This window comes from Ixodes scapularis, unplaced genomic scaffold (assembly GCF_016920785.2).
Source record: "Ixodes scapularis isolate PalLabHiFi unplaced genomic scaffold, ASM1692078v2 PGA_scaffold4__175_contigs__length_147842914, whole genome shotgun sequence".
In the NCBI taxonomy this organism is placed as follows: domain Eukaryota; kingdom Metazoa; phylum Arthropoda; class Arachnida; order Ixodida; family Ixodidae; genus Ixodes; species Ixodes scapularis.
The window spans coordinates 84,276,311-84,339,938 of record NW_024609879.1 but is presented as its reverse complement, the minus strand read 5'-3'; the positions used below and the strand labels follow the sequence as shown (position 1 = coordinate 84,339,938).

Genomic DNA, 63,628 nt, shown 5'->3' with positions numbered 1-63,628 from the left:
TGCGATGCCACAATACTCGGCAAGTGAGTGTGCCCAGGCAGTCAAGTGGTACGTGGAGCGGAACTCGGTGGCCACAGCACAACGAAAATTTCGCACTGCATTTCATAAACGCCCGCCTTCACGCCCAACTGTTTTGAGTTGGGCGGATCGTTTTGTGAGTGGAGAAGACTGTAAAAAGAAGAATCCAGTCAGTGAACGTGAAAGCCTACTGAAAAATGAGGAGCTCATTGAAGCGGTGCTTGCTGTCTTCGAGAGCGACCCGCAATTGTCAACAAGGCGAGCAGCTGTAAATAAATGATCTCGTCGCATCATGGTGTCTTCTTGCTTGCATGACGATCTGTCAGAACTTGACTTGAAACAGGTAATTTCAACAATTCTTCATATATTTGGTTCAAATCACTTTTTATCGCGATTATCTCGTCCGACACCAGCCTTTCGAGCGGGTTTCCCGAGTTTTTGCGTTCAGTGCGCCACCTGGGAGCGGCGTCGCGAACCAGATAGCAGACGTATAGGCCATAGGAAATGCACGTCTGCCATTTTTGTTATCTTTCTAATAATTCGCTACTCCAGAGTTGACGTCTGAAAAAAATAGGCAAAAAACTTTGAAATAAACGACGTTCGTGCGCCCAATTTCAGGTATGTATGTTTGAAATTCGATTTTTGCTAGGCGTGCCAAATGTGAAAGTTTTTACGGCCGCACCCTGTAGATAAGTACTTAAATACAAATTTTTTAGTTAATATGAACCTTTGAAATTGAAACCATAGCCATTCAATCCAAATTACCCTAACGTGAGAGTACTAAAAGAGATACGGCCAATAAAACAACAGAAGCTCACAAACAAGTTTGAAAATTAGCTGTTTTTCGCCTACGACTTCAAACTGTGGCATGGATTTGGATGGAAGTAAACTGTCAAAGCGGGCGAGTTGGTTTATGACTTATAAAATTAAAAGCGCTAACAATAGTCAAGGACACATGTGGTGATGAGTTATTGTTTACCGTCATTGCTCACCTCGTCGTGGATTGCCCCACACTTCCGCGCGGTGCAGTAAGTACCCTTTTCTTCTCGTCGCTACACACCAGACACGGCGAATAACGAAACAATTACGATTTTGATGGCACGGTGAGCAAGCAAACACGCCGCCACGGCGAACTCAAGTGAAAGGACACCGTGCCAGCTCACTGTGTCTATTTGTTTGCAACCTCGAAAACAGCCACTGAGACTAGTACTCCAGTTTTGTAACACCCTTGTTCCAGTGGCCTATTTCCTCACAGCGACGTAGCAAGATGTGCATGTTTGCGCTTGAACGCATTCCCGTACAGCGAGGTTCGTCAAGTACCGCGTTTGCCTGATTGAAAATAACGATCGCCGAAGCAGGCCTGTTATCCTCGAAAACCGCAGTGAAAAAAAGTCCGATTCCTCGCGGAGAATCGCTAGCAGACGACAAGTGCACAACCCGGCGAAAACGAAACCTAAACTACCCGTTGATTGTCTTTTGCTCCTGGGGTGTGTCTGAACCGCTAGAGGGATAGGTGTGCTGCCAGAGCCGTATATGGGTATTGAATTCTATCCTGTCCTGTGTCCAATCCAATCCACTGCCTAACGGAGAAGTGGTCGTTGTCCCTGTGCCCTCGTACAGTCAACACGTTTTATAGTTTCCTCTTATAATCCTGACATATTCTTACGGCGGGACATTCGCCGGAATTGATGCCGCCAACAAGGAACACCCGCACTGTCAGCTAAGTCAATATCCCGCGTCAGCAGTGACGTTTGCACCGGCGGACGGATCAGTTTTGGCAGCTTGTCCCCCTATATGCGACGATCACGCGTTTATTTGTACACGCAGCCGCTGGGTTACTGCAGAAAAATAAACGAAAACTAAATTCTGTCTGCCTGCGATAACGTGGGAAAATATTTTGAGGCTGAGATATCGCGCTGAATCGCGCACGAAGAGCATATACAGGGTGTCACAAAAGAAAATTTACACGGTCTTTCTTACCTCAAAACTAAACTAGGCATCGCCGAACGCTCATTCTCCGCCCAAAGGTAGAGCTAGAGGTCACAACCAGATGCAACAGTTTCAGCCCGATCCGATAACTAAATCAAAAGTTATAAGTAATTTTCTGAAAATTTCAATGGGAAAATGGCGGCCGACGGAGTTTTCAAACACATGGGGCTCTATGGCACCAGAAACCGAAAACATGCAAAAATGGGCTCCATTTTCCCATTGAACTTTTCAGAAAATCACTTATAACTTTTGATTAAGTTATTGGATCGGGCTGAAACTTTGGCATCTGGTTGTGACCTCTAGCTCTATCTTTGGGCGGAGAATGAGCGTTCGGCGATGCCTAGTTTAGTTTTAAGGTAAAGGCCCGTTCACACTCTTGCGACTGCTTGCGACCTCTTAAACCTGGGTTCCTTAAAACTTCTTAAACCAGAAAACACACTGGCGCCATGTATTGGGAAGCAGTGTAAACTCGGCGGTCCGGCATATTTTTTTTATTTCTCGCGCAATATCCTTTCTTTTTTGGCTCGAAAAGCTTTTGTCAATGTTATAAACGAGCCTTTCTATGGGTATTACGCACATTTGACCTCGGAAATCCCGCAAAACCTTCGCTTTTGTGAAATGCAGTTCTAGGGTCACCGCATAGATGGCGCCACAATGTCAGTGTGTCCCCTCATTCTAGAAACATTTAAGAAGTTGCAAGAGATCTCGTCTCTCTCAGTCGTACTCGGTCGCAAGAGTGTGAACGGGCCTTAAGAAAGACCGTGTAAATTTTCTTTTGTGACACCCTGTAGTAAAGGACTCGCGCTTGAATGTCCGTGTATGTTGTGCTGGGTTGTGAGTAGTAGGGTGCCTTCATGTCCCGCTTAGCGAACATGAAGGCACTCTAGTGAGTAGTGTGATATCGTCCGTGTGGATATTTTTGTTGCAGCCGGCACAACAGCACAGAGGGAAAAAATATTGCCCGTACTTGCCCCTTGCCCGTACTTGCCCCTGATTGGCCGCCTTCGGTCAGATGACTACTACCGGCATATTTTTAGAGAGTAAAGCTATACGCACTCCGGAGTGCGCTTCGGACGGAAATGGCTATACGCACTCCGCTTTTCTCGTATAAAAAGAGTGGACACAACGAGTTTCCTAAGCGGTGCCATAGCATAGGGGCTAGGGTGTCCGCTTCATACGCAAGTGGACGCGGGTTCGATCCGCGGTGGGCCTACTTTTTTCTTTTTTTTTTTTTTCTCAAACATTTTGTTTTGTCGAGGCATTTGGCGATATTTACGACATTTCCTTTTTTGTGATGGACAGTAAAAAAAATGTCGAGAAACTTCGCAGAACTAAATCGTACTGGACTCCCTTTCCGGAGGTGCGATCGGGGACAGCGGGGCTTGGATTGCCGGCTGGACGCCGCGAAGCGGCGTGTACTGGTTACGCTTTGTAATTAGCAGCCGATACTGTCGCCGCGAAGCGGCGTGAACGCAGGCGGCGGGCTGTGTTAACGAGCGCCCCAGTGATTCACGCGCCGTTCGAAAAGGGTGGCTTGAGCGGCATTATCTCTCGGAGGAGTGCGTATAGCCATTTCCGCGCGAAGCGCACTCCGGAGTGCATATAGCTTTACTGATTTTTAGGGATGACATCGTGCCGGCTGCAGGCAAAATATATTCCTGGAAGAAAAAAATACTAGATTTGCTTCACAGCCTAGACTCTAGGCACTCTGTGCCTATTCGCTGATTTTATTTTTTCCCCCGAGAGTATGTAAACAATATTTTTTCGTGGCAATGCAATCAATGGTATGGGAGTGTGCATGCGCTCACCATGAATTAACGATGTGCTCTCACACTCTTTTTTTTCAGAAATGTCAGTGTACGGCGGCACTGTAAACAACTTAATTTTTGCAAGAACCTAAATTTGCGAATCGCCTACGATTTGCGAAAAATAGGTCCCGCAAACAATTCCGGTAAAATATAAACACATTGGAATCTATATTAAGATCCCACCACGTCGCGAAAATTAGAACCTGCAAATTACTTAAAAACTTCAAGTTTGGCCTAAATCGCGAAATATATTGAGCCCGCAAAAAGTAAGTTGTTTACAGTATAGCCAGCCAATAGGAGGACACTGCCGGCAATCTTTTACCCGAGTTCCTATGCCGGCCACCAGCAATATAGACCGTTCCATTAGGGTCATAGCAGAGAGGGTAAAAGAGAAAAAAATGCACTCCCCCTCTCACCCCGCAGGTCGTCCGCTTCACCGAGTGGACTGTAGCTACCGTCCGGCTGGCGTGCAAACTCTGTTTAAAATCGCGTCATTTTGGAACTTTCAAGCTCAGATGCGCAGATTTTGGTATGCCAGTTGTCATGTATTATTATGCTAGATAAAAAGACTCACAGGGTCCAATTGCGCTGTTACCTGCTTGCAAATAAAAAACAAAAATAGGGAAAACTGTGTCAGATTGGCCGGTCTCTCCGGCGAAAAGAAAATCCGGTTGCTGTACCTTTTTACTATACAAAAGTTCGTACTGGTGTAGGCCTTTAGCGACCATGAGTGGAAGTCTGAAATAATAAATAAAACGTGCTATCCTGCCGCAATACAAACAGTAGTACTGCCGGCTGACTCAACTGCTATTTAAGTAACGGAAAAAAGATATGCTAGTTGATCATTTAGCAAAATAGAACAACAGAGAGCTATAGGCTGATTTTTGGAGTAGCCACAACTATTCTAAGAACGCGAACCACTTCACAACGGCAGCCACGAGCGAGAGTTCTATGTTCGGTAGAGCCCGCCGACACAGCCCAAAGATGGAGAACGGCAACCTCCCTGTTTGTCGTCTGCTAGCGGAGTCAGGCGCGTGCCCTCTCTCTCGTTTTACCCTGCCGAACCCGCTGAACTTCCCGGATGTGTGGAGAGGGCGCTGCGGTCGAGCAAGATGGTGCCGCCCAGAGAGTGCTAAATGGAATGGTCTATATTCACCGTCTTCTTCTTATAGTAGTCCAACCAAGGTATTTCTGCAACGCTGTATTTAGAGCACCATACAATGATTCTTCCAAGTCTAAAAGCAGGATGCAGAGCCTGCCATGTCTAGACTGAGCTTACTCCGTTGACTCGAAATTTGTCGACTTTGAGCACTTGAAGTTACAGAAGTGTTGCGAAAGACAATTAAAGGAATTTGTGTCCATTTAGGGAAAACATAAGTACCAGCTAAACGTGGACGCAGCAGTCGTGTCTATTTTGTGCCCCACGTCAACCTTTTTTAGGCAACAGCAAGGATTCAATACTACGTTATCTAGGAGGTGCTGATTAAATTCGAGTCCCAATGTTTATCGATCAGTGCCAGCAAAGTAAATGCCACAAGATGGAGCTGCATGCTTTAGACGCTTTGTGACTGCCGTGCACCAAAGCCATATATGTAGAGAGTTTGGTCAATGGGAGCCGCGGGCAGAGCCAGGGCGTGCTCCAGGCTCGGAAAGAGGGCTTGGCATGCTTTCTTGACCAATCAGAAGCCGAAAAGAATCCCCTAGTGGTGGTAGCGAGAAACAGTTCTGATCAAAGGTCTATGTTTGTAAATGGTTTTAAATAAGCGCATAAGAGTGAAGTGTAGTAACTCTCCGTGGTTGAAAATAGGGTGCACGTGTTGTTTTGATCATGATCATGCAGAAAGATGTAAGAAACGAATGCGCCACTCAACTCGGTTTTGCTCGGTCAGAGTGTGACCTCTCGGACGGCAGATTCCCGGCCCTCGGCGCTTGGCGTACGGATTATGTCGATCGTTCCGCTAGTCGCACTCCTACACCATCATTTTGGATGAGCGTGATTGAAACATCACGTGTACCATATTTTCAGCCATCGAGAGTTACTTTAACGCAGTTATCAGGTTTTGTTTCTCGCGACCACCGCCAGGGTATTATTTCCAGCTTCTGGTTGGTCACATTCGAATTTGTGAAGATGCCCTGGAACACGCCCAGCCCGCTTTCAGCCAATGGTGCCTCCTCCAACGAATGGCCAAACTCTCTACATATACGGCTCTGCCGTGCACGAGCGCAATCTATTTGCGTTCGCTCATTCGGCGCACCATCGAGGATTACGATTGTGGGATGACATCGTTAGAGTTTGGACGCCATGTTCTTTGGAGTCTTTCTTTACGGAGACCTCAGTCTTTTGTTTGAGTGTAATTCATCCAGAGCGGTGTTTTTTTTTTCTCACATTCATAGTCCTTATTATTGAACCCTTATTTTGGCACCTACAGATAGGTGCCTTGGATATGAACATTTCATTACACCGTTGATGGTAGATACGGAAATTTATTTGACTAACCTTAAGTGTGAGGGAAAAAAAAAGCCCTCTGTGACTGCAGCTTTGACCCAGCCGCGTCACACATTGCACGTCATTTGGTACAACAGTTTGGTGCTTTCTGAACACGTGAAGAGATAATTTTATTTGCAAGTATTTTGTTTGAATGGCCCTTAGCATTGGTATGAGCACTGTCAGACAGCAGTTTAGGCCCTAAGGTTTTGCAGTGCTACGTGCTCCTGCTTGTGCTTTTTACGTTACACCCAGCTTGTGATAAGGGGTATTTTAGCTCGCCAAGTCCAAAGGCTTATAGTTTTTTTCTAAATGCTCCCTTTTTATACGCATTATTCCAAATATTCCCGGATGTCGTTTTTACAAGCACTAGAAACTGATTGTTTCTAGTGCTCGGATATATTCAAGTCTTTCATTTCAGCATGCTAGAGTTCAAATTAGCGGCTCTTCGTAACTGAAAGGGCAACGCACGTTACCTTGTCGTCATGGCGATATTCAGAACACACTCAATCTTCCTTTTGATTACACTCGCAGCCAACGCCGCAGCCGTGGCCATGACGGAGTGAACGGTAAAAACTGTGGATTCGGCTCCAGGGGAGTTTTGTCCCAAACCTCAAACACGCCTGCGAAAGCATTGACAGTTTTGCCTCATGTTTCAGAAAATATTTCTCGTCAATATCGCCTTTCTTGACTCAGTAAACGCACTCAGCGCCTTAGAACCCTCCTCTTACAATTTTACATTCATGTACTTTCAGCCTTATCCAGAAACAAAAAAAAACCTGTGCCGCGCTGTGCGAATCCTTCAAGGTCATCCTAGCTAATTTTTGCTTCGCAAGTTCATCACAAGGGGGAATGTGTGGCAGTGGCGGCGGCACTCTCACTGCTCTACTCCGGCTCCTGCCGGCTCCTCCCATTGATCAGACTCTCTCTTTGCACGACTCTGCATTCAGTCAAAGCTTCATAAATCTGCATTCTGTACAAAAATGAGCTGAATTATGCGTTTGTATAGAAGAAAGGTGGTTAGGCACAGAACCCTGCAGGAACAGTGGTTGCATTTTCCTCATCTGCCCTGTACCTTAAAGCTTCATATGCAGACTATTTGTGAGCATTATTCATAGTTCTATGTGCACATGATTTACAATCTGAACAAAACGTTAGGGCAAAAACGACCTGGTGAAGGTTTAACATAATTTTAGACGGACCCCCGATACTGGGGAAAGGACGAAGAACAACACAATACACAGAGACTCTGTGTGCTGTGTTGTCCTTCGTCTTTTCCAAAGTCTCGGGGGTTTGTCTAAAATTACAATATGCAATCTTTTTCATTCTTTCATCGAGGGCTTTAGCAGTGTTTTTCTCGTGCCTTGGGGAATCGAAATTAGATATAAATTCCAAAAGCACCTTGAAGTGGTGTCTTCACTTTTACTGAGAACTCTTTATAATGTCCTGATGATGTTCATAATATACTAGTACTATAAACGGCAATGCTTCTTTTATGTGCATAATATATAAATATCAAACCACTTAATAAATACACGCATGCTGTGCTCATAAATTGATTTTATACGTTTAAAGTGTCTTGATGTAGTGCATAGAGTTTCATTTCAGTTTTTTCTTCTTCTGAGGATTCCCAAGAGCAAGCTGTGTAATCTTGCCTTGCACTTACAGAAATCGTTTGTATCCTTTCCTTTTGGCAACACTTCGTTCTTGTTGAGCCATCCGAGGAAGTTTTTTTATTAGTGTTTTCATTCTATCCAAGGTTCTGTGTGAATGTGATTTGTCATTGTACGTGGGCAGGTCTTTCTTACAAGGCTTAGTCAATGTGTTGGCTTAGCATTGTGACAACTAAACATTCAACTATTTTATGTGATGCAGATGTGTTTGCTTGTTTGCTTATTCTTAGTGCAGTATATTATTAATTTGACATTGAACCTTATATTCATTGCATGTAAGAGATTCCATCTAATTCTTGCTGGGCCATGTCATAATTATGGTGTACTTTATGCTGAAAGAATTAAATAATGTAATTCGTTGAATGGCCCAATGACAGCTGTTCTTCATTTGCTTTCAGGCCCTGAGAAAAAATTGACCTTGTTTTGGATCAAACAAGTTCTTGTGGAGGTGCTGTGACAAACAGTTTGTCATATTGACCCACTGTCACCACCGATGAGAAACTTCATGAACTGTGAAACTGGAAGCTGAACTCAGTGTCACCTTATCATTTTCAGACTGTTAGATGGCATGTGTTTGTTTTCACGTTTTGCAGCTCTGATTTGAGGTGTGAAGTCTCTTGGAATGGGTTTAAAGGTATACAAAACAGAATATTGGCCCACTTCAGATATAGCAGTAGCAACCGTTATTGCTGTATTTGTTCACTTCTGTGAGCCGTGGAGTGCAGCTGGTCTGCATTTTGATCAGCGTATTGCAAAAGTTACCAGCCTCTTTTTTATTTGCATTCTCTGAATGAAACAGCCCACTTCAAAACACTGTTTACTCATCATCTCTTTAGATTCTTTTTTAAAGCATTCACAAAGTTCCAAGCACATCTGTTGCACTTTGTCTTGCTCAAGATTTATGTCGCTGCTTTGTGTATTTCTTGAACTGATTTATCTATTTTGATCAAGTTTTCCTTCATTGTTTTTGGTAATCTGGGCCAAATCACTCCTGTGGAAACTGCATCGCAAGCAAAAAAAGGTTCATGCCGTAGTGGTTTGTGCAAAAGATTAAGGAAAATTAATTGCATTCGGTATAATGAGATAATATAATGCTGTAAGTAATTAAAAATTTTAATTATATATTTTGAAGGTATTACTGCAATTGAAAACTTGATGCAAATGATCAGAAACTATGAAATCCACCTACATGGTAGTCATATAAAGCACATGCAGCATTTTATGGTGAAATGCTAAGCAAGCGTCTACTCAATATTTGAAGATAATCACAAAAAAATAGAGGGTGGGCACATGTCAGCTCGTCATTTCTGCATACATATGTACTGTGCATATCTTCTCAAATGTTTCATATTTTGGAGGTGGGCTCTTAGTGTGAAATGGGCAGATGGGTATTCTACGGTATGTGCGATGCATGGTGGCGCACATAGAATCGGCTGGAAGGCCTCTGCACTGCCACATAAGGCTTCCCTTTTTGATGTCAGTGCCAGACACCTTATTGAGCAATGCATGGCAGCACACGCACATCACACATTTTGGCCACAGGGAGCAGGATTACCAGTGTTGGCCTCAAAAGAGTTTGACAGATAGATCAATAGAGATTTTTTTTTTTAACTCTTAGTTACAAATCCCACAGGAGGTATTCCCACCCACACACGAGTCCGTGTGGCCAGCTAGACGACAATGGTCGTGCGAAGGTTGTGCAAAGTATAGACAACGGAGTGGTGAACAGTACAGCGTTCGGCGATGTGTGAGGTGTTTGACCAACGTCACCTAGAATGACAAAATCCTGCGCCCCACAATTTTGAAGTCGTCGCACTGAGATTGAGCAAAGACACAAATTGGACACAAATGCCGCATCAATGTTTGGTCATGCCTCGTTTCCAATATGCCACTTTTGAAATAATGAAAAGATTATCTGTGGTCGCCATTAGTTGGTTATGTGAGCATGCATTGGACACGAGCGCCTCCTCAGTATTTGGAGTGTACTCGGTTCGAAACGCATTCCACAGAAGTGCTGCATCACTGTTCGGTGCGAACTAGGAACCAATCGTGGACTTTACGCCGGAAGTGATGAAACCGACTAATGGCGGCTGCGCATAATCTATGCATTGTTTCACAATTTCGGAAAGGCTATGAACACGCCGAAGGACGCTCTGCATTGGGCTTGGGTCTGATTACCGAGTCTATGCCATCCAGCTGCGACGACGTTCCATGAAGGAAGAGGAGGATGTTCGCAGGCCTTGATTATTCTAGGTCGTCAAATCAGATTTGGGACTTTTTTGTGCCAAGCCAACGAAAGGCATCTGGCACACCCCAATGGACGACCGAGTATTAATTTTGTTTGCCCGGGAATCTTTTGTCATGCAACCGGAACCTCGGTCGCATGGCAACTGAAGTTTCACAGTAAGGTTATGTGCCTGCAATAAGGTTTCGCGCCTGTAATAAGCCTCCATCGGATTGCGGGCACCTTGGTCGGGATCCAAACCCGCTGCCCGAGATCGGTGGGCTGCAGCGCTTTGCGTTGCAGCCACCGAGGCAGTTCATTTTAGGTGGTGTTGGTTCGAATGAGCGTTACACGAGTGCTTGGCCGCTGCTCTGCAGGGAGTCATTGACAGTCTAGTCCCCCTCACATGTCTCACAGCAGCGCCGGAGAACATCACCTTGGGCCACGGCACACCCGAGCGCATCCGCCACGGCAGCCCGTTCCCTCCCGCCAATCCAGCGGGGGGCACGCACCGTGGCGCCGCCAGGCACCAGTGCCGCTTCTGCGCTTACTCCAGCCAAATCAAGCACAACGTGACCATGCACGAGAGGACGCACACGGGGGAGCGGCCTTTTGTGTGTGAGGTCTGCCATAAGGCGTTTACGCAGAGGATCGACCTGATTTACCACCTGAGGACCCACACGGGGGAGAAGCCGCACAAGTGCAGCACGTGCGGGAAGGAGTTCCGGAAGGCGGGACACCTCAAGGGACACCTGAGGGTGCACACTGGCGAGAGGCCTTACAAGTGCCTCACCTGCGGGCTCGCATTCAGCTGCTCCTCCAACTTCACCAAGCACTGCCAGAAGCATCTGGGCAATGTGTCTTAGCGGTGCGGGGGTCCACGTCCGCAGACGCACCTGGCGGCGAAATTCGGTGACAATTTTGAGTGGGGGTTGATGTGTGCCCGCAGACCGTACAGTGGCGTCTTCTTTTACCTGGCCTATCTCTATCGAAGGTCAGATTTGTTTTACAAGTGTTTTAGGCTCAATCATACATTTTCCCTCGAATGTAGTTGAGTGTGTAGTGACAGCTTATTGTCACTTATTGTCACTTATGCGGAGACACCATCTATCATTGGGTAACCCTGGAACACATCCGACCTGCATACCGAATTCTCCGGACTTTAACAGTGTACATGTTCGAAAGCTGAAATTTTGCACGGCACAGACCGTCTACAGGTGTGGACTACGTGGAACTGTTTTCTAGATCTCGTCCATTGCAACAAGATGTGACACATTTTGTGAACGACAGAGTATGTTAACAATTTATGTATGATACGAGCTTCTGTACGAGCTAACAAAGCGGGAATTTGTCAAGTTGTGCTCTGTACGAAGCTTTTTTATGTGGAGACTAGTCACCAGGTGTAGTCTAGGCGGCATCAGGTGCGGACTACATACCAGGTGTGGACTATGGTCCGGAAGATATGGTACATTTTACGCATCATACTTTCGCCATAACCAGTAACACCACGTAAAGAATGTTTCAAGACTCGTCGGCGCCAACTTGCCCTCGCGTCTATTGAAACTTACAAAACAATACTATTGCATCTCTTTTTTCTCACAAGAAGGTCATTCGCCAAATTTCTTTGGTTTTCTTATGGTCTGTCCTGACCTGGTCTTTGAGATGCTTTTTTGTTGTGGAGGAGCACTCAATTTTGAAGTGCTTGCTTCAGAATGTGTTCGGTTGCTGGTAGACACCTGTGATGTTGGAACCAGGTGATGTGCATTTTGGCGAAGATATCCTCCTTGTCCTTATAGTCTAAGATCAAGGTCCCGGTCTCTTTGCCGTGATTGTTCCAGTTGCTCTGCTTTCCCTCACCCATACCTCGCTGCCAATATCCAGGTTCTGTTTTCGGCACACTCCATGTCTCTTGTTAATTTTATGCTTGCTTATTTTTCTCTTCTCGGTCTTTCTTCCAGAACTCCTCGTGGTTGGGCAGTCTTGGCAACAGTGTAGAAGTCAATACTGGCAGTGTGGATCGCAACTGTCTTTCCATCAGAAGCTATGCTGGGCTGCATCCCAAAGGTTCTGGTGGTCTGTAGTTTAGTAGGTCAAGCTCAGGGTCTTCAGACCTCTTGAGGAGTAATTGACGATCTTAATCATTCTCTCTGCTTCCCCATTACTCTGTGGGTACGGAGGGCCGCTTGTAATGGTGCTCAATCTTGTAATCCTTTGAGAAGTCTTCAGATAGCTTGGAACGGAATAGTGGATCATTGTCTGATTGCAGAACCTCGGGTATTCCGTGACGAGAAAGTATTGCTTTGAGATGTGATATGACTGCTCCCGAAGTGGTTTGTCTCAGTCTGCTCACTTCTACATACCTACATACCTTGGCCATTCCTCTGTGCGCTCAACCCGTCATCGTTGCTTGGGCCTTTACGTTCTCCGAGTTGGTAGGGTTTCCATTTCCGAAGCACCTCTGACACCATGTGGTTCTAACATGATTGTAACGAGTAACACCACGTGGAGAATGTTTCAAGACCCATCGGTGCCATCTTGCTCTTGCGTCTGCACGCACCGCCTGGCCATGTTTATGGAAACTTACAAAGCAATAATATTACAAACACGACAAAACCTTTGGTCTAGTTATGCACAGATCAGAAGCATTCCAGGGCTGCCCAATAGGTGGCACCAGTGTATTGTCTCATCATAAGTCGTTACAAATTATAGCAACACAGTCGATCACAGATGTGTGCCCGCAGACAGCTTGGTAATGTGTCTCCTTACCTGTTCTTTCTGTCACAAGTCAGGTTTGTTTTATGAACGTTCAGGCAGCAGGTTGTAGTTAGTCTGCCTCGAAATGACATCTCACGTCTGTGCCGTAGATAAATAATTTGGCTATCGCAGTGCCACTGTTAACCTGGGGTCTTTAACGTGCAGTTGTGATTACACGACAAGCTGGTGAGATGCTCTCTTATGAGCAGTAGTGATGCCAGGCTGGGTATATTTGTTTTTTGCACTTTAACCGTGAAAATTGCTAAATAGTGACTCTGAATTTCCTTTTGATTATGAAAGGTTAATGTTTCATTAAAACATTCCCTGTGGCCCTTTTCTATTCCACGTTTCTGCTTTTTGTTTTTTATCTTTCTTCCCTGGTTATGTTCCCCATGGGCCCTCCAATGTAACACAGCCTAGTGCTTGTTTGCTTACTCATGTTTTTGCTTCATTACCGTTCTGGCCTACTTTTTACACCCCAGTAATAATATCAAAAAGGCAATCCATCACTCCTTAAAAAAAAAGAACCCTAAGTTTTTGTTTTTATCTCTTCATATTTTAGATTATCAAGCTGGCACTTTTTAGACTTTACTTGCACTTGTACAACCAACTGTGGTGTATGTCATGTCCAACATTGGGTTACTCTTAGAAGGTGCCAATTGTAGTACCCTTTATTAGCTGAGTGTCTTTCAATGGCCAGCATGACTCGATTCAGATCTAAAATTCTGGGGACTCCTTCCATGATGATACCTTAACACCGCATCAATGATTGCACGTTTTGATTTATTAACTGTCTCTCAACATTAAGGACCATGGGATCCTTGATCAAGATTGATGCGGGAATCGCTGCACCTCCATTGCTATTTGCATATTTTAGAAAGTGTTCTGTAGTTTGTTTTTAGCCTCTGGCCCCATTTCAGTTGCTCGTTCATTGGAAATACTACCTGCTTCAAGTTTATGAATCTAACATTCTGATTCTGTTGAAACTGGGCAGAAACAAGATGTAAAACTTCTGCAACTAAACGAGGCAAAATTATATATTTTGCACGCCTAACTTTTAAAGAGACGGTGCATTTCAAAGTTGACACAGTATCCCGGCAGGGGGCGAGGAGAAAATGGCTTCATTGCAACCTGGTGAAATAGTTAAAGTGTTTGGTCCTAAACCTTGGCTTTGAGGAGGGTATATGTGAAAGGGCATGTTTGTACCATGTGCTTGTATGGAAGCAGGGCACCACGGCAAATTGTATCTGCATGTTTGTTTATTTACTTAGATACAGCTATCACCCTAGTTTGACTTAGTTTGTTATATCTAGGTTTACTTGTGAGTTTTCATATCAGTCTCTAAGAGATTAGACTGATGTCACCTTTGGTAGAGTTGCTCCTTTGGCGTTTGACCCTATGGAAAGTGTTGTATTCACTTCTAGTATGTTGTGATGCTGGATAAAGACAGACAATTTTTGTACTACCTTCTTTGATTAGATACTGCTCTGTAAGGCACTAAGAAATGAATGTTCCAGTAATTCTAAAGGACAAGAATTGCAACATGTGCTGTGGGTCCTTTTTGCTTCTTGGCTATACTAGCTGCACTCTGCAGTTGTGGTGGCCATGGCCTGTTTTGGCACAGTCGGAATCTAGATATTGTGCATGCATTTCACTTGGTGAAATCGGTGTGTTACAGGGTTGTCAAGTTGCAAGGCAAGTGCAATAACAACAACATGACGAAGCAGCAGGAATTAATGCTTTTTCAGCGGGTGTCAGCGTGCGCTTTCAGCTTGTATAATGTTTGAAATTGTTTCCCAGAGCACCCAGTGATGCCTGGCAACCATTAAAATAGATCAGAACAGAATTGCAAGTTATGACTGTGAAAGTTTCGGTGTCTACTGCAAGCGTTTTCAACTTGGTGAAAGATCCAATCTGCCATAATTTGTTTACTCATTAATTGTGCTTGCATGCCGTCACTCACTGCAATAAAGCACCGTCGTCAACCGTTTTTCACGCTACATATGTCGACATGCTTTAGTACCAGGTTTTCTAGTTAGTCTGGTGTGTGCCTAATGTATGATGCTTTCCGAAATCCTATTGTATTTGGCAACTCATATCTTTTAGTGTTTGTCACCTCACCATTTATGCACCATTATGAGGGCCTTGCTATTTAGAAGTGAATATAAATAAAAAATCAGTTAACCAGTGGAAAAGCTTTGATTGCCAGTTTTTGCAACTCTTTTCTGCATACCATTCTGTCCCAGCAGCACTCGTGGCGGTCATGTTGAAATATTCTTGTCATAACTTGAGAAGCTTTGCAAGGCATATAGTATCAACTATTTGCTTTAGGCATTTAGCTTCACAGGACACATTCTTCCAAAACTGGTCCTCCCTCACACACGTCCTAGAGAGTTCTAGTGTTAACCCCTGAAAATGTACTCGAAGCTTCCAGCTTCCTTGGGGGAATCTCATGATTGTTTCATGGTTTGTGGCCATTGCACCCAGGAAGAGTTGTTTAACTGGTGCTTATTTCTTACCAGCCTTAATTTGCTCCTGTTACATCATTGTTTTTGCACTGTCACACTATTGCTACTCATGTAAAACACTACTATTTCTCTGGTGCTTCTATTAGGAACTCCAGCTTGGTGGCACTAAATTCCTAATCATCATCTATTGGAAGCTTCAGATACACAGTCTCTTCACTACAAAGCAATGGAATCCTTTTCTCATGTCTTCCGCAACAGGGCTCAAAGGAACTTTTCTTAATCCTGGCTTTGAAAGCTTCTTTGTCGAGCACTACGGAAACCTGTTGTCATCCTAAAACTTACCAGCTTGACACAAAGAGAGGAGGATTCGAGAAAATGAGAAACATCAGCGCCGCTTCTCCTCTTTTTTTAGCCATTGCTGGCACACTGTGATCAATCACAAAAGGACATGTGCATGGCAAATACCCTTCAGCTGTAACGTATGCTAGAAAGCGTTCACAATTTCACACATAATAGTCGACCTGGCAGACATAACAGTCGACCTGGCCTGATGACTCGGAGTGGTGAATGTCCTTACATTTGCACCACCTTCAAAAGTGCTTTCAGAAAGGGCTCAAATTACGTTGGGTCACAAGAAGGTGCACACCGTTGAAAGGCCCTACAGGTGTAACCTTTGAGAGCAGAAGTTTGCCTGCTCTTCCAGCCCGAGAAAGAACCTAAGATGTACACAAGTTATGCACCTAATGGCGAGACTACTGCAGAATCTGCAGTCTGGCATTTGGAGGCTGTTGCAGCCGATTACAGGAACTGTCACAAGTTTCCACCAACCGAAATGCACAATCACCTATATTTTTTGCCTTTCCCTCACTTTGTACTAAAGGGTGACATCTGAAAGTACCAGTGTGTTGGATGCACTTCTGCAGTGCTATGTACTTGGATGGTAGGACGTGGTGTTTGACTCGCTTGTGAGCACATTCCAGCCAATTGCCGATGTCTTGTTTAATGTGTTGTGCAATATTCTGCCGATCAGGATGTGTTGTATATTCTTTTCCACAATCTGCCATTTTGTCTGCCAGATTGTTTACATTTTGCTGCGACATAAAAAGTAGCAATATTTTAAAAATTGATGATTTTTTTTTTTAATAGCCTCCAACAGTTTTGTTGCTATTATTCTTTCTTTTTATTGGCCGCTTGCCTGCTTTCTTTTAACTCTTTTTTGGAAAAACAGCACTTATAATGGCTCATTTGATTTTAAGGTAGGAATGCATGTTGACATCTCTGATATCGAGATAAGCTATTTCCCTTAAATTTATTGTGCGTAGCATATTCTGGGGTGGTGTACAATCAAAACTTGTACTTTCCAGCTGATGAACTGTTGGAATGCAGAATAGCTAGGTGAATAGCTGTACTAACTGGCATCAATCAAAGCTTGTTTCTTTATTCTTAAGATGTGTCTCTTAACAATAAAGACATTAGATTTTTTGTTTGGTCGCAATGAATGTAGTGTTGAAGCATTTCCACTATGGTATTTGAAAGGAGTGTTTTCTTAAAGTCAGCAGAGTTTGCTTCATTTTCTCTTCATTGCAGTGCCAAAGGTGGCACGAGAAGTCCTCTGTAAGAGAAATTTCTTTACGTAAGGTGAAAAGATTTTGTTATGGAGTAAAAGTTTTGAATTTCGATGTCGCTGCAGGGTTAGAGTCATTATACAGGAATCTTTTTTAGTGCTGTACCCTTGAAAAAAAATTGTTGTATGCTTTCCAGCAGAGTTGGAGACAGTGCTGCTGACCACCGGAGAGGATGGCTTCTGTTACATGTGCTGTGGCAGCCTGTTCTACTCCCAAGCAGACCTGGATCATCATCAGTTTGAAATGCATGCGTTGAAGGAAGGTGAGCCCAGTTCATTCTGTAATGACTCCGGGCACACTGATGCACTCTTGCAGCGGTGGAAGTGCTGTGCCACTTGCGCCAAATGGCACCTCAAACGAACGCCTGCCACATCTTGTGCCAAAATGCCATTTTTGCTAGGCATTGCACCACACCTGCGCCAAGTGGCCTTCAACAAAAACAACAAAAATATTTTATCTTTGGTTGACTCTAATATTCTGAGAAGTAAGAAGAAATGAAAATGGTACAAATATGTATTTTACGGCATCTCTACTTACTGTGAGGTTTGTCTTATCTTGGGTCACAGTGCAAGTGAAGGCTAGATGACGTACAACCACAAACACATGCTAAAAGCTCCAGTCACGGGACGTTTGCTGCACTTGAATGATCTAGCCGATGAAAGAACATGCACAGGAAGATGATGAAGATGACAACGTCAAAGCGCCACGATGTGGCGCTTTGATGTTGTTTGATTAATCCCGTTGGCTCGTGGAGTCGGCTGCGCTTTGACTTGGGGTGAAACGAAAATTTCTCGTCATCTGCGTTGGCTGGTTGATGCTCTGCTTAATTGATCACCGATATTGTCTATATTTCCAGATAATGTTGGCGATTGTCAGGAGATAAAAGTTGCGAGAAAATTGCAAGATAGGATGGCGGATACTGTGATAAGGCAGAACCCAGGGTCTTGTACTCCTGATGAGATTATTGGATTATCAGGTCTGCCACATGCCTCAGTGCCGTGGCTACAGAGTACCGTGGCACTTGTGCCGCCCGCATCAAGCTTCACCACCTCTCACTAGAGCGAATGCGTCGAGCTTTGCCACTTCGCACCGGAGTGCTAGGAGCAGCTTCTGACATGGATGAGCATTTGGGTTAACACGATAGGCTCAGTCTTATTACAGGTCCACCTTTTTTGGTCTTGGTTGTAGGTTGATCTCTATTTAAAAAAAGAAATGTGTGCCGAAAGAAAGAAAAACATGGGTTTATATTTAAAGAAATACAGTAGTCAGGGTCCATCCAGCTGTCAAGAGCAGCTGTCAAGAGTAGCGAGCTTTTACTTAACTCTGGTTCCAACACCGCTAAAAAGCAGTGTCACATTTAAAGCATGATTGGAGGTTTTTATGTTTGTGGGTAGTTGTTTTTGCAGTTCATGATATTAAAGTCTTGAGTTTAATAGGTTCATAAAACTTGGGGTATGCATTTTTACTGATAGACATGTTATCCGATGTGCTGGTTTTTGCTGGCATTTTATGGAAAAAAATATATTTACGGGCTAAATAAACTTCTGAGCATGAAAGGGGAAGGGGAGTGAGGTTTTATTCCAACTCAAGTGTTCCAGGATGATTCATTTCTCAACCACCTATTAATATTGAAACCTTCTGTCATTAAAGCCTTATCTTTAAGAAAGCTTGTGGTCGTTTTGTGCCCTTTCTATTATTATTGCAAAATGTAATAAGTAATATGCTCTTGTATTCAAGAGGATCTCTCAATCATCATTGAGGATGAACTAATTTAGCAATGCAATCACTTTTTTATTCTCAAGTGACGTGCTGACAGATGTTGACGTCTGCTCCAATAGCGTCAGTGGCTGCTCCAGACCAATGTTTTGCCTGCTACAAAACCTGCTCAAGGGTCCTGCTCTTAACCACGGCAAAAAGTTAACCGCCCTTCCCTACTAGGTACCTACAAGTATCTAGCCTATAGTTTGATGATGGTTGGATGAACAATAGCCAACAATATATGTGGCTTTCATGGTAAAGTTCCTGAAAAGAGGGGACCCAAGAACGCGCGCTGCCGGGATTTCTCGATGCAATGCAGCATGCATTTGAGCTTGAGAAACACTTCTTGTTGCTCGTGGTACAGATAATAGGTGAGGTAAGACTAAATTAGCCCTTGTTCGGAAAATTGCTTAATGTTTGGCTGTCTGAAAGGCAGCCTCGTTGAAATTTCGTTCTAAGTTCAAAACAAAGTTCTGTCCTAGAGACGTTGAAGAAGTGAGCAGTGAAAGGCGGGCAGTGTGCTGGCAGCATGGTTGGACAGCGCACAAGAGCTGTATATAAAGCATTCATAAATTGAAAACTATGTAATTGGCTCCAGTGAAAATAAACCTATTACTAAATTACTGAAGCATCGAGGAAAATGCTTACAATGTAATTCTGCGCTCCGCATGCGCTTGCCTTTTCCGTAAAAAAGATTAGAAGTAAATAATCTTAGTAAGGCCTTGACGAACGTGCGTGCAAGATAAAATTTGTTTTAGGCTTTTGCTTAGAACAGTTACCACTACAGACGCCAGCACATGCAGCGGGTGTAACTACTCTCGTAGCATGCTCCTTTGCGCTTGGTAATTTAGCAAAAGGTCTATTAGGACGCGGTCTGCTTCTGCGTGCCTTCAATACCTGGCTGATTGAGTCCAAGGCAATCCACTAGTATTCCAAAGACGTTGCCATGTCGACAGTTACAGCATTCTTTTAGGCTTAGGAATGGCAAGAACAAAAAAACTATCTAAAAAATAGGGCAAGATCATTGCTCATCCTTTGCGATAAGTGAGGTAAAGCAGAGCGAAAACCTTCTGCACCATTCATTGCCGACTGATGCGCCCGATATTTCAGCTGCTACAACATATTCCAAAGTGAGTCACGCTCGCTTGCAGGGGCCCCGCCATGTTTCCCCGCCGTCCTTACCATGCCAGTCATGTAACCTAAAATTCCCCCCCCCCCCCCCCCCCCCCCGTAAAGAAATGCGGTTAACTTTCTGCCGCAGTTAAAGTTAACCGCATTCAAGCAAATGGGTCCTGAAGTTCAAACGATGCTTCCATCACTGCTTTTGATACCCTCTGAAATCGAAACACTGTAATACTGTAATATAAAGTTCATTAGACATTTCAAAGCAAAAAGTTTTTTTAAAATTAAATATTCTATAGTTAAGATTTCAGGTGTTTTCTCCCCAAAATTTGAGAACTTGGCATGTGGAGAATGGTATTTTTATTTAGGCTCCATGGCTGTATTATGGAGTTCTGACACCAAGGGTCTCACTCACTCTTATTGAAAAATGTGGACCACGGAAGTATTAAAAAAAAAATCAATTGCAATGTGTTGTAAAGGAACTGCCCAATTATTTTGCAAGGAAGGCCCAACAGACTACCTGTCATTCACCACAAAGATACAAACTATTGCAATAAAAGCCGACAGACAAGCTAACAAAGGCCTCATATGTAAAACCATTGATTAAAATAATGGCAATCAGTCTTGGGGTCAGTAAATGTTTGCCTACTGCAACCAAATTTTTCTTCTGTGAGCATGAATGTTCTCAATTAAATTCACACGAGGTGGGCATGACTAAGTAGGTCGGAGACCTGTGGGAGGGAGGTGGTAAATTACCGAATCTGGGCAAGTGTTCATAATTGGTCAAGTGAATGTGTTCCTTGTGGAGCACGTAACTCATATGGGCACTTAGTGTGCAATGGGCTTATCATTTGCCATTGCAGCTACTGCTAGTATGCATGAGGGCTTGTCAAATCTTGGGGCATATTTGTATTTTAAAATTTCAGATTATTGCCCAATGGTGATAATGCCAAGGAATTATTAATGACACAGTGGTCATTGGTAACACATTTGGCTTGGCATACCTTGATGTCACAATCACGTGTTGGCCTAGTTGGCCTGTGCCAACTAGGCCAACACAATAAAGGCCAAAGACATCAAGGCACTGCCAAATCATTGAAAATTTATATCTGATAACTACAAAAGAAAATTAGCTAACAATTCTTCAAAGGCTTTCCCAACTATATGCAGTTCAGTGTGTTGATGGGATTTACGTGAAAACAAACTATTCATAGTAAACTATCAGTTTAAAGGATGGTTTTATGAGAACATTTGAGAAATGAGGAAAATCTTATGGAAAGTTAGAACCTCCTAGTTCGAAAATCTGTGTCACTGCAGGAGTTTTTCTATAAAGGGGGCCGTGTGTAGAACAGTTAACAAACAAATGTGCCCCGTTCTCAGATTTAAAAAGAAGGCTTCTAGAAAAAAATCACGATCTGGATTCAAAGCAAAAATGAATCCCTCTGCATTTACCTCCCCAGAGCCTGAACAGGCAATCTCTGAATCCAAGGACGAAAGTAGCAGCGGGCAGTCCACTTCCAAAGACGTGTCGAAGAAAAAGCCTCAACGGAAAAGCAAGCACAAGTGCAGTTTCTGTCCCTACACAAGCCCCCACAAAAGCCACGTGGTCGTACACGAGAGGACACACACGGGGGACAAGCCGTTCCGCTGCCTCTTCTGCCAGAAGACATTTACACAACGCGTCCAGCTGAAGTACCACGAGACGGTGCATACGGGCGAAAGGCCATTCAGGTGTCCGACGTGCCAGGCAAGCTTCAACCAGAGGGCACACCTGGAAGCCCACGAAAGAACTCACACTGGAGAGAGGCCCTTTGTGTGTGACACTTGCGGCAAAGCATTCCCAAAGAAGGCCCACCTGAAAGATCACGAGAGGCTGCACACTGGGGAGAAGCCCTACAAGTGCAGTGTCTGCGAGATGGAATTTAGTTCCTGTTCATCTCTGGCGAGACACAAAAAGAGGCACACCAGTGAGATGTTTCAGCCTGGATAAAACAGTACGTTCACGCTGTCCTTCGCAAAATCTGTCCTTGTCACAACTCGCAACCTTTGTTTATTAGTTCCTTTGCAGCTTTCATTTCTTGTAATGCCTCCACAAGGTGTGGTCAGTGGGTCTAGCTGTCATGCCATTTATTTCTTGTTCCCGTGTGCACGCCTAGTAGTGATAGGACAGTGCAAATTACTCTCTTCTGAAAAGAGGCACTCAGGCTTGCCTTTTTTTTACTTCTCAATCTTGTGTCATCAGAATGGAACTATAAAAGCTTAAGTGATCCATGGGTCAATAAAACTATGAATGCTCAAACATTTTTGTTCTCTCAATCACACTTTTTATATATATGTGAATGGCAGGATAACTGGGCCATTTTCAGTTTTTGCAAATCATGGGTTCTTGAGTTTTTCTTTTGCAGACAACAGAGTTTGCTTTGGACCATAATTATTACAATTCTAATGAAACGGTTCAGTGTCTCGCTGTAGCATAAACGGTGTTGCCTAGTATCCACTCCTCCGACGTCGTCTCATAAATTTCCTGGGGTTTGCGGTCTGCATTGCAAAGCTGTGCCGACACTAAATTTTTTAGAATTCGTTCGTCTCGGGAGAATAGGGCAAGCAAGCCTCCGGCACACTGCGAGTGTTAATGCAAACATGACTTCGGCACCTTTTTTCACTTCACTAAGGGGTACTGGCCGGCATAAAAATGTACTCCTTAGGTTAGTATCTCAACTGACCACTTTCCACCACTAGAGTAGTTTTGATGGCAGCCCTTCAATATCGAGAAAAAAACAAAATCAGCAATGGCTTATTCACACCAACAGTGTCGTGGAGTGTATGTACTCAAGCATTTACTTAGTTGCGAGAGGACAGTAAGGTACGAGAGAAAAAGGCAGAAACCGTGATGGAGATTGTGTCTCCGTGTTTATTCCATGTTAATCCACTCCCTCCAGCGCAACACAAGAGCACCACAGGGAAAACTACCAAATGTGCCACTCCTGCTGCACAGGTGTTGGGAAGGCCGAACTGAGTGCCCTACACAAAATGCTTGTCCCAGTAGCAAACAAGCAACAAAAACGGGTGGAAGCAATAATCGTCGGAACCAGGTTTGTTTCTTTGTCCATGTCACAAAGGATAATAGTGGACCGAGGAGGTTATACAAGACTTCTGGAGTGGCAGTCTCTTGCACTCTCCCGTGCGACCGGGTGAAGCCAGTTTTGCCGGTCAGCGGCCATCTTGCTTGGGGCAAAAGGGAGGCGGCACTGGAAAGGGCGCTAGCAGAGCTCCGTTGCTTTACTCCAAGGCCCCTTCAGACACGTTGGATTCCTTTTTCTGGGATATTTTATAACTTTGGAGCTACCTCTGAAATATTACAGAAGCATCTAGGCCGAGTTGAAGAACCAAAAAATATTTTTTACCAGTTTTTTCTTTTTGAGCTTGTTTATTTCTTTACAGTACTTACAAAAAACAACGCTCACGATGATGAGCTGAACACAGTAAATTAACTAAATAAGTTGTCATTGCTTCCCGGCAGGCTGCTGATAGAGGCAAAATCTGTAAAAAAATACTCAATTTTTCCACAAAACAGTTTTCAAACCCTCAAATGATTCAATTCCAACTACTTTTCCTTCACAGCAACTTGTTATCCAGTTGTATTCAGCCTACTTAATGTTTTCGTAATGAACACATAGCATACCTCTCACGATCGCGAAAATTTGTGCACGTGAGCTATCACCAAAACCGGCACACTGAAAAATTAGAGAAATATCAAGCTCACGAAAATAACGTCGTTTATAATACTTGTTTTGCAACTGCACGGCTGTTATAAGCACACCGTCTCGAGTTTTAGATGCAACTAACTGAAATACAAAATAAGTGTCCACAATCGTTACAATACTCGCATCTTTCTGCAGGCATGCTGGAAAGGCAGGAAACACAGTTGGAATGCTACCTGATCAAAGTCTTCTCGCTTGACCGCTTGTGTCAAAGCAGTTATCTTCGAAGTATACCGAACACAGAATGCCAGTATTAGACAACCAATCATTCCCCCGTTGAACAGCACGCTCCCTCGCAACACACTGAGTGCGGTCTTTGGGAAACCTGCAACGTGCAAACATGTTTAAGGCTCCATTTTGCCGTTCAAATGCACATAATCATTGAGCTTTCTCCCATGAGCCTGCTCACATACAGTAGTAAACTATAGCGAGCAAGCAAGATTGGTTGCAGCGTGTTTGCTGCATATATATACTTGCACATGAAAAGTAATTCCTGGCGTTTGCATGCAATTTACACAGTCGATAGCGACACAGGAGCTTACCACCGACTTCAGAAATGGCTGCCGTTACTTCACAATGAAATGCCGCACATCACATTACAAACCTTGGTCCTACGCCACAGGGTGCGTCGGACCGTTTTCTGCCCCGAGCAAGATGGTGACTGTCGACGTTCTTGGCGTCTCCACTCCAGAAGTTGTAATATAACCTCCTTGTAGTGGATACATTTTTAAAATGTGGTTAGGATCCAGTCATGTCTCATTTATACGGACCTCATTATTACAATTGCCTGCTATATAAACAAAAAATTTTTTTATTCTGAACAACTCGCATAATGAATGATTTTCGAGGGGAACGAAGGTGTAAATATTAACGAGACATCGCCGAATCCAACTTCACAATGCCAGGTCACAAAGCAGGCCAGATCCATTAAAACTTATTTCGAAATAAAAAGAAAAAATAGGAAAAATCTGTTTTTGCCAAGCTGGCATTGGCACACAGCCACATTCCAGGGACACGTGCCACCATTGCAATCTAAGGCTTGCCACGGGCGTGCACCCTCTTGTGTCGCCTCAGGTTGAAAGGCGTGATGAATTCCCGCCCGCAGATGTTGCAGACAAAGTCATCGGTGTGCACTTTTCGGTGGGCCGCCAGGTAATCTCCTCTCGAAAACGTCTCCCCGCAAGTCTTGCATCTGTAGGACCTCTCGATGCCGTGAGTCCTCTGATGAACAGCCAGGTGGCTCCGCTCCGCGTAGGTCTTTCCGCAGACGTCGCACTTGAAGGGCCTCACGTGGAACCTCACGTGGGCTCTCAGGCTAACCTCCAGCGGGAACTTTCTGGGGCAGAGCTCGCAGGCAAAGGGCCTTTCGGTCGCGTGCACCACCTCGTGGCTGGTCAGGTGGTTTTTCTGCGTGAACGCCTTCTTGCAGACTTTGCAGCTGAAGGGTTTTTCTCCGGTGTGAATCCTTTCGTGCTTCGTGAGGCAAGAGTTCCTGCGGCTGGTGTAGGAGCAGAAGCGGCACCGGTGCTTGAAGCCCTGCCGGTGCGCCCTCCATTTGTGCGCAGTCAACAACTGCTGGGAGGCGAACCAAGCGTCGCAGTAGCTGCAGTTGATGCCCTCGCCTTCACCGTGCGTCTCCACAGGCTCTGTAAGGAACGATAATTGCAAACATCAGACTGATTGTTTTTAAACTTGTGAGAGCTGCAAAAAGTGAAATTTCTAGCTGTGCCAACAAAAAGATTTTTTTTTTGTTTGTTTGCAATTTAATGAAGCGTTTCAACCGAATCTAGCTCGTAAGCATTCTTATGGAGATACAAAATCAGTTCTGAGGCAGTAAAGATGATTTTGTTTCTTAAATTGCTAAACAAAAGTCAGTGAATTGCAGGTATTCACTGATAAAACAATATGTTTTTATGCCATTTTTTTAGTGTGCCATCATACAATTGGTGACCTGAGAATAAAAAAATGAATGATCAGACATAGAAACTAGGACTATGATGTAGACTAGCCTTGGGGGTTTAGAAATCCTTTCAATATATTAAAGGTCTTTGAGGGGCAGGACACTGGCTGGAGATTTAACTAATGAACTACTCAAGTGATCAGAGTGAAATTTGCAGGAGAGATTTAACATAAGGTGTAGGTGTACTGTGCTCACTTTCAGCTCTGATTGTGGTATCGGAATTCTTTTACCTTCGAACAAAAAGGTTCCTTCGTATGACATTTGCAGCAAATAGCAGAACCGAGAAAAATGCATTCAAATATTTAACTCCTTTAATTTGGTACTGCCTCAAAATGTGTTGAAAATATTTTATATCAACCTAACTATTTGGTGTATGATTATCAAAATAGGTGTAAGAATATATGATTAGTTTTTAAAACCGAAAAAATCAAAATTGAAAAATGAATTTAAAAAAAAATTTAGGCTTATGTCCACCTAATTAAAAATGCACAAGCAAAAATAAATTGCAACCATAGACACGCTTCGTAACATTGGAGCTTATTCTACAACTTTGCCTAATGAGCGCAGAATTAAAAATTTGAACCAAGAGCTAGAATTGCCAGATTAATATTTATGAAGTTGCATTAGTAAACAATGATACAGACCTATTTTGCAACTTTCAGTCTGGTGCACACCCGACACAATAGCATCCAACATTTCACTCTGAAGGAGTGCTTTCTACCTACACCTGGATAGCACTGCGGCAAAGAGACAGACCGAGGAGCTGCGAAAGGCAATCCAGGATTGCTCAAAATTTCCATTAACGTGCAAAAAATTGCCATTATAAGTACAATAATTTTGAAGCTATTCCTACTTAACTCTACAGAGGCGACTTTTCAACAGTATATTCTCATATGGCACAATTAAGTGTTATTCCAATTATGTAGAGAGCAGATGACAGTAGTTGCAGTTCAGTACTCACTGGGAAGCTCAGAAAGGCATGCTCATATGGTTCGTCACGATGCACTGTACGTGACTGTGAATTAGGTCTTTCCTGTGTATTAGGTCTTTCCTAATGTCTATTCTGAGTGCACTGCTTTCCAGCGGTGCTCCAGAGCGGTATTACACACACATCCAGCAAAGCTAACTATAGCCTGCCCCAAATAGACTTCAAACAATGAATGACACAGCAAACTGTCCTAGTACTAGCATTTTTAATATAAGGTTCAATGCTGTGTTAACTGAATCAATTAGTAAATGCCTCAACTGTCTGCATGTGCCTAACCTAACAAACTGGGACCTGCGCTGTTGTGGTACAGTCGTGTTTCCCTTTAATACGGAGATTATTAATATGGACATCCTGCTACCTAGACAAAACCTTTGGGGACAAACCAGGTAAATATGTGCGTTTCCTCTCCTTATTATGACAACATTGCGGACATATTTGGTGGGAATGGAAGTGTCGATATCAACAATCTGACTGTATCGAGGAAAATTAACTTTTGATCAGAGGCTGGCACGAATCAGTCATATTTCGACAAAGGCTAACAAAAAGTAGCAGGGTGAAGAGCTTGGCAGAAATGGTGTAGTAGTAGTCCCGCTGCTCAGTGTGAAATGCACCGCAACAACCACTTGCCTTGCTTCATTGCATGGCTGCCGCCATCAGTTTGCTCCTTTTCGGAGAGCTCGCCTGAAGTGCTCTCGTAGTGGAGACTCTCGCCTTCCTGTTCCGACGCTTCCTCAGGCTCTGCGGCAAAAAAACAAAAAGCACGAGAGCTTTCTCTTTAAACATCCCCCCCCCCCCCCCAAAAAAAAAAAAGAATACAAAAACTTTATATTAAAAAAAAAGTTGATTTTTGAAAAATGCCACACTTACAACCAGAAAGTATTTCCAGAAAGTTTCACTTGTTTACACTGCAGTTATTTTTTTTACAAACTATTTTCGGTACACTGATGCTAAAGAAAAGGCAGAGGTAAAGCACTTTGAACACTCTTTCCTACGTTCCACTTTTTGGCATAAAATTCACTTTAAGGAAAACTATTGTTTGGTGACGGGACAAAAGGAAATGCTCGCTCATTGGAATTTAATGGACAATTCAACTGTGGTGTTGTTTTTTTTTACTTTGTGGATGTCTTTTATGAAAGATAGATTTTACCAGCATGAGAGAAAAAGTATTATTAAATTTTTCATTGTGACGTTACCATAAGATGAATTACTCTTGGGAAATTTTGTTTTTACAGTTGCATTCTCCAAACAGGCATTCGGCTGCACACCTAGTGAAGAAAAACGTTGGGTATTACATTTGTCTCCAAACGGTAGATTTCCTAAACAAGGTCATTATGTGTTCCCGATAAAAATGAGTATATTTTCTTTCACAATTCACATAGACGGATGAAAATTTGCCCTGCATTCTGCCTCACAACCGCCAGTACCTACTGTAAATTTAATTCACAGTAAGCCGAAGGTTCATATGTTTACCCTTTTGGGTGGCGTCCTCCCTTAAACCAACAGTGAACACAAAGTTTAACTCGAAGGTAAGAACACGTACAGACGCCGAGAGGATTAGTACAGCAAAGCAACTCCTTTGGACGTCCAGCCCCCAGCAAGCTCTCCTTGCCTGCTGCCGTGCACTGACTCTGCATACACGAGAAGTTCAGGTGGGACCGGTAGTATGAGTGCCAGCCACTAGGGTCGCACAAGAGCCGCTAAATAGGCTAAGCTTCAGAATAATGACACTTTGGCCACCTTGGTGCCTGAAATCATTGACGCCAATATGGGAAGCTTTATCCGAAATGGCGAGAAACAGATTTCCGTCCTCGAGAAATGGTCAAACGATTCGCGAGAAAGTGAGACGATGTCGCTGGAGCTCCCCGACACGGTACCCAAGGCTGAGGGAGTTGCATTTTCGAAACGTAACGATTTCCTTTTGTGCCTGCTTGGCACTAGGCACCAAAATGGCGGCACCCACAAGAAAACCGGGGAACGGAGTACAGATACTCCAAGTAGAGCTCATTTAGTTCTCTATGTTGCACCTAAGCATCTAAAATTAGGCAACAGCCTAGGTAACCTACGTCGAAACTAAATCGGTCGAAATGTGATGTCTGGATGCCCAGTGTGTTGCACCATCGTCACATCTGGTACAAAAACAAGACAAACTAGGTTACAGATTTGCACGCTTTTATACACATTATTTGCAAGCTTTATTTTGACATGCCCTATTTTTACTGCACTCGCACGGCTGGAGCAGTCGACACAAATTGGTGCCAATAGTTTTGCAACCTCCCCTTCATTCTTCGAGGTTTCCTGGCAACGAAACACTCCGGATAGGTCCAAGCCAGAAACTATTTTCAGAGTGCCAAGCCGATGAAAAATGGGAGTCGCTCAAAACTAACACAATGTTAGCGTCGAGTCGCGAGAGTGTCACAAAATTCAAAGATGGTATTCGCTAATACACTTATGCCGTGTCTCACGAGTTGTGCGTAATCTAGACTTTCTTCCACATATATCTCAGTCACCACTTTTGTGCACATCAGGAATTCAAAGTGGTTTTCTTTCTTTGTAGCACTGAGTAGAACTTCTGAGACAAGAGTACACCTTTTGAGGAATATTTTTTTTTTTTTTTTTTGCAGGTGTATTGTGAAGTGGCTAGAGATGGCGGTGTGGTGCCTGAGAAAGCTTCTGCTCCTAAAGTTCTGGAGCTCAACATGCCCCCGCCCCCTGAAGCCTCTCAAGAAGCCTCCACCCCTTTGAAGTTTTACAGCTCAAGATAGCTAGGTACTCAGAGATGTGCGGCTCAAGGTGAACAACCGCAGGAGCGCAGACTACATCGCTGCTGCCACTTGCCTCGCTTCACCGCAGGGCAGTCACTGTCATCTGCCTCTTTCTCGGGAAGCTGGCTCGAGGAGTTCTCGCAGTGGAGGCTCTTGCCTTCACGCTCGGGTGTCGTTTCCTCGAGCACTGCAGCGAAATGTCACAAAAGAGCTTTGCTCATGAAAGTGACAGCGCCCGAGTGAATCTGAAAAATTTATGTGATGGTTCAGATAGGGAAGTACAGTGAAATACCACTCAAACTCCAGTCAAATTCAGATGAAAAACCTTTTGTATAATCCCCCCCCCCCCCCCCCCCCCCAAAAAAAAAAAACCATTGTGTCCAGAGCGTTTGGCAGAATAAACATTCACTTAAAAGCAAACTATTTTTTTAGGTCTCTTAGAAACTGTTCAAGTGGTATTTTACCATACTCCAGGCAACACCGAATAATTCTAAGCAAATAATTTTTGAGGCCACAAATTGACTGGACACTGAAATTACTGCACCAGTGGAGCTTTCAAAAGATATTTTAAAGGAGGGACAAACATTGTGAGACATATTTGTAAGCTGTGGTCATCCTGTGCCGGGGGTTAAGAGAGAACGCTACTTGGGAGGGCCACAATTTGGGCTCCTAGCTTAAACTCGAGGAGATTGACAGTGTAGGCTGCTAGTCATACTGATGGGTGGAGTAAAAGGTTTCAGCAATGTGCTTTGATTGTGAATGAAATTACAGCAGTTCCCTATCGGGGAGTGATATATTTTCCTTCACAAAAGTTAAGTTCATCATTTCTTTCCCCTCCCCTATACAAAGCAGAATATCTAAAGAGTGTGACTATGAAAAGAATTTTGTCCTTTTCACAGTCTGAAATAGTCCTTCATTCAGAAATAGTCCTTCATTCAGAGATTTGTGAGGTCCAAAACAGAAGCATGCTATCCTAGAGACAAACTCCCCCCAAAAAACTTGGTTTTAATCGGGAGATGGGGGTTGAAAAACAGCAATAATTTGCAAAACATTTTATTTCAGGTTTTACGATGCTCTATTATCTTCGAATCTTCATATTTTGTGTAGAAAAATAAGAAGGACCAAATATTATTGCAAAATTAGTCAGATACAAAATTGAAGAGCTCTTGGCGGCCCAAAAATGCATGCATTTGAGCCATTTTCGTGTGTGCAGTTCTTCTAATAGTCACGTTGCCCACCATCACATTTAGTTTGAGAGGTAAGCCTAGCTGTCTCCACTCCATTGCAGTCTCCTCTAACTTAAATTTCTCCTCGCGAAAAATTAACAACAGAAAATTATTTGTTCTGCTGCAAAAAGTGTTGCTACACACCAATGGTAATATTTTAACACATTTTTCTCTTTCTGTAATTTTCAGGAATCTTCACAGTTTGTGCACGGAAATTTTTCCTCTTAATACTTGGCATGCAAATGCTTTAATATATGTAGAATGCAGCTATAAAGGTTTGGTTAGAATGTATATTTTGATATTTATAAAAACTTAAAGAAACTTTTGTTAGGCCTTTGAGAATGATATTATTTGTCACTTCTAATTGCCGTGAAATCCCGTAGGAATGCCCTCCCCCGAGAGATCGCCCATCTCATTTTTCGGGCTAAATATCTATAACATAAAGATTCCTAAACATCGCCCACCCCCGATTCACGTCAGGCATCACGCTATGTCCAACAGGAATCACATCAACGGCGAGATCTGCGATACTGGCATGTGTGATAAGTGACTTCGTAGCGGCGTGATATGCAAGCTTGTAGTGGTGTCCTGCGAGTTTATTGCACCATGAAATGCGAACCTGCTGCGTCCAAAATCTGCAGTATCACTTCCAGGTTCACATGGGTGCCCCAATGTTTGTCGCTAATTCTTGATAAACATTTTGCGGTTCCATCCCCAAAGATCACCCACCACACATTTATCACCCTTTATCTCTTTGTTTTGGGTGGGCGTTCTTACAGAATTTTACGACATCTCGCACAGATTATTTTTGTTGTTCAATGCACTCAATGGTTTAAAAGGAGTGAATTAGCTTATTTTAATAGGCTTTTTTAAGTGGGCTGCCATGCCTTATGCGTGCGCACATTTTTTTTTTTCGTGTGCATTGCATTTAGAACAGCTATATCAAAACTAGCACCAGATTTACAAAAAGAAAAAGATCAACCACTATAAACCGTAAAGCATTATTCAGTTATCGTAAATATTAAAAGAGAAGTTAACCCCCTGGTGCATGTCCTTTCAAAGGAGATGTGCAACAATTTCAGTGCTTTGCTTAAATAATTGTGGGAGTTGGTGTCTCAACCCTTCTGAAGAAAAGAAGAAAAACCACTTTTGCCTGCATGCCCGAGTTTTCATAAAAACATATTACAAAGATTGAGGTTTTTGGCACCTCTCAACTCCTTCACCATATTCTGAGTCACGTGCACTGTGATGTGAATGGGGAACGAGCGGGGTTCTGGTGGAGATCTCTCTTGTGCCATCAGTGAGCAGCGAGAAATCTCCCACTCGCGAACGTGACCAAGGGTTAAACCATACGATCAACGTGGTGAATAAAGGAAGGTGCCAATGTGCACGTTTGGGTCTGGCCGTCCTCTGCGGCCGTCCGGCTACAGGCCGACTCGTGGTAGCAGATAGAGCTGACGGTTTTGTTGAGTTCAGCTAGATGGCGCCACTGAAACTCTATATCAGGGGTGGCCAAGCTGCGGCTCTTCGCGTGTTAAAGTGCGGCTCGCGGCTCGCTCCCCAAGGCCCCCCTCCCCCCCCAATCAACTTTCCCGCGTTTTAAATTAATACAGGTTGCGGTTCGGCATTCTTGTGCTACTGCTACCTAACGTACAGTAAGACTGCTTTTGAACCGGATAGATTGAAAGTAGTTTGAGTTTCGTTTATTGCTCTAAACAAAAGTTAGCCCCTCCCCCCCCCCCCCCCCCCATGGCTCTTGGAAGTTTCGCGGTTTTGTTTGCGGCTCTTAGGCCACGTCAGCCTGGCCACCCCTGCTCTATATAATTAAAGTTTTGTCAATGATACCAGGTTTTTGACGCATTTATATTTATGTTGGAATGACAAGATTTATAGAAAAATTACCCTCTATCGAGAAGGTAGTTGCCCAACTTGCTATATTTTATAAGTCCCCCATAACGTCACGCCGCGTGATTCTCATGGCCGCCGCTCGTGGCTGCAGATTCGGAAATAATAGAATTTTTGCCTCGTGTTTACAAGGCAAAATTGCAACATTTTGAAGGAAGGAGATGTGTTCTCTTCCTTTGTGACAAGATAAACAATGTCAAAAATAGAAGATGCAAATTCTTTCAATGTTAAAGTCGTTGCACAGCTCTTTTAAGTGCTCAGATTGCAGACGTGAGACACAAAATAAACTTTCCACGAAAACAAGAAATATTGTACTGCAATATTTACGTTGTCACAAGACTCACTTTGTGTGAAGAGCGACTCTAAGTGTGCTAGTACTTTGGTATGCCGTACCAGAATAGAAGCATGTCGCGATACTCGGAACGGTTCTCGCAACCTAAGTATTGCGCAAAATTAGTGTTTTCTTTTCCTTAGGGGAAGGTTGTTTTTTTTGCATGTACATTTTATCTAGAAACAATTCTTTTTAGTTTACCGTCCCTTTAAAGAAGTGCTTCCTCTTCACAGATGTGGCACGACATAAACAGAAGGATCATCTGCACTTGCCTTCCTTCTTGATGTGGTTCTCTGTCCAGTGGGTGTCCAGCAGCGGCTGGGAAGGGAACTGGCTCTCGCAGGTATTGCACCTAAAGGGCTCGTCCACCACAGCAGCGGGCGTCTCGTCCAGTCCTGCACAAGGGAGGAAGAGAAAACAACATAACTGTGTCAATGCAGCCCTTTTTTAAGCCGTCGAGTCGTTGCCATCCGCGTACGGCAGCGATTACACATTTGAAAGTTCCCGCCTAGACGTGCAACCGCAAACATTCTGGGAGGTGCTACTATCTGCTATATCTCTGAAAAAATATAAATTCTGCATTCGCACCCTGTTTTCTTTGAACGCTACCCAAAATTGAATTCAGAGGATGAGAGCTCGCCATCCAACAGAGAAGTCGCGTAAAGTACCTCTGGAACGGAGTCCGAGACCGCCGGAATGTCGAGGACGTTTCGTTACAAAAACAAAACGTCTAGTGTTAACGACGAAACGAGAAAAACACAGGCAAGCGTGTGACGTAACTCCATAATCGACTCGAGGATATGAGAAAAAAAAAAAATCGGACAACCTCACACATTGCCTTGGATGTTGAAACATTGTGAGGTTGTCTGGTTTTATAAATATTTTGTAGCATTAGCTACACTGGCCGAGGTTGAGCAGTTTCGCGTAGCCCTCATAATGAGCCATGCTCATTATGCGAACCGTGCTCGTTGTGCGGAGCGCGCGGCGGTAATGGCAAAGCTCTGCATAATGAGCACGGCTCATTATGAAAGCCACGCGAAGCCGCCGCGCCCGCCTCGCCGGTCTGCGCATTCCAGAGTGATGTCATAGCCGCGGCAGATGCACTGGTGCAGCCGCATGCCCAGCTGTGCGCCTCCGTTGCGCAGTAGCCAAGTCTGACGCTTCACCGGAGTCGCTTGATAGCGCTTCTCATTTTGTGCGCATAAGCTCACGCTACGTATATCCTGCCATAGCCAAGCTAAGTCTTAGCTAAACCGTAAGATTTTAGTTGTGGTGCAAACGTTAGCATGCAGTCGTTCAGACACAGCACTGCCTGGGCAACGCGGCAAACGAGTTTGAGATCAATAAAAAACGTCACACATTCGCTTTGTTGTACCATTCAAAAGATTAAAGTAATTCCACATTTTACCGCTTATAAATGTGCATTAGAGAACCGTTACATGGCGTCATACTCTAACTGTCCATTCTTTTTGGCAAATCGGAAGGAGAAAGTCACAGAATTCAGACTGCACTGATGCAACAGCACACTGTGAGCAAAGACAGATCCACATTGAAACAAAGTACCGTGCATTGTTAAAAAATAGTGAAGTCAAGAAACGAAAGACTGCACAAAATATATTAAATTCCCTCAAGCTGCGAGGTTAAATCGGTCACAATCCAAGCGCACCTTCAATGAATGCAATGGAAACAAAACAAAAAAATGAAGGAGTTCCCAATTTATCACAGTCTTTGAGCCAAAGACGTTATAGCTACACAACCTTCTAGCTGTTCTAGAAACACAGGAAATCAAAGTCTGTGTACGCATAACCAAAAAAAGAGCAGGTAAAAACAAATGAGAAGTTCTACTGCCATCATGACATGGAAGGTTCGGGATACAACCGACAGGAATAGACGGTCGGAGTGCAGGACACAAGCCGGCACCCCTGTCTCTTCTTGTAGCAGTACAGCACTTTGGGTGAAATTCCTGAAAAGTGTTTCAGGCCAGTAAAACACAGAAGCAGGGGTGAGTTGACCAAGCCCGAGACTGTTTCATAGGAAGAGAAACATGCGGAAAGCAATCGCGCTAAACTTTCACAGACAAACTACTAGGCAGCATTAGCTCCCCCTTTACAAAGCTATAACCTACATTCTGGCAGTGTTGAACTGACACTAGCTACAAGCAGAATCTGTGAAAAAAATTCAATAGTAGCAGGCAATCCAAAGTGATGACCACTGTTCTGTCTGTTTGGCAGAACAATCATCTGACCCTCCTAGCTCATAATCACACCCATCTTTGTGAACTACCAACAATACTGTGGAGTGGACCCCATTTAGTAACTGTCTCTTGTGCCCTCCCCACTTCTCACTTCCAGGATAAAATTCCACAATGGAGCCGAACTAAAACAAATGTTATAAAGGCCAGGCTTTGCAGAAAAAAAACATGCAGACCCGGACCCAGTCACTCAAACTTTCAGGCCCAACATAAGCTGACGGGCATTTGCAATCATATCCGAATAATGAGACCATAAAGAAATCTGTTGTCTGGGCGACCAAATTTCAGGGTTACTTGGCGGACTTTATTCCTATATACTGTAAATGACTTAATTTTTGCGAGGACCTCATTTTCACAAATTTTGCAATTCAAACACAGGAAAAAAAACTAATCACACGGATACATCGTCCTATAGTACCGAATACATAATGCAACACCCTCAGTGAGAAACTTGTGTTTCCGCAAAATATTCTCCAATATACATTTTACAAAGTTTGCGAAATATTGAGCTGCTTAAAATAAAGTTGTTCACAGCATAATGTAAAAGAAAAGCTATTCAAAATGTTATTCAAGACGAACGAACCAATTACCAGGTTGCACATGGCGCATGTCCCCGAATGTCGTTACGCCAAACTTCCCATAAAAGCAGCGCCACTCAGCAGAAGTATGCCGCAGAGCTCTAGACTGTCAAATTTGACCGAACTGGACTCCCCTCGTCTCTCACATCGCCCACACTTATCCAACTCCTGCAGAGAGCAAGGAGCGAGCATCTCGAACAGCCAGGTTTTAACCCGTTGAGGCCACCAAGTGGCGAAGTTCACAACCATGCCATCCTCGCCGTAGGCTTGCACGTGAAGTAAGACACATCACAAACCCTCGGGAGGCGCCGGATTTCCCGAGACGTGTAGCGCTCCCTGACAGCTGTTCTTCAAGCGTTAGCTGGAATTGGCCGCTTGTAACGAAGAATATAGCCATCCGTTCAAAATACAAACGTGCAACTGTCAATAGCAAATTTCGTGTATCGTGCTTGACTCGTTTATGAATATGAGAGGTATGTTTTTATTTTTCATTTCAGTATCTCTTTAAGAACACCAGGACAAACTACTCCCACAAAGCATTGCACTGCTTTCACTTTAGCCGAGCAAAACACTGGAGAGCGGAAAACCACCAATCAGGGCGAGCCGAGAGTGTCGTGGGAGGGGTTTGTCCCACTATTCAAAATCTGCAACAGACTATAGGCCGACAGACATGCTTTCGGAGGGCTCGCCCAACACCTGGGGGACCGTCCAGGGTGCAGAGGTGCCCTAGGTAAAACGTTTGACGGAACTTTCCTAATTCGAGCGAGTTTCCACTGCATTTACCGTGACCATGTTTCGGTCCAGACATCTCTTCTCCCCATCTCTAGAAGGAACTGCCAAGCGTCTTCTCTTCCATAAGGTTCTTGAGGACAAGGCCTGCAAAGCCAGAGCACGAGTGAGAAAAGCCGCGATCGGCCAAGTTGCAGATAAAAGTCGTGGCAGGCCTCGTGGTTTCAACAAAAACAATTGGTTCTGGCCTCGGAGCAGCACTGGTCATGCCACCGTGCAATCGGGTTGTCCGTGTCCGCTGGATCACCGTCTTTAAAAGGATTCCTGGCTCCCAGGTAGCAGTGTCTTGGGAAGAGAAAAGACATGTCCGATAAGATAAATTGCGCTACTAGAAATTAAACACTCCGACCGCATCAACTGCTGCGCCTCAAGGGGGTCCCCCTAAATAATATGGCTATTTAAATATGTAACGTAATTTTTTAACCAAATATGTCCTCCTGTTTCCAGCAAAAAAAAAAAAGTGCAACCACTGGGCACCAAGTGGAAGACGGTATGTACATGAAAAGACAGCAAGTGTGCAGGCGCATGATGTTTAAAACCCAAGACTGTGGTGAGGGAAGAAATAGGAAACTTTGAAGTCGAAGAAAAAGGCTGGAATGGTAATGGCGTTTTGGTATTCACTTTAAGGGAGTGGGGAATGCAAAGGGTCATGACAGCCGGTGCCTTGCTAGTTTTGATGTTTTCAAGTCACTTCAAAAATCACAATTCTGCAGTACCAAACGATGTAGAGAACATGATGAAGCTATCAATACATTGGATCCCAAATTTGTACAAAAATCACTATTTAGCAGCACTATACTTTTTCACCCTATGTCTGGACGCACCAGACGCTACGAGCTTAGGGGACCGATCGAACAGCGTCAAAAGCACACTATACTCGTGGTCGGCTTTCTGTGGCAATGCAGTCAATGTTAGGGGAGAGGGTGCACCAACTACCGCACAAGCACTGTCCTTCTCTCTTCGGATTGCCACAAAAAGCTGACCCGAGTATAACAAGCCACTTGCCATGTTTCCGTATGTATTCTATCATCGCTGAACCAATCATGTTCAGGAAATGCCCAGTGACTTGTGCCTTTGAGACTGTTTGATTGATTTCATCAGCTTGTAGCGTCGGCTGCATCCAGACTTCAGATGGAATGAACTATATGACATACAAAAAGCAATGTGATAAGTGCTAACACGCAATTATTCATATTCCTTTTCGATTCTACCGTTAAATCCAGGCAGCGTATATTCTCCCTGCAGCCGGAAGAATAATTTCCCCGATATTCTTCTGGCAGTCGCCTTCCATTGGCTTTGGATCAGTTCATCGAATGACATTTCATTGACAGATTGTTTCATCTACAGCTTGTTCAGTCAGCTTTTCTTTTTTCTTTAATGAGTCTCTTCAGACTGTTGCCGCCAAGCGGTGTGTACGGGTGGGCCAGGTGGGTTGACGTTTGGTATTGAGCCACCGCACACCGTCGCTGCAAGGCGGCGTAAACGGGTAGGCCAGGTAGGTCAACACGCGACCCAGTGATACATGCGCAAGGAAATATGTCTCTACAGCATGCAATTCGTATAACGAGTGTCGATAAACCGTGTATGAGTGAAAAGTTTTCTGTGAAACGTGTTTCCACGAAATGCCGGCCCCTCGCCGGTAACGACGCGACAGCTGTGTTCATGTTGCCTGCTGTAATGGTCGCGTAGGGCCATTATGAATGAGTGGAAAGAGACAGGAAAAGCTAGGATAAGGACAGCGCCCCGAAAGGCCTGTAAAGATGCTGAAAAGGCTTACATTGCCGGCGCGTGGGCCGCGGGGTGCCGAGGTGCGGGGCCCAAGGCGGGAACCCCGACGAAAGAAAGAGACGTCACACCAGCTCGGAGTTTTTGTGAAGACTGTCTTTTTGTCGTGGCTAGTTGTTTTCAAACATTACCTGCGTTATGCGAAATCCCACTTTGGCAGTATCCAGTTGCTACGCGCAGTTAATGCAAAAACAAGCTGCAATAACACCGTGGCTTCAGTTTCAACACCTCGGCGCCTAAATTACCGCTCGCGACACAGTTCCGACTTCGAACGCTTGAAAGTTGAAACGCTGAGGCCGACAAACCCCGGGAGTCACTACATTGGGTTCTCTTCTCGGGACGTGACGGCCTGCGATGGCCCATTGCCAGCCAGTCAGCAGATGAGATGCACCAAAAGCACGATGGTTCAGCACTGAGCCTGACGCTGGCCTGACCGAACTTCCAAGATTCGGATGGGGTCAGTGGATGGGGTCTTGCGGACAGGGCACAGTTGATGCAATCGCATTTTAGCATTGCCGGCATCATCATTAGCTTCCGTTGGCGGCACAAATAATTAGGAACAGAAACCAAAGACTACGAATGGCGAAAGCGCTCAAAACTTTCAGAGACCGACGAGAGATTGACTGACACAGAAAGAATGAAACAAACTCAAGATGAAAGACGACGAACATTTCTGTCAGTTTGAAGAAACGTTCGTCGCCCTTCGTCCTGAGTTTGTTTCAGTCTTTCTGTGTCAGTCAATTTTACCAATTTTACCAACACGCTCTGCAGCGCAAGGTTCTCCATGTTATGGCAAGAGATTTTCGCTTTTCCATCTGGATGAATGGATAAATACCAGAGCTACATATACGGCTCTGATAAATACTAATGATGTTCTACCCTTATAACGGGCGGTGGCTTGTGCCACCTGGCCATAGTAAAAGAATGTTTTTTTTTTTTTGTTTTTTTTTTAAAGGAAAAAAAGTGTGTGTGTGTGTGTGTGTGGGGGGGGGGGGGGGGGGGGGGGGGGGGTGTCTAGGTTTGAATTCGAAAGGTTCCGATATTTTCGAACGGAAGTGAGGTTCGAAATCGAAAGATTTCAATATTTTCGTACCGACCAAGGTTCGAAAATCGAAAAAAATTCGCAACTTTTGATCACAGTAGAGTTTAGAATAGACTACTTCCATAAAGCCCTGCATGCAACACGGCGCGCGTTGAACTCTGGGAACTAGTTGGCCAGGGAGGAGGGTGGCATGGTTTCGGTTTCGATCGACACGTCGACAAGAGACTGTTTTCTGGTCCCGAGAGCGCCATTTGTGGTCTCTAAACTAACCTAAATGGTCAGGCCTCGAAGCTTTAGCACAAGCCCGAGACGTATAGCTTGTCTTAACACATGCTTGTTGTATTTTTGTACTTGAGCCTTCCTGTTAGCGTTCCAATCGAGGTATGTGGACGAGCCAGTGCTGGGAGTCTCGACGCTGCGAAGCTCGGGTGCTCGGGGATCTTGCTTGTGTACGAAACAACAAGCTGTAGCAAACAATAAGTATGCATACATCGAGCTCGCGCCTTTACATTAGTGTTTTTGATCAGGAAGTTTGCTTCGTGCGTCCATAGACTAAATATTACTTTTTGCAATTACTGTTTTTCTTAATGTGCCTGAGTATGCGAGGTAAAACTCGGAGGTGCCATTGAAAAGCTCAATTTCAACACACTTATCTCTTATCTGCACTGACCCGCAGCACTGCACGAAGTGAAGTCCCCACCCGCTTGCATTCCACTAATATTCAACATCGCGTATGCGCATAAGGCTAATTCGCGCATACAAACCGTTTTAAGAATGCAAAAGTCGAGTACTTGCGTGAAGAATGTCGCACCGTTCGCCGGAAGTGCGTCAGACGGGCATGAACCATCCGGCGCACGGTGCGACATTCTTCACACAAGTGCTCGAAAAAATTCAAAGCGCATTTTACGGTTGCTAATGGCCATAATATTTGTTATGTGTTTGCTTTCTTCCTGCCCGAGTATGCCGAGATAATTTCAGACACACCGTTCCCGGCACAGATCTCGAGCGTCAGTAAAAGCTCGTCCAAAAAGGCTTAGCGAGGAGTAGGGGGAGCGCTTGTTAGGGCCTAAGTCGTAGCTGGCCGATCTCAGCGTTTGCGGAAAGTTAATCTTCTATCAGCATAAAATTTGAGTGGGGGATATATGATGACACGAGGAAGACATCGTAGTAACTTTTGTGCAGTAGTGAGGTCGAATTTATTGCGTTTCCTTAAAAGTTCATGCGTAAACGCTGGCCTCAACTTCGATACCCCGTGAGGATGCGGCTTGCTTTTCGCCCAATGAAGTAACAAGGAGCAGACGTTTGGCAAACAAAATGTGTGTAAGGCTCCAGACGAACAAATTTCAGTTGTAGTTTACTGGTACTAGACGGGATTACTGACATTGAGGTCAAAGATGTACTCGTCGGGTGAGGTGACTAAGCCACGACTTACTACGTTCGCATACGCACGCACAATATCCGGTGTTTTGGGAACCAAGGAAAGTGCCCCGGTCTTCGTTTTGTATCGCTCGAGAATGAGTGTATTGTACGTTCGTGAAAAGTCAGATAATCGAAAACGCAAGCAGCGCGTTCGGTCGCGGCGTGATAGCATGAGATGAAGCTGCTCAGTCGAAACCGAAACTGAGTGGCCAACTAGTTCCCAGAGTGCACTGCGTGGCATTTCGCCGCGATGGGGCGCGTCGGTTTTGGAAGAAGTCCATTAGAAAAGTTCGAAGCTTTCACGGTTCCTAAAAGTTCGGGTTCGAATATTTTGAATTTTTTTTTTTTTTAACTTCAGGTTCGAGAATTTTAGTTTTCGAACTTCCCTATCTTGAAAATCTAGATTCGAAAAATTTAAATCTTTTGGTATCTGAAGTTCGAAAAATCAAAGATTTCTATTTTCTTTGAATCTGAAGTCCGAAAAATCAGAGTTCGAATTTTTTTAGATCTAAGATTTGAAAAACTTGGATGCTTCGATATTTTATGGACATAAAGTTCGAAAAATTCGAAGATTTCAAATTTCTTTCTACATAAAGTTAGAAAAGTTTGAAGGCTTTGATTCTCTTTTAAAGGGGGGTGCAACAATTTCCGGACTACAGTCAAAAATATGTGGAATTTGCCCTCCGACACTTCTGAAGTAAAGAACAAAAAACCAACTTCGCCTGCGTGTCCTAGTAGTTGTGTAAAAAAAAAAAAAAAAAAAGATAAATATTGGCCTTTGTGCTACCCCTCAACTCACTCCCAGTCTTCAGGGCCACACCTGGTCCCTTTCTTAGTGACGTAATTCGGGGTGCCGTACGTGTAGCTTCCCATGTGCTCTCTCGGAGGAACCCTCCTCTCCCTCTCTCTGCCGACATTAGCGGGCATTATTTAGGGGTATCGCAAACTGGCCGCGGTTCAAGTTCGACCAGGTTCGACTTTTTCTAACTTTTTGTAGAAAATTCGATGAACCTTGTATTGAGGTTCGACTTGTGTGCACATGCGCAACAGGCTGGCCAGTTGGCTTCGGATTGGATGGTGATGGCTAAGGGATGAATCAAGGGTAGCGCCATAGAGATCATACATACTAACTCTAGAAGAAAAGGTACGCCATTTTCCCATGCATTCTGGCATAGATTCTGGCTGCCGCAAGCGGCGGAGCACGCGGTCAGACCCTCGGGGTCCCACACATTGTTACCAACTGCCTTTGATTTCACGAATATAATTATATCATCAGAGCAGTTTCATAAACTTCAACAATCCGCGAACTTACCGGTGGAAACTGGAAAGATATTCGCGTTCCTTTTGAAGCTTAATTTTTGCATAGCACGCAGATGTACGGCCTTGCGTCAACGCTAAACTAAACCAGATAACCGGCTTTGCGGGTGGGGCATGAGTGGGCGCACCCCAGGAATACGAAACCGTGCAACACCAGAATTTCAAGACTTTGACAGCGGGGAAGTTAATGCAGCGTAATGAGTATATTGCTTTTTATAAGCGTTAAAATAGCTCAGAATTTAGTTTACAACGTTAAATTATCACTGTTTATATAGCTGAGAGCTTACAGTCTTTGCGATTACCATTGCGACTGTCGTCCTTCAGCTGGCAACATTGGTTTCTTTCTCTCGTGTTCTGTCGCTCTTTCGCGATCTTTCACTCGGGACCCCGGATGTCGGCGCATGAGATTTGCCACTCCTCCTCACCCACCTTTACCCCCCTGGGCAGTGCTGATTGGTTTTATTCAGTTAATACAGTACAAAACATTGAGTTATTAGCTTCTTCAGTGATTAGAATTGGCTTCTTTTAATTGCAACTGTTCTCAAAATATAATAACCCTTTGCATAAAAAAAAAAATTCTCCAAAGCTAGACATGCTTGTATCAAGGTCTGGCCACACTGTCCACAAAGTCGAACTGGTCGAATCTGGTAAAAAGTTTGAAGGTTCGTCGAACCGGTTCGACCCAGTCGAACCCCGAAAGTTCGACCTAAAAATCCTTTTCGACAACAGTTTGCGACACCCCTAGTTATGCTGCAGCTTAGAGCCGAGCGAGGTGACGTAAGCTTCTCGCCGTAGTTCCTTTGGCTGCCACTTGTGGCTGCAGGTGGGGGAAAAAGCTCGACTTTTGCTTTATGATTATGCAGCTTAACCACAACATTTTTTATTGAATGAGACATTTTCTCTATTCTCCGGGACACGATAAACAACGTGAAAATGACGAGATGTAAATTCTTTTAATTTTAAAACGTTGCACCCCCCCTTTAAGGCTAAATTTAAAAAAAAAAAAAAAAAATCTTCGAAGATTTTAAAATTTTTTTAGGTTCAAGTTTTCAAAGTTTGAAGTCCAGTTTCCATGTTCCTCCACAGTTTCAGTTTCAAATAATGTGTTCATGCCTCACTGGTTTTCACGAAATCAGGTTTAGAAAAGTTTTGGTGTGAGACGCCGTGAAGTTGATTAGGCAATTAAATGAGACGACGAGTGTCCCGGATGTGCTGGAATAGTTGCCAGTGCAGTGACATATGTGACCATAGATCACTAATTGTGACCGCCAGCCCGGGGGGGGGGGGGGGGGGTCTTTAACGTGCATCACGTAGCAGTGATCACACGAACGCACTGCTTTACGATACTCATCCAGTTCGAAACGACCAGGGGCGGGCAGGAGGTTGAGGCTCATAAAAACCGTAAAGCGATCTGGCAAACTACCTCCCCATCCCCTTGCATGCTGATAGTAATCCGATCGAATGCCGCCCGAGTGACGCTGGCATACAGTAAGTTAATTTAAAAGGTTAAAAAGCGCAACACAACAAGGACAATAAAGACACGAAGACGACAGGATGGGCGCTTCGTCTTCGTGTCTTTATTGTCCTTGTTGTGTTGCGCTTTTTAACCTTTTAAATCAGTATGAACCAACTCGCCCAAACACAAGTTTTAATTCAGTAAGTTAAGTTTGTGATTGTTCTGGAGGTTTATTTTCCGGGACGGAAAATAAATCTCCAGAACCTTGCAACCTTGCAAAAAGCACAGAAGCCGACGCAACTCGAGGTCGAGGAGCGTTCTACCATACCAGTGGCGTCGGGAAAGGAAAAACGGGGAAGTGGGGAGTGGTGAGCTCCAGCCCCCTTCCCTTCCACTTCCAGATATTTCGGACTGTTACAGAAAACAATACGAAGAAAGAGGGCGTGGTCGAGCTTATTTTAATCTGAAATTATTCATGCATATGTATAGCTATTGTCGCTCTTCACTGCATAAAAGATTGCATAGATGGTCAATGTCGGAAACTCGTTGTCAGAAGGCACTAGTTTTCACATGCTTAGTGGTTTGGAACTTCAAAGCTATGTCTTTCCGACCTAAATAACTCTACGTTAAAAAAAAAAAAATGAAACATAACAATAAACGCAAGAATGAAAAGCTGGAGAAAGAAAAAAAAATTGTATTCTTGCATATTCAGAGGCTCAGAACTTCGAAACAAGTTTCTCCTACCAAAATGTGTACAGGCTAAAAGAAACACGTCCCAAAAACGTGAAGCAAAAAAAAAAAAGTTTTTTTTTTTTGTAATGACATGTTGACCTTGACCAATATTAGAAATCTTCCCCCACGAGTTAATTTATTCCTCAACGTGAAAAAACAATAAATACATTATTTTGTATTCTGCAGATGGCAATGATACATACTGTCTGTGGTGTTAACTTAAATGCGATACCTCAAACAATTAAGACGAAAAAAAGTACCAAATTTAAGGCATAATTGCCCGTACATACATATTTGGACATTTCTCCGAAACTCATCTTGAATAACAATAATCACATCTGAAGACGACACTTACCTAGGCTATACATATATCATTCTTAAAAAGGTTGACATCTCTAAATAGCTTTGGCTATAGCGCACTTCAAATATGGCCCAAACGACAATCGTCAAAAACTCGTCATCCCATTTCTTTAAAACTACCCATGCCAGAACATTGAAATAAACGGCATTGTCTTTCATAAGGAACGCGGCACTGCATGTAAATATTATAGAAAAAAAAATTATGATTGTACCTCACTGCTTGAATTCAAATGAAACCATTCGCCGGTTTTTCGAAGTTCAACGAACTTCAAACTTTTAAGAGTTCGAAGTTTGTCGAACTTTTGACTTTTAAGGATTTCAAAGTTTGAAACTTTTCGATTTCTCTAGATAAATAAGTTCTAAAGTTCGAAAATTATTTAATTCCTTAGCGTACGAAGTTTGAAAAGCTTTGAGCTTTTTAGTACAAAAAGTTCAAAAGTTTGAAAATCATGAAATTTTTTGGTCTATCAAGTTCGAAATTTCAACAAGCATTGAATTTTGCAGCGTAATAAGTTCGATAAGGATCAAATTTTTTAGTGTAATAAGTTTGAAGGTTAAAAAAACATTGCATTTTTGAACGTGCAAAGTTCGAAATTTCAAAAACCGTCGAACTTCTTAGTTTAACAAGTTTGAAAATTCGACTTCCGTCGAATTTTACGATATAGAAAGTTTGAAAATTTGAAATCTTTCGAACAGCTTGATTCGATCCTCAAAACTTAGGTTCGAAAAAAATTTGTGGCATCCCTTGTTAGGTTTGAGCAACGTTAACGTTTGAGCCGAGGGTTTCGCGGATCCCGGCTGGTCCGCATAGCCTGATTTGAGAACCACTGCCCTAGAGCCACTAAATGAGCTGATCTTAGGGCATCAGCACCCCCTTCTCCGACAATGTTGTGGGCTCTGCCATTTTGGGGCTTGTGCAGAGCAGACGCAACTGCCGATCGTCACGATTTAAAAGTGTGACCTCCTCAGCATTAGATTCGGCATTAGGAAGCTCATGCTTTGCTCTATCGCGAACCGTTTAAAACTTTGTGGAGGACGGAAAAGCATTTCCTGTGATTTCAGATAAAGCTTCAGATAAGTGGCAACCATAATTTTAAGCCATGGCCAAGTGCCGTTACTCCGAAGCGTAGCTTATTTAGTGGCACTACACTGCACTATAAATATGGTGCCTAGAACGCCTCTCCGTCTGGTATGTTTACTGCGTCCAAAAAAAGTACCTCAATTTCCGCTTGATGACGTCATAGGTACCATGCTATCGCTAGTCGCGATCCCGGTGGCATCCCAACAGCTGTGGTCAACATTATTAAATTAGCTCACTTATGAAACTGCTCATAGGCGCTGCATGCACGAGCAGCACACCCCTTACTCTCCACAACTCACCACCCGTCATTCAACGTGCCAGACGGCTGCTTTGGTAACTGCAGTGTATTCTATAGGATACATACGCTTCAAAGCGTGGAGTCTAGACCGCGTTCCACCATACTCTATGAAACACTCAATTCGTAAATGAAAATCTAGATGGCGTTTCCAATGATGGGAGGCCGACTGAGTGAGGGGGTACCCCCTTCCGCGGGAGTTCCACAACTGAGGTAATCTATTAGTAACTTTGGCTGTGGTGTATGCGGGAGACGTCTGTTCTGCTGCAGGTCGCTTTCCAGCGTGGCCTTGCACAAAATCCCGGCAGCCAGAAGTTGAGATGCTGTGATGACAGCAACACTCGCGTTCGCTTGTGATACCTGCAGCCTCTCGTTAGTTCCTACGACCAGCTGCCAGGATCGCGACGTGTAACATCATGGCACTTTGACTTCTGCGACGTCATTTGTTGCCACTTCGGAACCCCTTTTGATGTAAGGGCAGCATAGGACGCTAAACACACCAGTCAAAGACGTGCTCAAGGCACATGCTTTGCAACTCACGTCATCCAGTCAGCTCTCCGGCCACCACCAAAGAAGAGGGGAAGGAGGAATTCCTCTCTCACCGGAACTCTTCTCTGTGTGTCCCAGACATCGCTATTCTCCCTCTAGAAGATTATAGAAGATTAACACGTCACTCAAAATTCATACAAAAGCATCTTCCCCTTCTTTCTCTTCCGTGGTGGTGCAAAATGGATGATGTGATGCCAGTGCAAAGAATGTATACTAATGGCAAGCTGGCAAAGGAAGGATCTGGAGACAGGCACCGATGTGAAGCCTGAACATTCCAGACGTTAGTTCACCATATTGTTGTTCAATGTCACCGTGGTGACACTTAGAAGCTTCTATGTACTACTACGCATTTGAGAATGTCTCGTAAATCCTTGGAATGCTCGGCTTTGGCGTGCCCCAGACAGCTCAGCACAATAAAATGTGGGTAACTATAGAGTTTTACTCAACCAAGTGCCTCAAAAAAAAGAAAAAGCGGCAGCTTCTTGACCATGTTGCAACTTAACCCGAGACTGGGTATGAAATAGAAACTCAAACATAGAAGGGGCAGAAAACAGGAAACAAGAGAATGTCTTAAACGCAGCTAAAAGATTTATTCGGCTTCTTGGCACCATAAAACACTAAAACAAATAACGCAATAACTGCGCAGCAAACACCACAACTTTCTTAAGTCTGTCAATGGTTGAATAGGTTCTAGATTTTAACTGCCATCAGCATACAAAAACTTATACCAATATTTGAGCCACTATTGGTGGCGTGCACAAACTACAGATGGCGCTTTTCTAGCTATCATCATCATCGTTTGTGATATCACGGGTGGGACAGATTGGGACAGAACGCACAGATCTTCACTTACTCCGCTCGTCAGCTCGCTTCCTGCGCTATTTGGGTAACGCGCGGCAAAGCCTGCTTCACGCGTCGTGTTTATTTCGTGAAATATTTGTTGTAGGATATTTTACCAAACCTTGAAATTGTGGCACGCATAGTCGTGCAAACAAACACTTTTGGCACTGATGTGTCAAAACGCTTCGGCGGTGATGTGCTGTTCTTTACTCCAGTAAAAAAAATCTGGATGATGAAAATAGAATATCCAGTGCTTTCCCCCACTACATCACCTACCGAGACGAATGGAGTATATATATATTTTTTTATTATGATTCGGGCAAAATAAAATTGGGAAAGGAATGTCTCATCAAATTTAAAATAGGAAAGCGAAATTCAAGAACCAATCGCGCGTGTAGTAAGCACTTTGTGAAAGCGACTCTGTGTATCCTGTTGGTTCCAATGTGTTTTGCGAGTACTGGTCTCTTATTAGTTCCAAGTTGATTTATTTTCGAATTTTGTAAACCAGTAAACAAACATTTCCTCAAAATAACTGGCAGGAAGTGGAGGCTGGCTTCCGGAGTTGTTTCAACTTAATCCCTCCTTATTCACCGGTTGACGCAAATTGTGCAAGATGTCCTCGCTATCAAAGCCTAAATTCTAATAAGTCGGTAAAACTTCAGCGTCTCAAAAAATGAGGTGTACACCTGCTATGAAATATTACCATTTGTATGCTTCATTTTGCAGACTCAAATCCGTACAATGTTTGATGCGCTTCTCAGCGCGCAACGCTAAATTTGCAAACAATTGTCAGTAAAAAATAGATAGAACAAATGAATCAATCACCTGAATTTGCCAAGCCATGACCGACAATTTAAGAATTTATGAACAATTCTGATTTTCTTCCGAGCAGCAGTCCCAATGTGACAAACTTCTTTGCCACATATTCGTTTTGGGAGAAGCTAAGCGCCAGTTGCTGATGAACATTTGCTCGGCCGCAACTCTCGAGTCATGCTGGGGTAGAAGCGTCGGTATCGACAAGTTCAATGTAGTAGCTCAAACTAGTGTGCGGTGCTTTGCAACACAACTGTGCACGCGTGCACAGCCAAGAAGACAGCACATTCTGATGAATGCAAAACTTTTCTCTACAGCCAACTCCACAAATTCGAAGAAACAAGAATCAGAGGCTGTGAAAAGCCCTGACGCACGCCGCGCAAGCTGTAATGTGAAATCCAGGCTTGTTTTTGAACATTTTAAAGTTTTTTGTCCTATCAGAAGCAACTTCAAGGCACCGTTATTCATTAGAAAGATTAGTAACAAAAGCGTCACAGACCTTTCTTTAATAAAAAAAGTTTTTAATCGGCATCATTGCGAACTATCACAGCCACTCTGTGCTTTGACATAGCGCGTCGCCTGCTCGCATCCTACTGGCTCCACCACAGGAAGGCACCCGCAAGGGGGTGCCGCCAAAACATCTCGTCGCCGATACCCGTTTTCACCTCAAAAACCATAGTAAAAAAAAGTTTGGCTTCTTGTAGGTACATTTTAGATTAGATATACCTAGGGTTCGGAGTTTTCGGCTTAAACCGATAAAAGTAAACTGAATTCATTCTCTTAAATTCTGTTTTAACCGAAAATGGTCAGTTTTTTAGGGTCGCATTGAGATGGGCGGGGGGAGGAGGGAAGGGAGAGAGGGCGTTGCAAGGTTCGACATTGTGTGACCTCTTCGTGAGTGCCCTCTTCAAGGTTCAACATGCAACAAAAGAGGTCTTGGGTTGGCCTTCACAGGACATCTGTGTCCTTTTTGTGATCGGGCTTAGTGTGTCAAGTTCCTGGTCCTAAAAAAAAAGTTTGGGTGTGGGCTAGTATAAGGTTTTTAGCTTCATGGAAGATCCGCAGCCAGAGTTTAGTGAGTACACAAATAATGTTGTGCTTCAAAACGTCGCACCGTCTCTCTTCTGGTACTCACATTTGGGTTGATTGGCCGAGTTTGGATTAGGCAGCGCTTCATCTCCTCAGCCTGCCAGTGTCCAGTGTTAACGGTGAGAGGGCAACCTTGAAACCCAGGGTCATTAACATTAAATAATGAGCGTGGATCAACGAGGAGAACCTGGGAAAGTATGTATGTGGTTACTATAAGAAGATCACATAATCCAGATGTACAGAAGGTGAAGTTCCATGTTTTTTGGGCACTGACTTGTTTGTACCACTGTGTTGTTTTTTTTACAGCTGCACACATTTGCCAAACAAAATCTTGATGTTTTTTCTTTTTCTTCAATGTATTTGTGCCATTATTGTTTGAGGGATCACAAATATCAGAGTTACAAGGATCATTTGATCCGGTGTCCGATGGCGTTTTTTTCATATTCACCAAAAAAAAACGGCAAACTTTTTTAAGCATAAATATACAAAAAAAAAAAAAAAAAATTTGAATCTTGAAATAAACACAGAAAAAAATGTGCCGAATTTTAAAAAAAATAAAAGCCTAAAATGCGGAACCCTAGATATACCATATTATCCCAAGTCATCGCCCACCCCGCTGCCACTTGAAATTAAAAAAAAAAATAAGAGGAGTGAGCCATGTTTCAGTGACTAAACACAAAAAGTCAACCCCTCCCCTCCCCCCCCCCCCACCCCAAAAAAAAAAAAAAACAATTTCTTGTACATATTTCCTGTAATTGCACATGAGAAAATCTAAACTCAAAGTTCCAATTAGTTTCACTGTTTTGTGAAAAAATGCTTATGAAAGAACGCTTTACAATCGCACAACCCGTAGCTTGCATACACGCTATGAACACCGCCGATTGGCATACAGCATAAACGTTTGTTCCGTGAAAGCATGTTTGTAACACCGCTATGTTCTTCTTGTTAAAAAAGAAAAAAAAATTAACAAGAAAATAGAAAAACCAACCAAAAGAGCGAGAGCTCGCTCTTTTGGCGCATGGCCCACGTGCGACGGCCCGTTCAAAGAGGAATGGTGGCCCATCCAGAACGAGGGCCCATCCAGAAAAGGGCAGTCGACAGATGTGGTACGATTGAGGGTTTCTCATCTCATCTGGGCAATGCAGTGCGGTACAGGGCGCTGCAAAGATCGCCGTCTGCCATACGCAGAGACCCAACGCAAATGCAGGCAACGAGGTTCTCGCAGCGGTAGCAGCAGACGACGGAGCAGCGACCCCCACTGTTTCCATAAGGCCTCACCTGTGGTGCTTCGGGGTGTGCGCTACTATCCAGAAAGGTATGTTGACAATTTACCTAGACCCCTCTAAAATCACATAAAAGAATACATTAAGCTAAAGCACCATCCTGGCGGGAGTCGTTGTTAGCAAGGCCAAAACAAGTAAATGAAGAATGTTCATTTGTGGCCCCACAGCACTGGTTCTTGTCCCATCGTTGGGCCATCCATGTCCGGTCCGTCTATTTGGGAGGAGGTCGCTCTTTCTTTCCTTGCAATCAACGGCCTCCTCATCACCTGAGAAAATCTCGGTCACATCTGTTAGGGTGACACAACAAAGTGGAGAACAGGTCAAACCAGTTATCATTTATCCAAATGTGGTTTAGACAATAGCATTCAAAGGCCACTTCAGTCAAAAGCAGGCATTTATTCTTTCATTCGGTCTGTTGCAGGCTTGATCAACGTTATCCAAACAACCAACAAATTGCCAAAGTATTGTTTACTACAAACCGGGTGTTTCTGCAAAGAATTTTAAAAATCTTTACAAATAGGATGGATGAGAAAAGAAGTAACCCTTTTCGGGAACAAGCTGCCAGCGATAGCAGATGTCAGGAATTGCAGAAAACACATTAATTAGCAAAAGAACTACCTAAATTTTACTAATTAGCTTCTTAATTGTTGAAAATTAACATATACCCCTAGATCAGTAAATTTTAGGAGGACTTGAAGCCCTGGATAGTGCGAGGGTGCCCGAAGGTTAACACTCGCGCAACAGGTGGAAGCACGGCTTATAAAAAGGTCAACCACGTTTTCGCATCGCAAACCTTCTACCTCCTGCATGAGTGGGAAGTTTAAAGGGGGACACTAACCAGAGAAAAGAATTTCTGCAGAAAAAGTTGATTTTAAAAACTGTCTTATTTACATCTGCCAACATCTACAGCAGGGGACTCAAACACGTGGCCTGTGGGCCACACACGGCCCGTAGCTCGCTGGGACGCGGCCCAAAGGCAACTGGCTACGAGTCCCAGTTCCCATGTCTCGACCACTAGAATTGGCATGCTTCGTAGTAATATTGTTTCGTCGATTAATTTTCGCTCAAAAAGTAGCTCTGCCCTTTTAACGTATTCACATAGTCTATACTTATCCATGTTCATTTGCCCTTTGTTTTGATTTCTTTTTTTTGCTTTCCAGCTTTTTGTTATGCAAGCACGAGCTATTCGTTGAAGGATGCATCTCAGCTGTGCAATCTCTCGATCAGCAGAAGCAGCTGCCAAAAATAAAGCTAAGAGCTCAAAATTCTTGCCTTCAAAAGAAAAAGAAAAAAGAATACCACCATAAAGGAGCCATGAAACGATTTTTCTGCTTTCGCTAAATACTACTCAAGATCACTCCCTAACATAAATAACTGAATAAACTTGACTTAGTCTTTCTGTCTAGGCAATAGCAGTCGCCCAAAAATTAGAGAAATATGAGCATCGTTCGTCCCCTCAACTCGGAGCCAGAACAAGCGGCCACACGGCCTGGTGCCTATCCTGTCGCCGACGTTAATCATAACCATGTGCTGGAGTTGGGAAAGTAGTAAACGCTTGCTGAGCTCCAGGCATTGTTAGAGTTGGGCTATTCTCATCACCGCAGTGGTTGGACACGAGCCACTACCCAGTGTCCGCCGAGGCATTGATTGTTACGAGCCGAGGTCGAGTGCTAACGTAGTCCTTGCGTCCAATACATAAGCCGCGCTCGACTGTCGTCGGGTGGGTAGTTTTGATCCCACAATTACGTCATCAAGCTTTGCGATGAAAATACTGAAAGAAATAGTCCCCTTTTATCCTCGCAATTTAACCGAAACAAAGAAGCTTCTGAATCTGTTGCAGTCTGCGTGAATATACTTGGGCCAGTGCACGCCTCTGCAAAGTCATGAACATTCCAACCCGATATTGTTTCATGACCCCCTTAAAAGACAAGTATTTGTTCGAGTGTTGTAATTAAAATCATCAAGAAAGCAAGAACTGTAAAATTAACTAATTGTCTTTTAAGAGACATGCTGCGCTTGGTTAATTCCCGAGGGAACTGAGCAATGGAAATGACAGTGTACTTGCCCTCTTGTTCTATAGACCGTTCCATTAGGGTCATAGCAGAGAGGGTAAAAGAGAAAAAAATGCACTCCCCCTCTCACCCCGCATGTCGTCCGCTCCGCCGAGTGGGCTGTAGCTAGCGTCCAACTGGCGTGCAAACTCTGTTTAAAATCGCATCATTTTGAAACGTTTAAGCGCAGATGCGCACATTTTGGCATGCCAGTTGTCGTGTAATACTATGCTAGATAAAAAAAGACTCACAGGGTCCAGTTGCGCTGTTACCTGCGTGCAAATAAAAAAAAATAAATAGAGTAAACTGTGGCCAGTCTCCTTGGCGAAAAGTAAATCCGGTTGCTGTACCTTTTTTACTATACAAACGTTCGTACTGGTGTAGACCTTTAGCGACCATGAGTGGAAGTCTGAAATAATAAATAAAATGTGCTCTCCTGCCGCAGTACAAGCAGTAGTTCAGGGTGGTACTGCCGGCTGACTCAACTGCTATTTAAGTAACGGAAAAAAAGATATGCTGGTTGATCATTTACCCAAATAGAACAACAGAGAGTGTATCGTTGTTAATAGGCACAAATCAAGAGGACACTTTGCTTCAGAACGCTTACGTGCCGGCGGCTGCTTTTCCGTCACCTTTATTTCGTCGTCTTCTCCTAGCTCGCCCACGCTCAGCTAGCTTTACAACCGATACACCTTCTCTTCTTTAAAAGTTAAACAGAAAATTACTTACAATATATACACTATACAAATACAAATAAAATATAGAGATTACTCAAAATATGTACAAATATATACACTGTAATGTCGTTTGTAGATTTCAAATCATGTTCTTTTCAGTTTGCACTTCACTTGCATACTTGATTAAAGTTCTCATCATACGTTAACTTCCTAGGTACACGAACTTCACGAGTAGACTGCCGAGGAGTGATCAGAGGCAGACTTCCTTGTAGGCACGCTTGATTTCTATTATCCAGCTGACTTGTGCTTGTGCTATTATCCTGCTGGCTTCTACCGGGACTTGATGTATCTGGGCTGGAGACAGCGAACGTTGGCACTCGAGCCTCAGGGCTTTCTGCATCTTCGTCAGCGGTGTCGTATGCCTCGGACTCTAACTCATCATAAGGATTGAATTCCTCCGATGTCTTCAGTAGGTGTTGGCGGTTCCGCCGTATGTGTGTACCCTTCTCAGTTTGTATCTTGTACGATCTTGGGCCGTTGTCACAGGTCACTTGTGCTTTCGCTGACCAACCTTTATCTTTATCGTCTCGAACTCGTACAGCATCTCCTTCTTCTAACTGGGAAAGTGCTCGACCTCTTTTTCTGTCTTGTTTGTGTTTAAACACGGGTCTAGCTGGTTCAGACACGAAATCTGGCAGGAGTGTACGCGTCTTCCTTCTCATTAATAACTCTGCTGGAGCTGATCCACAATCTAGTGGTGTGGCCCTGTAGGTTAGTAACCCTAACCAGAAGTCTTGGCCAGAATGTGCACATTTTTTTAGCAGCCTTTCCCCATTTGCACACCTTTCTCTGCGAGTCCATTAGACCTTGGAAAGCGCGGACTAGACATCACATGTTTGAAGTCGTATTTTGTTGCAAACTCGGTAAAATCTCTAGCTATGAACTGTGGACCGCCGTCTGTACAAACCTCAAGAGGAAGTCCATGACGAGAAAACATGCTTGCCATGACGTCGATCACAGTCTTTGATGTAGTATCTCGTAGTTCGGCGACCTCGGGAAAGTTTGAGTAAGCATCGTAGAGAACCAGGTATGATTTCCCAGCATACATGCACAGGTCTGCACCGATTCGCGCCCAAGGTTGGAGTGGCGTCTCTCGTAACAGAAGAGGCTCCTCCTGCTGGCGATAGGCATATTGCTTGCAGGTTGCACATCGGTCGATCATCGCTGTAATATGTGTATTCATTCCCGGCCAAAACATTAATTGTCTGGCCCGTGCTTTGCATTTGTTGATACCAAGGTGACCGCTGTGCAGGCGTTTCAGCATCTCTGCTCTGAGGACCCGCGGGATTACGACTTTAGCTCCCTTCATCAGGACACCCTTTACAACAGACAGTTTGTCTTTAAAAAGTTTAAACTCGCCTTGAAGTGGAGTGTTATTAGTCAGCTTGCTGACAACTTCTTGAAGTTCCTTGTCTTTTTCTGTCTCTGCAAGTAGCAGTGCCATTGTTTTGTCACTGACCAGCGTAGACAGGACAGTTGCTGCATGAAGCTCCACATCATCACTTGAGCCTTCCTTTGTCGTCGAAACCTGTACAGTAAAACCTCGTTATAACAAAGTTGAAGGAGCGGTCGTAATTATTTCGTTATAACCATTAGTTTGTTATAGCCAATGTCCATTTCTTCCCACTATTAGCAAGCAAGGGGAATTATGATTGCTTTGTTATATCCATTAGTTTGTTATATCCCGTTTTGTTATAACGAGGTTTTACTGTATTCGAGACAACGTATCAGCAAGAACCAGTGCTTTTCCTGGCAGGAACTCTAGCTCCAAATCATATCGCATTAACCTCAAAAACAGGCGTTGCAAACGTGGTGGCATATCTCCGATGCACTTTTTGGCTATGGAAATCAATGGGCTGTGATCTGTTTCGGCAGTAATGTGCCGTCCGTAGATAAAGTCATGAAACTTTTCACATCCGTATACAATTCCCAGAGCTTCTTTTTCAATTTGAGAGTAGCGGCATTCCCTATCAGTCAACACTCTCGAAGCGTAGGCTACAGGGCGCCAATCTTGACCATGCATTTGGAACAAGGCGGCACCTAAGGCTCCTTTCGATGCATCTGTAGAGACCTTCGTTTTCTTCCCAGCGTCAAAAATGGCCAATATCGGGGCTTTTGTTAACATTCCCTGCAGCATCTTCCATTCATGCGTATGCTGCCTACTCCACTCAAAAAGTGAATCTTGTTTGTTTAAGCTACGCAAGGATGTAGTCTTCTCTGACAAGTTAGGAATGAACTTCCCGAAGTAGTTGACCGCCCCCAAGAGACGCTGCACTTCTTTTCTGTTTGTAGGTAGTGGCATGCTTACAATGCACTTGACTAGTTCAGGGTCTGGCGTGATCCCTTTAGCGCTAATGTTGTCGCCCAAGTAACAAATTTCTTCTAAAGCAAACTGGCACTTATGGAGGTTTAGCGTGAGGCCACCCTTTTTAGCTGCTTGCAAGGCTTTCCTCAGTCTTAGGTCATGTTCCTCACGAGTACCGCCCCAAATGAGTACATCATCTATATAAACTCATACTCCAGGTAATCCTTCAAAAATTTGAGTCATTTCTCTCTGAAAAACTTCAGGCGCAGAGGAAATTCCAAAAGGCAATCTTAGGTATCGGTAGCGCCCAAATGGCGTTACAAACGTACAAATCCGCGAGGTGCTGTCATCAAGCGGAATCTGGTGGAATCTGTTGTTAGCGTCAAGCCTTGTAAAATACTTTGCACCTGCCAAGTCAGCCTCAATGTCCTCTCTGCGGGGAAGTTGAAAATGTTCTCGTTTCAAGCTCATGTTCACGTACTTTGGATCCATGCACACACAAATTTTTCCATTTTTCTTTGCAACTATCACAAGAGGGCTTTCCCAGTCTGTTGGTTCTTGGACTTTGGCAATGATGCCACTAGTGGTCATGCGGTCCAGTTCGTCTTTCAGAGGCTCGCGGAGAGCATGCGGCACTCGACGTGCTGGCTGAACCACAGGACGGCAATCATCCTTGAGAACCATGTGATACTCGTTCTTGGTGCGTCCGATGCCCTGGAACACGTCTGGGAACTCAGAGATCACTTGGTGTCGCAGGCAATTTGTTTCCTCGAGGCTGTCTATGCGGTGAACCAATCCAAAGGCCTCACAGCTCTGAAGCCCCAGCAGCGCTTGCTTGCTCTTCTTCACGATGAAGAAGTCCACGTTTTCAATCTTGGATTTGAGCTCTACAGAGAGGCAGACTTTGCCCATATGCTGTAGTTTTCCTCCTCCATAGCTTCGCAGTGTTGTGGAGCTTGGTACTGGTTGCGTCGAAACTTGAAGTTTCTTAAAAACGCTAAGAGGTAGAAGATTTGTTTGCGCTCCGGTGTCCACCTTTAGGTGAACGTCGCGGCCTCCTATCTTCGCCATCACAGTCCAGTCACGCTCATGCTTTACTTTGCGACCATCAACTGATAGAATCTCAAAGGTATCGGCTCCTTCATCTTGGCTAAGCTCTCGTTCGTGAACGTTGTCGACGCTCATCTTCTTGCCTTTGCAGGCTAACGCAAAGTGTTTTTTTTTTCCACACTTGTTGCATGATTTTCCAAATGCTGGACATTTTCTCGGCTCATGCATAGAGCTGCAGTATTGACACTTGCGTCTTCCGGGAGAATTTCTGTCCCTTCGAGTCACTGGCTCCACAAGCGTATCTGGAGTTTCCCAGGTCTTGTTTTGGCGCTCTGAAATTTCCGCAGATTTGCAGAAGTCGACGGCTTTCTCAAGTGTTAAGTCTTTTTCCCTCAGCAGCTTCTCTCTGAGTTTTTTGTTCTGTATGCCGTACACAATTTGATCTCGAAGCATTGACTCAACTAACACTCCGAAGTTGCAGGACTTCGACTTTAGTTGCAAGTCTCGAAAAAACAGTTCGAAACTCTCACCTTCCGTCTGCTGTCGTGTTCGAAAGACATAGCGCTCGAAGGTTTCGTGCTTTTTGGAAGGCAGTAGTCCTCGAATCTATTCACGATCAGTTCATAGTCATCTTTCTCAGATTCTGCCAAATTGAACGTGTTATAGACGTCAATGGCCTCCTGGCCAGCCACATGGAGAAATATAGCTGCCTTCTGCTGCTTCGATCTCGCCTCCTTCGTCTCTGTTGCTCGGAAGTAGAGTTCGATGCGCTGTTTGAAGCGCTTCCAATTCTCCGCTGTGTCCTCCGATAGCCTTAATCCTGCCGGCGGCGGTAGTTCGACCATGGCTGCGGTTCGTTTCACTGAAGAGGAACTACTCAACCACTTCTGACACCATGTATCGTTGTTAATAGGCACGAATCAAGAGGACACTTTGCTTCAGAACGCTTACGTGCCGGCGGCTGCTTTTCCGTCACCTTTATTTCGTCGTCTTCTCCTAGCTCGCCCACGCTCAGCTAGCTTTATAACCGATACAGAGAGCTCTACGCTGATTTTGAAGTAGCCATAACTATTTTAAGAACGCGAACCACTTCAAAACGGCAGCCACGAGCGACAATTCGATGTTCGGTAGAGCCCGCCAATACAGCCCAAAGATGGAGAACGGCAACCTCCCGGTTCGTCGTCTGCTAGCGGAGTCAGGGGCGTGCCCTCTCTCTCGTTTTACCCCGCCGAACCAATGCCGAACCCGCTAAACTTTCCGGATATGTGGAAAGGGTGCTGCTGTCGAACAAAATGGTGCCGCCCAGAGAGCGCTAAATGGAATGGTCTATTAATGCCAGCACGTTGACGGGGTGGTGTAATTTTAATTCTTGTTATCAGATCAAGTCAAGGCTCAAAGTAGTCACAGAAACAAATCAAATGCAAAGATATCGCTGGCAAAACTAAGTTCACAAAAAGCGTAAAGCATAAGGCTCCCCCCCCCCCCCTCCCTCGTCTTATGTTGGCCCTCGACCTTTCCGGAGTAGGATATCTATCTGGCCCCACACTCAAATGAGTTTGAGACCACTGATCTAGAGATAGAGAGTATTACCAGAAAGTTCAATTTGTTTAGAGTGCATAGCTATTTTTTTTTTATAAATTATTTTCAGTTCACAAATGCTGAAGAAAAGGTAAAGGTTCGAGCACTTTGAATGCATTTTTCACCAATCCACTTTTTGGCATAAATGCAACCTTAATAAAACTAGTGTTATACCCCTGTCATACGGGCTAGTTTAGTGTCACTACAAGCGAGTGCACTTCAACCCGTCGAAACACACTCCAAGTGTGTTGGTGCTACACGGGAAAACTTAGTGTCACTCCAAAATGATGGCAATGACGATGGGTAAGTAAAGCGCATGCAAAATATTAGAGTGCATACGCATTTTTTTCATAAATAACTTCGTTGTCTCATTAGAAACACGTTACCACACATTATTGCGCTAAGTCACGAGCTTTAATCCAAATTTAAATCCAATTTGATAATTACGATCAGCCATTATAAGCCAGTGAGACACGTCCACACGCCGGCACGATGTTCATCCAGATTGAAACGAGCAGGGGTAGGGATTGAACCCAGGATTCCTGGGCCCTGCAGCGCGAGCTTTCGCTGCGCGTGCTCCGAGCTAGTGTGCGCGAGCCCACTCAGCCACTCGCCACTCACCTCAATGAAACATCATGGAGTGTGTGGAGGACGAGCCGGAGGGCGATATTCGCGATGTTGGACAGTGAAAGCGCTTGGTTGGGTCACTTTTCTCCGTGAGAGCCCAACGCCTTTCAGATGAGAGTCAGCTAGACCTGAATTCCGAGGCGCAGGCAAGAATTTCAAGTGACATCGATCAGCAGCTGCAGGCCAATGCCTTCACCATACCCGCTCTCTTGACCGACAACCTACCCGCGTGATTAGTCGAGAACGGTGGACTTTCCAGAGGAACGAACGGTGGTTCGAAGACACCTTTCCCCATTTGGGCGAGTTCCATTTCAAGCAAGCCTTTCGCGTCTCTCCTGCCACCTTCAGATTCCTGGTGGAGTCTTGCAGGTGCCTCCTGGCCGTCGCTGGCCGCCGCGCAGGGGCCAAGGCTGGAAACTAGTTTAGCCGCTTGTTTTTCTACAATGCACTACTTTCCTGCGAACAAAAAACAAGTCCGCATCTAATATTACTCCTATAAAAATAATACTAATTCTATGCATCGTTAATTTCTTCTATTATTTTTACTCCTTGAAAACTGCTATCGATATTACACACTTGGTCTACCGGAGTGAGCGTAGTGTGCTCCCCGAACTCACTTCATTGGAAGTGTGTTCTTCGAGCAGGGCTGGGGATTGAGCTCAGGATCACTGGGATCTTCAGCGCGAGCTCTCTCTCCACGTACTCCGATCTGGTGGGCGCTAGCCCACTCGGCCATTGATACCCCTTAATAAAGACACGTTGAAAAAAATTTGCCGTTTACAATTCTCTTTAATGCCGAATTGGAGCGCAGCTCTTGAGGAGGAGGGAGGAAGGGTACGAAGGGGAGGGTATGCAGCTGCTCCCCCTCCGTACCCTCCCATCCTCCTCTCCTGTTCCCATCCTACTTAGCGTAAAACTTTCGCTAAATTTCCCGCTAATTAAGCTGGGAAATTTTCCCGCTGAATTGACGTGTGACGCCACATGACACGTCACCTGAAATGTTAAGTGCGACGTCACGTGACGCCACACGGGTAAAATTTTCCTTCTAAATATAGCAGAAAAATTTTCCACCAAACTTAGCAAAAACTTTCACCGCGAAATTTAGCGGGAAAATTTTTACCTTCGTGACGTCACACGTGACGTCACGTGTGACGTCATTTTGGGAAACAGCCCCTAATGCAACGTGCGGTTACGCCGACGCCGCTCAACTCAGAAACGGGTTCCTCGGAGCTGTTCTCTAAAACAGCGTTACATTAATGAACGATCTTTACATTAATGAACGATCGACCATCGCAAGCCAAGATAAAGAACGAAGCATATTCAACTTTAGCGTTTTGCTTCGTTCCATGGAAATCTACGAGGAGGCCCTGAAACTGCCTAATTAGATCATAATTATCTTGTTGTCTCGAGTAGTTACATGCTGAAACAAAAGGACGCTCCACCATTTTCTGCTAACCAAGATAACCGTTGAATGACTGACTTTGTCGTCGTCTTTTATCAATTCACGCTGCGCTAATCTTGGTACAGATCAGCATAAACTCCGAGTCCACCCCACTATTTTTTGCAATGTCACTCCTCTATTTCACAAATTTCTTTTTCTTTATAAAATGAAACTTACGCCACCCTTCTGGTTCCTGTGTTGTTATGTTTTACTGTTGAAACACTCCTATTGATGCCACGCACTCGATCGAGCGAAGTGAGTTCGTCAAACTCACTCGATGCCAACTGTGTTCCCCAGAAAGGAGCCGCGTGGCACACTACAGAAATGACACTAAGGGCGAAGTGCACTCGCTTGTAGTGACACTAAACTAGCCCGTCTGACAGGGGTATTACACTATGAAACTATCGAGACTTAATATTTGCGGCTTACATGCCAAAATTTTATGAAGCCACCCACTTTGAGCTTAGATTTAGCATTTTCATGTTTCTTTATTATGAAAAATTGTAATTTGCAAAACTTGATAAACGTAAGAAAAAAAACATTTATCTGGAAAATGCATAGTTCTTCAATTTCTTTTTATAGTAACCGGCAACAGGCATTCCAGTATGCATTCCACCAGAAAACTATGTGGTGCTCAATGATAGATTCATTGAGCAGATTGCATGCAAAGCTATGCTTTACTTCATTCTGAGGGTACAGTACCTCATAAAATTGGTTCACGGCTGAAACTTCACATGTCCTTCTTCTATATGGCCAGAAACACCACTTGCAAATATCACGCCGATTGAGGAGCGGATCAAAAGTTGACATTCCCAGGTAGTGTCTCTTAAGCACACCCCCGCCCTTCCCACATGCTTCAAGTCCCTCTGAAATTGACTGATTTAGGGGCATTCAATGACGCTCAGCAAGTTTGTCATTTTAACCATGTTTGTCTTCAAGGAATAAAAAGTTAAGTACTAGATCTTAGAAAAAAATATATTACAAATTCTGCGTTTTCTTTTTTTTCTTTTTTTGCAATTTTGACATTTGTTGTGACTGCCAGTTTGTTTCCGAGGTGAGTTAAGTTTTTTCAAAGCCACCCTATTTGCAAATTTTTTTTAAGACTTTGCTGAAACACTTGGTGTATTGATACAGTTAGCCTTTTACTGAAGGGGTAAAGAGCTGAAGGGGTAAAATGAAGAAAAAAAATGTCAACACAATGCCCCCTCCCCCCCCCCCCCCCCCCCAAAAAAAAAAAAAGTTGCTACAATTGGCAATTTTGTACACAGGTGCCCACCTTTCTGGCAGCAAGAAACACCAGTCAACTTTGGACCCTGAAGAACCACATTTTTTGTACGCCAGCAATGCCTATCGAGCTCAACAGGCAAAAAAACTCAGGCATGGTAGGCTCCAGAAAATGTGACAGCAGCAAGCAAGGGAATGTTGAGGAGTGCCTTGCCATTAACACGGGGCATGCTCCCCACTCCGTCTTGTGGCTCCAAGACTTGCGATGACTGTGTCCACCAAGGACCCCCGTCGGTTTAGCTCGTGCTGGAGACAATTCCTCGATCAGGTCCAGTGTCACTCAAGAGGTGTTGCATTTGACAGATGCAAGGAAGACAGAACTGCAAAGCAAGAGTTAGAATCCTGTAAGTTTTAAAAGATGTCTTGAAGCGATTAGCTTTCTTAGGATCTTCGGGCCACTTTAAAGTATGTTTATGGACAATTATTTTCCCCACTACATTTAGTGGGAAAAATGACGTCGCATGACTCGATGTCGCTGGACCCATACACAAATTCAGTTTCCCAGCCAAATTTAGCGGGAAAATTGATGTTCCGCAAATTATACAAAAATTCAGTTTCCCGCTAGTTTTAGCAGGCAAACTGACGTTGCGTGACCTCAACATGAATCAAGTTTCCTTGCTAAATTTAGCAGGGAAAATGATGTCACATGACCTACACACATGTTCAGTTTCTCCATTAAAAGCCAATTCCGGTAAATTTTTTTTAAATCTGGGATTACAACTGTTTTGAGCTAAGGCAGTATGCCTAAATTACAAAGTATTTTTTTTTATATTGTGTGTAGTTTTAAAAATATCACGGCTAGAAGTTTGGTTTCGGGCATGTAGGCAAGACCGAAATTATCTGCTAGAGGGATGACAACACTAAGAGGAGATTAGAAGATTGCTGGAAAAGATCTAGAGAGGGGTGAAAATACAGATAAAAATAAACAAGGGTAACACTTTAAAAAGGGGGGGGGGGGGGGGGGGTGTTAAAACAAAATTTATACAAATTAACAAAAAAAAAAGAAAAAAAAATTACAAAATGTTAGGCTAGGTGGCGCAAGCTACCACCCGTTACAAAGGGTATAGCCATTACCATCCATTCATGCAGAAAGGAAAACGTGTTCGACAATTCACTGGGAAGTTCTTTACAGTTTGGGGCGAGAAAGAGAGTTTTGAGGACGAGGACGTATGGGGCTAGATTTCAGGTGACAAACACATACTATGTGCTGCCTGCCATGATGAGGGTAAGAAACCAGAGCAGTTGGTTTTGAAGTGCATGGGGCTTCGCCCTGATCTCCCTGAAAAGGCAACAGATTTGGCCGGGGCCCTAGGTTTTGCTGGTGATGATGGAAGGACGGAAGAGAAAAGGATCACAGTAAAAAAAAAATGATGGAAGGACGGAAGAGAAAAAGATCATAGTCACAAAGAGACGATTAGAAGATTGGTGGAAATTATCTAGGAAAAATTTAGTGATGCACAACTAAAGGCCCATTCACTCTTTAGCGACCTCTTAAAACCTGGGTTCCTTAGAACCTCTTACAACAAGAGGACACAGTGGCACCATCTATTGGGTAGCTGTGTAAACTTGGCGGTCCGGCATATTTCCTATTTCTCTCGCGCATTATCCTTTCTTTCTTGGCTCGAAAATCTTTGCCCAACGTTATAAACGAGCCTTTCTTATAGGTATTACGCACATTTGACCTCGGAAATCCCGCGAAACCTTCGCTCTTGTGAAATGCAGTTCCAGGGTCACCACATAGATGGCGCCAGAATGCCAGTGTGTTCCCTCGTCCTAAGAAATTTTAAGAAGTTTTAACAGATCTCGTCTCTCTCGGTCGTACTCGGTTGCAAGAGTGTGAATGGGTCTTAACTAGCACAGCTGGGGACAGGCGAGATAGAGGAAAATTGGGACTCCCTCCTGCGTGGCTCCGGCCCAGTCTTAACCCTCTGTCCCCAGTTTGTCCGGTGCTGAGGTGACCGGGGCAAGGTTTGACCAAAGGAAAAGTGGCGACTCCCTCACCCAGGGGAAGAGGCGGGG

At 44.1% G+C, this 63,628-nt stretch overlaps 3 protein-coding genes across 5 annotated transcripts in view; 1 reads left to right on the top strand and 2 right to left on the bottom strand.

Annotated features, from left to right (window-relative positions):
- The first annotated feature begins 6,321 nt into the window (after positions 1-6,321).
- On the top strand, positions 6,322-22,225 carry LOC8039676 (gastrula zinc finger protein XlCGF9.1-like). The gene is made up of 2 exons (XM_029971744.4): positions 6,322-17,306; positions 21,385-22,225. Exons 1-2 carry the CDS (start codon positions 17,231-17,233, stop codon positions 21,912-21,914), a joined length of 606 nt encoding a protein of 201 aa, XP_029827604.2. The 5' UTR covers positions 6,322-17,230; the 3' UTR covers positions 21,915-22,225.
- Positions 22,226-22,815: 590 nt separating this feature from the next.
- LOC8039677 (zinc finger protein 253) lies at positions 22,816-38,991 on the bottom strand. Of its 3 annotated transcripts, none has more exons than XM_029971742.4 (7): positions 38,392-38,991; positions 36,470-36,760; positions 33,130-33,252; positions 29,469-29,582; positions 27,261-27,371; positions 24,729-25,331; positions 22,816-24,010 (listed from the first exon to the last, which is right to left on the bottom strand). In XM_029971742.4, exons 2-7 carry the CDS (start codon positions 36,492-36,494, stop codon positions 23,799-23,801), a joined length of 1,188 nt encoding a protein of 395 aa, XP_029827602.2. In that variant the 5' UTR covers positions 36,495-36,760; positions 38,392-38,991; the 3' UTR covers positions 22,816-23,798. The 3 variants fall into 3 exon arrangements, with proteins under 3 accessions (XP_029827602.2, XP_029827601.2, XP_042149698.1); XM_029971741.2 differs by lacking the exon at positions 38,392-38,991 and adding an exon at positions 38,253-38,289; XM_042293764.1 differs by lacking the exon at positions 38,392-38,991 and adding an exon at positions 38,253-38,289 and having other exon boundaries at positions 22,816-25,331; positions 36,470-36,562; positions 36,664-36,760.
- A 22,891-nt stretch (positions 38,992-61,882) lies between these two features.
- The window catches only part of LOC120844493, an 8,746-nt gene continuing 7,000 nt past the window's right edge, over positions 61,883-63,628 (bottom strand). Inside the window, exon 7 of the mRNA XM_040216290.3 lies at positions 61,883-61,929. The gene's annotated coding sequence lies outside the window, so the exon portion shown is untranslated. The remainder of the gene's footprint in view (positions 61,930-63,628) is intronic.

Excerpts from the sequence above, each read along its gene's own strand:
- LOC8039676 (XM_029971744.4), top strand. The coding sequence starts at position 17,231 with ATGTGCTGTGGCAGCCTGTTCTACTCCCAAGCAGACCTGGATCATCAT. Across the intron at positions 17,307-21,384 it reads AATGCATGCGTTGAAGGAAG|AGCCTGAACAGGCAATCTCT; the intron begins GTGAGCCCAGTT and ends TTACCTCCCCAG.
- LOC8039677 (XM_029971742.4), bottom strand. The coding sequence starts at position 36,494 with ATGTCTGGACCGAAACATGGTCACG. Across the intron at positions 33,253-36,469 it reads TGGACCGAAACATGGTCACG|GACTGGACGAGACGCCCGCT; the intron begins GTAAATGCAGTG and ends TCCCTTGTGCAG. Across the intron at positions 27,372-29,468 it reads CTGCCCTGCGGTGAAGCGAG|AGCCTGAGGAAGCGTCGGAA; the intron begins GCAAGTGGCAGC and ends TTTTTGCCGCAG.